We start from the raw sequence: 61,872 nt of genomic DNA on the forward strand, positions 1-61,872 counted from the left end.
CGGTGTCCTTGACTCTTTATGTTAGTCCCTAGCCCTCTGAATTTCATGTTGAGAGATTCAGCTACCATTATTCCAGGTAGACCTGTGCTCTCCTATCATTCTTTTTCAAATGCAGAATTTCAATAGCACATAAAAGTAGACATAACAGAACAATTATCAACTTATGGCTGAACTTGTTTTACTATAGTCCATCCACTTACCTATTCCTATATCATTTAAAGCAAATCTCAGACATCATATTTCATCTGTGATTATGCCAGTGTGTGCTCAGTCATGTCCAATTGCTTGCGACCCCATGGACTATAGCCCACCAGGCTCCTCTGTCCATGGAATTTTCCAGACAAGCATACTGGAGTGGGTTGTCATTTCCTTCTCCAGGGGATCCTCCCATCCCAGAGATCAAACCTGCAACTCTTGTGTCTCCTACATTGACAGGCAGATTCTTTACCGCTGTGCCACCTAGGAAGCCCCAGTTACATCAGCATGTTTCTCTAAATGAGAACTATTTTTGAAAGTATTATCCTCATAGCAGTACATTTATTTGTAAATTAATTAAACATCTTTAATATCATAAAATATTGTTCAAAGTTGTTCCAATTATTGTTTTTAAGTTAGTATCCTTTCATGGTATCCAAATAAAACCCACAAACTGTAATCAGAAGGATATGTGTTTAAGTCTTTACGTATATGTTTACCCTTGGTTTCTTCCTTCCTTTCTCTTTCTTGCTCTTACTCTCTTGCTCTAGCTCTCTCTTGGTCTCTTACTCTCCTTTTTTTTTTTAAAAAAATATCATTTGTTGAAGAATCTGAGTTGTCTGTTCTGTAGCATTACGGCAATCTAAATTGTATACCTGAGTGTAATTTAAGAAATTCTTGTCCTCTGTGTTTCCTTTTTGGTGGTAAAATCTAGAGCCGTGCTATTAAAAAAAAAAAGAAAGAAAATGTGAGCCACATACGTAATGTAAATTTTTCTAGTAGCCCCACTGAAAGCTAAAAAAGTATAAGCAGTATAAGCAAGTACCTGCATGCTAAGTCATTTTAGCCATGTCTGACTCTTTGCCACACTATGGACTGTAGCCTTCCAGGCTCCTCTGTCCATGGGATTCTCCAGGCAAGAATATTGGAGCGGGTTGCCATGCCCTCCTCCAGGGGATCTTCCCAACCCAGGGATCAAACCCACATCTCCTGCAGCTCGTGCACTCCAGGAGGATTCTTTACTGCTGAGCCACTGGGGAAGCCCCTTTATAAGCACACAATAATACAAATATAATCTTCTACATGCTAATTAATACTACACAGTAAAGGAAATGTAATTCTACCAGAGTTTTAAAGCTGTGTTAATAGAAAAATATTGTGCATGTCTTCAGTTTTTAACTTTACTTTCACATGAATTATAAATTAAATATAGTTAAAACCTAGTTCCTCAGTCCTACTTGTTGTTCAGTCACTAAGTCTAGTCCACCTCTTTGTGACACCATGGACTGCAGCATGCCAGGCTTCCCTGTCCTTTAACATCAGTTTCATTTGCTGAAACTCATGTCCATTGAATCAGTGATGCCATCCAACCACCTCATCCTCTGTTGTCCCCTTCTCCTCCTGCCTTCAATCTTTCCCAGCATCAGAGTATTGGCGCTTCAGCTTCAGCATCAGTCCTTCCGGTGAATATTCAGGGTTGATTTCCTTTAGGACCGACTGATTTGATCTCCTTACTGTCCAAGCGACTCTCAAGAGTCTTCTCCAGCACCCCAGTTAGAAAGCATCAGCCTTTTTTATGACTAACTCTCATATCTATACATGACTACTGGAAAAACCATAGCTTTGTCTTTATGGACCTTTGTTGGCAAAGTGATGTCTCTGCTTTTTAATACACTGTCTAGTTTATCATAGCTTTCCTTCTAAGGAGCAACCTTTCTTTTAATTTCATGGCTGCGGTCACCATACACAGTGATTTTGGAGCCCAAGAAAATTAAATCTGTTATTGCTTCCACGTTTCCCCCTTCTATTTGTCATAGAGATTAAGGAGATTCATGTTTAATATCTTGGCAAGACTGCTTCAGAAGTGGTGTGTATCTCTGATCAGGAGATACATCAAGTCCCGTATGTTTCTTCAAATAATATTAGCAGTGCTTTGAGTTCAACCTGTATGCCCATTAACTGATTATGTGGAGCAAAATGGTGATATTCCATCATTATGTGTTATTTACCGGAACAACTGTATGAAAAGAACCTTCCCCTAAATACTGCTTACTTACTTAGTGGTACCCTCTGTAAAGAAAACTGCAACTTAATGAGCAATTTCCCAAGCATCCACTGTGGTCACCAATAAGCTTATTTCTTTTTTCCCCCCCTGTGCTAATATGAATTTGAAGTTTAAAGCACATTAAAGTAATTCAATTCATTGTAATATAGCCCTTACTGATACTTCAATTACCTTCTTTTAGTAGTGAAAGTGACTTTAAGTTGGCTCCTTCATCCTTTGGTAAGTTTCTAATTATCTTTGAGATCTTTCTTGATATCAGTATGACAAGGTGCTTCTGTCTCATCTTGACTATTTTCTGACTTGGAGTCAGTCATTTCTCTAAGAATCTCTGGTTTCTCTTGGTGCAAAACATTATTTCCAAATCAAATTGTTTAACCTAAAGATATCCATTAAAACTGTTTTATCTCTACATCTTTCCAGTGGACAGAGGTAGCAAATATATATTCATACTTGTTTGTATTCATATATATTCATAATTTGAATTCAGAACTACAGGGTTTTTTTATTGAGTGTCTATCTTTCAGCTGAATCTCTTTCCACTAATACCAGTAGTTTTGTTTTTAATGACACTGGAAGTAATAGAAATGTGGTATCTCATAGTCTCCTTTACTTTTCTGTGCATTATAGACAAAATAATAAAGAAATACCAACAATGCCAATTGCAATATGATTGAGGAAAGCAGTTTTATTTTGTCACTGTCCTGGGGGTACATATAAATTATTGTGTTTTATAGTCTCTTGGTATAGTTCTTATCCATATGCTTGCTCCACAGAAGGCTTAAACAGATTAATTTTTACACTGTGTTCTCCATGTCTAGAGGTGACACCTTAGAAATTCATTTTATAATGATAACAAAATGAATGTGGCTTCCAACTCACATGTAATCAAACAAGGTATATTCCTTATAGTCTAGCCTTGACTATAAGATCAGCGGGTGTCCCAAAGGCCTGGGTGGAGGTGGGTCAGGGACCCCTGGTCTCCCCAGATGCTGGATCCTTGAACTTTCTCCTCTTTCTGGCTGAACTTGAGAAGAAAGGACGAGATTACCTGGAGTCAAGCTTCAAATCTTAGCCTAACAGTGGCTTTCCACGTCCAATGAAGACCTAGAAACAAGAAATTCTAAATAAAATCGAACTAAACTGGAATAGCATCAATTAAACTTCGGAATAATAGGGCACCTGAATAAAATACAGTTCTTCCCATTCAGATCTGGAACCCTCGACCCGAAAGGTGCCATCCTGGCTGATAAGCGACATCGCAGCCCCCTGCATCCCCCGCCACCATTTACTCACAAGGACAAGCCATGCAGTTATAAGACGTGCGGTGCGAAGCCCCCTAGGCGGGCAGGACTCCTTGGGCTCTGTCTCTGCCTTTTACCCGCGAGACCCAAGGGACCCGACCGGGAGATGGCAATGACTCGGTCGCTGCGCCCCGTGGCGGCAGGGCCGGGCCTCCGCCAGCCAGTGACGGGCAGAGCCGCCCTGGTCCAGCGGGGACGCCCGGGATGATCTCACACCTGCCTGCCAAGTCTGTGCGCTCCGCGCTGCTCGCGGACGCGGGAGCCGGGAAACAGGTCTTATTAGGGGAGTAAAAAGTCTTCTTCTAGTAAAACAGAAAGGTTCCACCGAGACTTGAACCTGGATCGCTGGATTCACAGTCCAGTGTGCTCACCACTACGCCATAGAATCACGACTGGGTGTGCTATCCCACAGCTGATCCAGGCCGTGCTCAGCCGGGAGGGCCCAGGACCCGCCTCCCGCCCCGCCTCTTGTCACCCGGACCCAAGCCGCTTCCTCCGTGACGCCAGGGGGCCCCGGCCCGCGGCCGTCTCTTCAGGTTCGGACGTCGTGGAAAGAGTTGAAATCCTTTTGGGGTGAGCGACAGGGAGGGGCTTTTAGGCCTCCCCTAAATGCACCCGCTGTCTCTGCATTTCTAGAGTTTTCTGCCCTGAGGTAAAATTCCCGCCAGAAAAACAAAAAAACAGTCCCTTTCCTCTTTGCAATTGTCCTCTTCCCGCTGCCCTGGGAACTCTGAACGTCCCCAGAAGAACCCTTGGGACTTCGTGGGATGTCCTCTCCCTGGGACCCCAGGGTAGAATGGGGAGAGGCGCTGCCGGCTTCGTTGTAGGGTGGAAACCGAAGCGACCACCGTGCCACACTTCACACTATGCGCACCCATGCCCTTCAGACTCTGCTGGATTGTGTAACAGGAGTTTGGGTGCTGGAGGCACAAGTAAGGCCAAACAAAAGGAAATGCAGGAGTCTGGAGCAGAGAAAGGCTTATTGCAGGGCCGGGCAAGGAGAAAGGGGACTCCTGTTCAAAAGGCTCAAAGTTCCTGATAAGTTTTGGGGAAGAGTTTTTATAGGCAATATTTAGAGGGAGAGCTGCAGGGTATGTGATCTTCCTGCACTGGTGGTGAGGTAACAGGGTCCTGTTCCAGGAATCAGTCTTCTGGCTCTAACTAATCTGGGGTTCTAGGGTCTGTGCTCCGCCTGAATTTACCATCCTCCCACCATCCTTCCCACGTGGGTGAGGCCCTAGTTCCTGAAGAAATTAAGAGGTATGTATCAGGTAGTTATGTACGTTCCTTGAGTTGGAACCTGGACCCTGCCCCATGGCTGCATTATTGTTTCTTCCTTTCCAGTTGTGAAAAGAATTGGGGAAGTGAAAGCTCAGGAGGGAAGTTGTTGAGTAGCTCAGTCCTGTCCACTCAGGAGAGAAGTTGAAGAGTCAACAAACCTGTCAATCCAACAGTCTGAGTGCTTCCAGCTACCAAAATGAAGCTTAGGGAGGTCTGTGGAAAGGTGTGTCTCAGTGTAGCTGTCACCTCTTGGCACCTGCTGCTGAGTATCTGTAGGGCTTTGGGATTTGTGGTGATCTGGTATCTGCCCGATACTGTGAACGACCTTCAGAGAATAACAGCTGCTTCACCTCCATGTCTAAATGTTGCCCATATTTCCCTTTTGGCTAACTTTAACTCAGAACATGTATTATTATTTCTTTACTGTTTTAGTCTCTGCATTCCCTCACTCTAATTAGTAACTGTTTGAATCTGCCCTTTGAAACCCAGTGAAGGTCTAGGAAGCTGAAACTTTTCCCTTACAAATATGAAATGAGGAACATGGAAAGGCTTTTGTAAATAGGAGAGCCCCACAGGGTCCTGTTTCATTTCAGTGGCCCCCTTTTCTTTGATACTCAGTCTTGAGAGGATCAGATGTTGGACAAGAAAAGGAATAATATTTTTTGATAGATAATTTAAAAATAAACTTCCAGAGGAACTTGGCCTTCAGGATACTTGGCTTCAAGGTGTGGTTGGGTGTAATCCTATTATAGGATTTGGGCTTGGTTGGGTGATTTGTGATTTGGGGAAAGATTGGAAAACACACGGTTTGCTCCATATTGAATACTGTTAGTATGGGAACTTCTATGATTGGAGTAAGGAAGTAGCAGTCATTTCCTTATGAAAAGAGGAAGATGTTTGAGATTTTGTAGGTTGCCCAGTGACCTTATTTTTTTCTGGGCAAAATTATGAGGGTGCCTTCTTTTATTGATTTTATCAAGGTCTCAGAAAAACCTTAAGTTGATATTCTGTATCTGAGATTGTTTATTTCCAACAAGAGAAGAAATCAGTCAGACTAAGTGTCAGGTGATCTCAGGGCATCAGAGACTGGTATTTTTCTTTCTCATTGGAAATCTCTATAACGAGAAATCAGAGCACTCTGGTATCTTAAGCTGTAGGTTCAAACTTGACTGAGTTACAGTGTGACTTCGACTAAGTTTCCGGAATATTTTGTGGCTCAATTTGTTGCTTAAAAATGGGACAAATAGGAGTTCTTCCTACATGGGTTTCCCAAGGTTTTAAATAAGTTATGCAGGTAAAGCATTTAGTCCAGTGCCTCAGTTCAGTTCAGTTCAGTTCAACGCTCAGTCTTGTCCGACTCTCTGTGACCCCACGAATCGCAGCATGCCAGTGCCTAGCACGTAGTAAACACTCGATACATGGTAGCTTGTATCAGTCCTTCACTGTCAGCATTCTTATCTGTTTTGTTCTTTTAAACAACTACAGACCCAGAATATGAATGGATTACTATAAATAAATGGTCTCCAATTAATAGACATGAAATTGGCTCTAGTGTTTATTTATATAGTTAATACTTCAGAGGATATCTATATCTAATCCAGTCATATCTCAGTATACTCCTGGGATTGGTTTCAGGACCCCCCACTGATACTAAAATCTGCAGATGCTCAAGTTCACTATATAAAGTGGTATAATACTTGCATATAACCTATCCACATTCTCCTGTACACTTTAAATCATCTCAGGTTACTTAAACACCTAATACAATGTAAATTCTATGTAAATATGCCCAACAGATTTAAGTTTTGCTTTTGGAACTTTCTGGGAAATTTTTTCTGAATATTTTAATCTGCAGTTGAATTTTTGGATGCCTAACCCATGGATATGTTACAGGAAGGGGGCCCTCTTCCAGGGCCCAAGAGTGGGCTCTTGTCTAACACTTAGAAATAAATTGTCTAAGGAGACACAGAAAGCAAGAGACTTTATTAGGAAGTGGCCCCTGGGCAGAGAGCAGCAGGGTAAGGGAACACGGGAGAATTGTTATGCCATGTGACTCTCAGTCTCGGATTTTATGGTGAATGGGTTAGTTTCCAGGTTATCTCTGGCCAATAACTCTTAGGGTCCTTACTGGTGGCATGCACATCACTCAACCAAGATGGATCCAGCCAGAAGGATTCTTGGAGGTTGGTAGGGCATATGGCCTGGAGTATCCTTTCTCCTTTTGACCTTTCCCAAATTCTGGCTGGTGGTATTGTTACTGAAAGGTATGCATGAGGGGTCCAGCTGCTCATCGATCAAAAGCCAATAAGCAGGCCCGGTTGGTGGAAAGGAAAGTTTGTTTTACTTCAGATGCCAGCAACTGGGAGGGAGGGTGGCAGACATCTGTCCAAAGGTTGCCCCCACCACAAGTAGTGGGTGAGAGCTTTTATAGATGGGGGTGGGGGGATGCGTGGAGGGAAGTAACATGCAGAAACAGCACAGTCATCTCTAACAATCAACATCAGTTGGTCATCAGTGATGTGACCAGCATCATCTTGGTTGTTTTAGGTACAGTTAATCTTCAGTTCCATGGTACACTTGTTCCCCTTTCTATGCAGTCAATTCTTGAAATTGTGGCAGCTTAAGTCCTGGATATAGTCTGGTCATCATGCAGTTAACTTCTCCACCTGGTGTTTTGGTATCTATAAGACAGCTCACAGGATATGGCTCAGAATATTATCTACTGAGATAATATTATCTATTGAGCACTTGAGAAAGAGCTAAAGGTCCTTGCCTGTGTTTAATGACTACATTATTATTACTTAACCTCCTTAGACTGTTTTCCTTTGTTTCAGCTTTTCTCATTTCTCTGATTAAACTTATTATTTGACTAAATTTTTCCACAGGCAAAAGGCAGGCAGAGGACATGGTTGGTGGGCAAGGACCATATGGTCCTGCTCCATTTCAGTATCTTGTTATTAACAGTTCCACATTGCTTACCAGGACCTCCTGTTTAAGAGAACTCACGCAAGTGGCTACTATGGTGCCTGGCGAGGGTGGGTAGTTCCAGTCAATAGTTCTCCTAACAGATGTAGAGGGCCAAATATTTCTCCATCTTTGTCTGTGTAAGTATTTCTCTAGTATATATTCCTGTAATGGGAATTGCCCAGTTTAGAAGTATATTTGTAGATGCATATCTAATTTTGCTAATGCCTGCCCTATTTCCTTGAAATGATGCTTTACCAAGACATATTTCCATCATTTATAAGAATACTCTTTTTCTCCATACTCTTGCCACACTGAGTAGCCTCTGAACCTACCATTTATCTTTGCCAACAGCTAACCCCTTATTGAGAGATTTCTTTGAGTTCACACTCGTTGACTAAAGTGATGTCCTGGAAAAGCTTAAATCATATTTTTCTCTGTTCTCTTCTATTTTTTGACTACTCTGTTTTCTCGGGTAATCTCAGCCAGGTGCAGTGCAGATATATCACTTACTTGCATGGTGGGTGCTGCTGCCTGTTTGGTTCACTCATTGCTCTGAATTTTGAGGGTAAGGAGCTGACTCACAGAAGAGATTTGAGGTTGGATTGACTTGACTTCCTTTGACAAAGAGCCCAGACTGTACCAAATTGGGAACTCAGTTACCCTGGTCTCCATGACCAGGCATGAGCAGAATAAAAATTGGAGAACAGAGACATTTAATTTTAATTTTCATTCTAAAAATAGATCTTTTATTTATTTCAGTCAAAATAAGGGAAAGATTGCATTCAGAGTACTTTGGGAGAACTTAGTAACAGTAGCTGTTCCTTTGCTCTCCTTGTTCACCCTGTGCTAATAAATGTTTCTTGATATTAAAACCTTGCCTGTTGGGCTCAGAACAAGAAGCTAAAACAAAAAATCTGCCATTGGAAATAGAAATAGATGATGAATTCTTGGATAATGTTATGTGGAATTAAGTACTGTACTCTCTGTATTCTTTAGAGGTTTGGTTCATAACATTAAAGAGACATTCCTCCAACATGCCCTTCCTGGTGTCCTTGACATTACAAGGGCTTGAAAACAGTCACATAAAGGTGAGCACAAGATTTTTACTGTGATTCTTTGATCATTTGGGGGTTCTCTGCTTACATAATCGTTCAGTATGTCCTCCCCACCTTAATAGGGCTGATATTGACCATGTCATTGTTCTGACCATCTCTAATGAGGGGCTGCCCCTTACGGTCTCATGCTCCTCTGCGACACTCTTTATTGACCCGATTTCTGTCAGTCATGATTTCTTTCAGCTCAACTGAAGAAAGGTGACTTAAGAGAAAGCCTAGAACTGTGGAGCCCCAGAACTTACCTCTGCCATCTCTTTCTCCAAGAGGAGAATAAAATAACTGAGGTCCTTTTTTTCTTATGTTTCTTTATTTACGTATTCTAAGATTTTATTTATTTATTTTTGGCTGCACTGGGTCTTTGTTCTGTGCCGATCTTTCTCTAGTTGTAGCAATTAGGGGCTGCTCTCTAGTTGCAGTGCATAGGCTTCTCATTGTGGTGACTTCTCTTGATGTGGAGCATGGGCTCTAGGCATGGGAGCTTCAGTAGTTGTGGTACATGGGCTTAGTTGCTCAGCAACATGTGGAATCTTCTTGGACCAGGGATCAAACTGTGTCCCCTGCATTGGCAGGTGGATTCTTAACCACTAGACCACCAGGGAAGTCCCCTTATGTCTCTTTAGAGCAGTGGCCTTCCTGTTCTTCCTCTCCACAGCTTGTAGCCATAGGCACTGCAGACCACTTAACCCACCTGTTCCCATTTGCTTTCCTGCTGGTCTTGGAGGGTCTCCTGGAGCGGTAGAGGTGCTGCAGCTCGCCCTAGGGACACAGAGAGTAGCGACAGCCATATTTGGGAGCCACAGAGATCTTCATAAAGAAATGACCCATATGAGGGCTGAGATACCCCACCAATGAGAGCAGAGGAGAAAACCTAAAAGACAATGAAGGCACTAACAGCTCAGACTGGGGAAGCAGGGCCCTCTTTGTGTCCCACCTCAGGTGGGTACCCTTCCTGGAAAAGGAGACATTCTCCCTTGAGAGGCCACCTTGACAAAAGTCTTGCTTTGCTTAATCTGAGGCATTCTTGTTGCCACTAGGGCTTTGGGGATTTCTATTCTATACTGTTTAGAGGTCAAACCTTTTCGTTACATGACAGTCTCCTTGGAAATTTTGTCGGAAATGCAGTTTCTTGAACCTTATCTCCAGAGAATTTTAGGAAGCACCACAGTGACTATGATATAGATATTCTTTACCTGTGTAGCTAATGCTCAGTAACTGGAGCCTGTCTGCTGCATGATATTACATTTACTCATGCAAAGTTAATGCTGTCTTCTCTATTACATTATGTGTTCTCCTCTGTTGTATATAAGATCAATCTGCTCAAAGAGGGTAATGAAATCACCATGTAAAGCAGACTTGATACATGGTGTGTTGGTGTTTGCATCTTGTACTGTTTTACTTATGGCTGTGCTTTTATTGCTTCTGAACAGACCTGAGACAGGATCTGACTGAGAATATGATAGGGACTAAAACACCAGTAAAAATTAGTTATTCCTGGTAACTTACTTATCCACTTGGTATTTACTGACTATTCCATCTGGCAGGATTTTTTTTTTTAATATGGCAGGCTCTTGAGGGGGATTGGGTGAATAAGGCAGGCAGAGCGCCTGCTCTCAGGAAGATGATCTTTTAACACAGGAGCCAGACATTTTACAGAAACTCACATAAATATTATTTAATTATGGCTTTGATAAATTTTATTTGTATTCATGTGTTCCTTTGTCCCATTGTTGGCCAGGATTGAAAATTGACTGAGTATAAATAATAGGACTAAGGGACTGTAATAAAAGAATTGTCTCAGAAAAGGTCTTTCAGATAGTTTTGTTTAAACAGTGGGAATACTGATGTTTGATTCAATGTCCATTGAAATTCAGCTGTGCATTCCTAAATGGTGTATCATGTGCTTTGGACAGAGAAGCTTGTGTCCACGGCTTTGTTGTGGCTTTCTTGCCACCAAGGGGTTGGAGATTTGCATGGTTGGAGCTTGGGAAAATCCCCTAATCTATCTGGACCTCAGTTTCATCAGTAAAATAAGCTTGTTATTCAAATTCTCTGAATTCCATCCTGTTCCATTTTCTCAGAGTTGCATGAGGGGCTGAGATGCATGTTAAATGTGTCCTGGGAACTGCAGCCAAGATCTGACCTTGGTCCTTTCTGTGTTTCCTGCAGGAGCCTCAACTGAGCCCACACACTAAAATGAAAGAAAATCAGCAAGTTTGGAAGATGAGAATAACCCAAATAAGGCCAAGGAAATGGTGATAATGAAAGGAAGTGACAAGTTGAGTTCAGAAAAATCAAGGGAAACAGAGGACTACATATAGCATCATCCAACTCTTCATGGAGCAGTCTGAGCTGAGCAGGAAGGACTGGGAGAGTAACTTAATCCACAGGGAACTTGTGCACCTGCCGAGGTGATCCACACACTGGATCAGGGATGGTTTAGACTGCTGGGAGCACCAATTCCAGAAGGAGGAGGATGGGACCTTGAGGCTCTGCCCTAGACCTGCCCTGTCTAGACCTTGGAGCTGCCCTCACAGTAGAAGCCTTCCAAGTAAGTGTGGGCCAAGATGGATAAATGATATTTAGAGAAGAATTGGAGATATCCATCTTTACTTTAAATAGTTCTGCCGTATTGCCAGAAGGGGCCAAGGTAAGGAGGGGACATTTATATCTGAAGCAGAGATATTAATAATATTCTTTTGCATTTAGAGTTTGAAAGGCTTTACACACAATATCTCTTAAATATTTGTTGAGTGCCTTTTTTTTTAAATGCTGTGTTTCCCTGAGAAAATCAAAGCCATGAGAGAAAGAGTAGAGGTGGATATTTTCAATAAAATGTGCTTGCTTTCCTTAGGTAGGCTGTTGTAGCAGCCAAGAGGGCAGGAGGGTAGATCAAGGACATCTCTTCCTAATGACAGTGTGAACCACTGAGGAATCCTGAGAACAGTTGTATCTCCCTCAGAGTCACACTGATGAGTGTTGTATGGCAAGGATAGTGTAGGGCAGACTCCTCTCTAAAGAAGGGGCTTTTTTACATAGTGGGAGAAAGCAGAGCATCCCTGACAGTACAATTGGAATGTAGTTGAGATGGTTGGAAATTTTCAAACACTTGTATTCAAACTGTGACTGATAATTGCTGAGAACCTCCTCAGTACTTGACTCAGCACCAGGAGTCATGAACACAGAGATGAATAAAGTATTGTCTCAACTTCTTCCCTGATAGCTCAGTTGGTAAAGAATCTGCCCACAATGCAGGAGACCTGGGTTGGAAAGATCCCTTTGAGAAGGGAAAGGCTACCCACTCCAGTATTCTGGCCTAGAGAATTCCATGGACTGTATAGTCCATGGGGTAGCAAAGTGTTGGACACGAATGAACAAATTTCACTTCACTTCAGTCCAGTAACCAGGAAGTCATGAAAAATGTAGTGGTGATGGGTTCATCAGAAGAAGTGACAAATGATGCCTACAGTAGTGGTCCTGGTTTTCCTTTTTTTTTCCCCTAAGCTGTATGGTCTTTCCTGGCTCAGTAACCCTGGTTCTCAGCCAGATTTCAACCTCTGGTGGTGCATTACAAAAAATAAAGAGGGAAAGCCAGGTGACATATCAGAAACATTTGTTCTTCCTCAGCTGGGAGAGGTAGTCACTTGGCCACACAGGTCTTGCTGAGTTCAAAATCTCTGGCATTTCTGCAGTGAAGGAGTAACCTGATCCATTCTAGTCCCAGTGGAATGAGATCCAAAAGGAAGTATACCCAGTTGGTTGATTATGGCCTTAATCCTCATTAAATCTTGCTGGTCCTCAACTCACAGCCTGGCATTTGAAAGGAATGCAGCAGACTTTTTTCCCAAATGACTTAGAAGGGGAGCTGGAAGGTTTATCTTCCAGGAAAACACATCTCAGAAATGTCCTCCAAGAATTTACCAAAATTCCTGAATATACTGAATTGTTCTGTTATTAACCATTAATTGTCAGGGGAGAGTGAGAATGCAGTTCCTTACTAACACAAATTATGCAGTCATGTTTCCCACATTGTGGAAATCAGGTCAGCACTACAGAGTGCAATGGCTAAGCCTCACACTGGGAATACTACCTGCCTGCTCATGGTATTTCTGCTGTCCTGTATTTACTAATACAGAATACTAATAATAGGGGAAATTGTGTGAGGGAGAATAGACCACAAGTGAGAGAACTCTGTACTAGCTGCTCAATTTATCTGTAAACCTAAAGCTGTTCTAAGAAGTAATGTGTATTAATGTTTTTAAAGGATGTAACACCTTCAAATCATAGTTTCTGTGGCATTCTGTAACTGCTAATTATTACTGAGTGTTGGGGGACACCAATCTGGAGTCTGACCAGTTGGTGATTTCCATGCCTGGGCCTTCAACCTTTGCCAGCCTAGCAGTTCCTCTGGAATCTGGATGTGAAATCATGTAGATCAGGGTGGCCCCAGTGCTCCAGATGGTGCAGAGAGAGAACTAGCATGTGGTGAAGGCTGAAAGAAACCATCGCAGGACAGAACTCTGTGAAGATCTAGGAGGAATGAGATTCTGCAGCTGCCCCACCTGTACGCACAGAGCAAAAAAGAGTATGGACACGATATGAGAGCTACAGGATAATGTAGCTGCCTCCTGTGCTGAAAACGCAAACAACAGAGTGCTGAGTCTTAACATGCCGACGTCTGGGCACTGACACCAGCAAGTGGCCCTCCACACCCCAACGGAGGGCGCACGGCCCTGGCCGCCTGATCCTCGCCGCCTGCGGAGCCCCCGCCCAGGTGACAGGTGACAGTACAGCCTCTTGGGCTGGAGTTGGACATGTGCCCTTCTTTCTTGGGCATTCCTTTCGGCGGGATGGAAGGGTGTGAAAGGCTTTCCAAAGTGGCCGGTTTTCAAATCTTTAAAACTGGCCCTTGAACCATATAAAAGCCTGGAGAGTGAAAACGTCTAGACAGCAGCCCTTGGGCCGCGCTGAACTTCCCTCTGAGGACCGAGCGACCGCCGCAGTCTTGGGGACGCGGGGTGGGGGGCGGGGAGTGGATGAACCTGGAAGGAAGGAGAGAGAAGGAAGGTGAGGGAGGAAACAGCCCAGAAGAAATTGCTCACACCCAACCACACCCCGCGGGCGCCAGCAGCGTGGGGGCCGCGGTCGCTCTGGTTCTGATCGCATTCCCAACACAGAGAACGCTCTGCCCACCCCCTCCAAAGAAGCCGGCAGAGCCCCACGATTAAACCCTTGGACCTGAGGTCCCAGGGAGGGGACATCCCACGAAGTCCTAAGGGCTCTTCTGGGTATGTTCAGGGCTCCCAGGGCAGCGGGAAGAGGACAACTGCAAACGGGAAAGGGACTTTTTTTTCCTGGGGGGAATTTTACCTCAGGGCAGAAAACTCTATAAAGGCCGGTAGAACAGGTGCATTTGGGGGAAGCCTAGTAACCTTTTCCTAATAACTTTCCTAGTAACAGCAAAAAGTTACTCATCCATCCCAAATGGATTTCAACTCTTTCCACAATGTCCAAACCTGAAGAGACGCCCGCGGGCCGGCGAGTCAGGCGCCCCCTGGCGTCGCAGAGGAAGCGACTCAGGGCGGGTGACTAGAGGGACAGGCGGGAGGCGGGTCCTGGGCCCGCGGTGCTGCGCGCCACCTGGCTCGGCAGTGGAAGAGTGAGCCACCAGGCTGGCTGTGGTTCCATGGTGTAATGGTGAGCACTCTGGACTCTGAATCCAGCGATCCGAGTTCGAGTCTCGGTGGGACCTTTCTCTTTGGAAACCCTCTTTTACTTGTGCCCCCTACCCTGGTAGGGAAGAGTCCTAACTGGACGGCCAGAGAATTCCCTGAGGTAGGGCAGCTTGCTGGGATACACAAAGAGGAGATATCTACTCCATGAGGCAGAGGAAAAAATTCCAGCATGAGGTAGACAGACCACCAGGAGACCCCCACAGAGACTGAGCCAGCCTGCCTTTGAGTGTTTGGGTGTCTCCTGCGGAGGTCCGGCTCTGGGTGCAGCAGACCTGGGTGTGGCATAAGCCCTCTTCCAGGAGGTCACCATTAACCTCACCATAGAGCCGCCAGAACTTACACAGGACTAGGGAAACACACTCTTGGAGGGCACAGACAAAACTTTGGGACCCAGAAGAAAGGAGCAGTGACCCCACAAGAGATTGACCCAGACTTGCCTGTGAGTGTCCAGGAGTCTCCGGCGGAGGCATGGGTTGGTGATGGCCTGATGCAGCGTCAGGGGCACTGAGTGTGGCAGTGCGTGCATGGGACCTTTTGAAGGAGGTCGCCATTATCTTCATTACCTCCACCATAGTTTGGTCTCAGGTCAAACAACAGAGGGGGAACACAGCCCCGCCCACCAACAGAAAATTGGATTAAAGACTTAACTGAGCATGGACCCGCCCATCAAAACAAGACCCAGTTTCCCCCCCAGTCAGTCCCTCCCATCAGGAAACTTCCATAAGCCTTTTATCCTTATCCTTCAGAGGGCAGACAGAATGAAACCACAATCACAGCAAACTAATCAAACATCACATGGACCACAGCATTGTATAACTCAATGCAACTATGAGCCATGCCGTGTAGGGCCACCCAAGACAGACAGGTCTTGGTGGCGAGTTCTGACAAAATGTGTTCCAGTGGAGAAGGGAATAGCAAACCACTTCAGCACTCTTGCCTTGAGAACACCATGAACAGTATGAAAAGGCAAAAGGATATGACACTGAAAGATGAACTCCAGGTCGGTAGGTGCCCAATATGCTACTGGAGAAGAGTGCGGAATAAACCCCAGAAAGATGGAGCCAAAGCAAAAACAGTGCCTAGTTGTGGATGTGACTGGTGATGGAAGTAAAGTCCGATGCTGTAAAGAACAATATTGCATAGGAAGCTGGAATGTTAGGTCCATGAATTAAGGTAAATTGGAAGTGGTCAAATAGGAGATGGCAAAAGTGAACATCAACATTTTAGGAATCAGTGAACTAAAATGGACAGGAATGAGTGAATTTAACCCAGATGACCATTATATCTACTACTGTGGGCAAGAATCCCTTAGAAGAAATGGAGTAGCTGTCATAGTCAACAAAAGAGTCTGAAATGCAGTACTTGGGTGCAATCTCAAAAATGACAGAATGATCTCTGTTCATTTCCAAGGCAAACCATTCAATATCACAGTAATCCAAGTCTATGACCCAACCAGTAATGCTGAAGAAGCCAAAATTGAACGGTTTTATGAAGACCTACAAGACCTTCTAGAATACCCAAAAAACAATGTCCTTTTCATTATAGGGGACTGGGATTCAAAAGTAGGAAGTCAAGAAATACCTGAAATAACAGGCAAATTTGGCCTTGGAATACAAAATGAAGCAGGGCAAAGGCTAACAGAGTTTTCCCAAGAGAATGCACTGGTCATAGCAAACACCCTCTTCCAACAACTCAGGAGAAGGCTCTACACATGGACATCACCAGATGGTCAATATAAGATTGATTATATTCTTTATGGCCAAAGATGGAGAAGCTCTATACAGTCAGCAAAAACAAGACCAGGAGCTGACTGTGGCTCGATCAAGAACTCCTTACTGCCAAATTCAGACTTAAATTGAAGTAGGGAAAACCACTAGACCATTCAGGTATAACCTAATCAAACCCCTTATGATACAGTGGAAGTGACAAATAGATTCAAGGGATTACATCTGACAGAGTGCCAGGTGAACTATGGATGGAGGTTCATGACATTGTACAGGAGGCAGTGGTCAAGACCATCCTCAAGAAAAAGAAATGCAAAAAGGCAAAATGGCTGTATAAGGAGGGCTTACAAATAGTTGAGAAAAGAAGAAAAACTAAAGGCAAGGGAGAAAAGGAAAGACATACTCATAACTTGCAGAGTTCCACAGAATAGCAAGGAGCCTTCCTCAGTGATCAGTGCAAAGAAATAGAGGAAAACAATAGAATGGGAAAGACTAGAGATCTCTTCAAGAAAATTAGAGACAGCAAGGGAACATTTCATGCAACTTCAATTCAGTTCAGCCACTCTGTCATATCTGACTCTTCACAACCCCATAGCACACCAGACCTCCCTGTCCATCACCAACTCCCAGAGTTTATTCAAACTCATGTCCATTGAGTCGGTGATGCCGTCCAACCATCTCATCGTCTGTCATCCCCTTCTCCTTCCGCCTTCAATCTTTCCCAGCATCAGGGTCTTTTCCAATGAGTCAGTTCTTCTCATCAGGTGGCCAAAGTATTGGAGTTTCAGCTTCAACATCAGTTCTTCCAATGAATATTCAGGGCTGATTTCCTTTAGGGTGGACTGGTTTGATCTCCTTGCAGTCCAAGCGACTCTCAAGAGTCTTCTCCAACACCACAGTTCAAGAAAGCACTCAGCTTTCTTTATCGTCCATGTCTCACATCCATACATGACTACTGGAAAAATCATAGCCTTGACTAGACAGACCTTTGTTGGCAAAGTAATGTCTCTGCTTTTTAATATGCTCTCTAGGATGGTCACAACTTTCCTTCCAAGGAGTGAGCGTCTTTTAATTTTATGGCTGCAGTCACCATCTGCAGTGATTTTGGAGCCCCCCAAAATAAAGTCTGTCACTGTTTCCACTATTACCCTATCTATTTGCCATGAAGTGATGGGACCAGATGCCATGATCTCAGTTTTTTTAATGTTGAGCTTCAAGCCAACTTTTTCACTCTCCTCTTTCACTTTCATCAAGAGGCTCTTTAGTTTTTCTTCACTTTCTGCCCTAAGGGTGGTGTCATCTGCATAACTAAGGTTATTGATATTTCTCCCGGCAATCTTGATTTCTGCTTGTACTTCTTCCAGCCCAGCATTTCTCATGATGTACTCTGCATATAAATTAAATAAGCAGCGTGACAATATACAGCCTTGACGTATTCCGTTCTCTATTTGGAACCAGTCTGTTGTTCCATATCCAGTTCTACCTGTTGCTTCCTGACCTGCATACAGATTTCTCAAAAGGCAGGTCAGGTGGTCTGGCATTCCCATCTCTTAAGAATTTTCCACAGTTTGTAGTGATCCACACAGTCAAAGGCTTTGACATAGTTAATAAAGCAGAAATAGATGTTTTTCTGGAACTCTCTTGCTTTTTTGACGATCTAACGGATGTTGGCAATTTGATCTCTGTTTCCTCTGCCTTTTCTAAAACCAGCTTGAACATCTGGAATTTCACAATTTATGTACTTCATGCAAAGATGGGCACAATAAAGGAGAGAAATGGTATGAACCTAACAGAAGCAGAAGATACTAAGAAGAGGTGGCAAGAATACACAGAAGAACTGTACAAAAAAGATCTTCATGACCCAGATAACCACAATGGTGTGATCACTCACCTAGAGCCAGGCATCCTGGAGCACAAAGTCAAGTGGGCCTTAGGAAGCATCACTACAAAGCTAGTGGAGGCGATGGAATTCCAGTTGAGCTATTTCAAATCCTAAAAGATGATGCTGTGAAAGTGCTGCACTCAGTATGCCAGCAAATTTGGAAAACTCAGTAATGGCCACAGGACTGGAAAAGGTCAGTTTTCATTCCAATCCCAAAAAAGGCAATACCAAAGAATATTCAAACTACCACATAATTGCACTCATCTCACACACTAGCAAAGTAATGCTCAAAATTCTCCAAGCAAGGCTTCAACAGTATGTGAATTGAGAACTTCCAGATGTTCAAGCTGGATTTAGAAAAGGCAGAGGAACCAGAGATCAAATTGCCAATATCCATTGGATCGTCATGCAACAGGCAAAAAACTAAGATCATGGTATCCGGTCCTATCACTTCATGGCAAATAGATGGTGAAACAATGGAAACAGTGGCAGACTTTATTTTCTTGGGCTGCAAAATCACTGCAGATGGTAGCCATGAAATTTAAAAATGCTTACTCCTTGGAAGAAAAGCTATATCCAACCAAGACAGCATATTACAAAGCAGAGACATTACTTTGCCAACAAAGGTCCATCTAGTCAATGCTATGGTTTTTCCAGTAATCATGTATGGATGTTCAAGCTGGACTTAGAAAAGGCAGAGGAACCAGAGATCCAATTGCCAACATCCACTGGATCATCAAAATAGCAAGAGAGTTCCAGAGAAACATCTATTTCTGCTTTATTGACTACGCCAAAGCCTTTGACTGTGTGGATCACAACAGACTGTGGAAAATTCTTAAAGAGATGGGAATACCAGACCACCTTACCTGCCTCCTGAGAAATCTATATGCAGGTCAAGAAGCAACAGTTAGAACTGGACATGGAACAACAGACTGGTTCCAAATTGGGAAAGGAGTATGTCAAAGCTGAGTGCCAAAGAATTGATGCTTTTGAACTGTGGTGTTTGGAGAAGACTCTTGAGAGTCCCTTGGACTGCACAGAGATCAAACCAGTCCATCCTAAAGGAAATCAGTCCAGAATATTCATTGGAAGGACTGATGCTGAAGCTGAAACTCCAATACTTTGGCCACCTAATGGGAAGATACTACCCTTGATCTTAGCTAAAAGGCCGAGAATACTTTGGTCACTTGATGGGAAGAGCTGACTCATTGGAAAAGACCCTGATACTGGGACAGATTGAGAGCAGGAGGAGAAGGGGACGACAGAGGATGAGATGGTTGGATGGCATCACCGACTCAATGGACATGGATTTGGGTAGACTACAGGAGTTGGTGATGGACAGGAAGGCCTGGCGTGCTGCGGTTCATGGTGTTGCAAAGAGTCGGACATGACTGAGCGACTGAACTGAACTGAATGGGAAGAACTGACTCCTTGGAAAAGACCCTGATGTTGAGAAAGACTGAAGGCAGGAGAAGAAGGGGACAAGAGAGGATGAGATGTTTGTATGACATCACTGACTCAATGGACATGAGTTTGAGCAAGCTCCAGGAGTTGGTGATCGACAGGAAAGCCTGTTGTGCTGCAGTCCATAGGGTCACAAAGGATCAGACAGGACTGGGCGACTGAACTGAACTGATGAGGTAGGGATGTGATGGAGATGCAGGATGCCTACTGTACTGGCAGCTGGAAATGGTTGATAGATATAGATAGGAGAATAGGGCCTATTTAGAACTTGACATTTCATGTAAAAAAGAAATATTAAATAAAGATTAAATGTTCCTCAAGTAGAGGAGGAAGCACCTGAATGAAGAGTTAGGTAAAAATGTGTAGATTGCTGAGGAGAAACCTGCTGATCACCTCCATGAAATTTTCCTTTACACATCTACTGAATAGACCTCAAATCCCTGGATGTGCACATCACCGGCCTTGGAATCTCCAGCCTGTAGTCCCTTACTTGTGGTCTCAGGTGTCCTGAACCTCCTCAGGTCCTGCAAGAGAAGAGAAGGGGAAGTGGGGAGGAGAGGGTACCTGCCAATCAACTTTAAGGACGCCAACAGGATGACTAAATTAGCAACCACATACATTACAAAGGATTTACCTAATCTACAGTATCCCCACAAAAAGCAAAAGGAAATGTAGCAAAAAAAAAAAAAAATGGAGTAACTTTCAGACTTTCTGAGCAGAAGACATTCTTGAGTAGATCAATGTTCCTGGTGGTAGAAGACAATTTAACTCGGTGAGAGGGTCCTTCGAAAGTCTCAAAGTAAATTCTTCTATGAATAGAAGGAAAAGGTCATGACCTTCTTTGTCAATGGTGTCTTATTGGAGCAAGTTGAAGTGGGAACCTAACAGGTCCGGGACTCGGCCCTACCCGGCCCTCAAAGCTTCGGGCTGCAGGAGTAAAAGACACTGGGCGCGGCCTAAAGGTAAAAGCCCCACTGAAACTCGAACTCGGACCACTCGATTCAGAGTCCAGAGTGCTCACCATTACCCCATGGCCGCCTCGCTCTCCCAAATCTGAGCCTGGCAGCACGCAGCCACGCGGGTCCAGGACCCGCCTCTCTCCCGGGGCTCTCTTCATCCCGTCCCAAGCCGCTTCCTCCGCGACGCCCGGGGGCGCCCGCGGCCGTCTCTTCAGGTTTCGACGTCGTTGAATGAGACGAAATCCATTCTGGGTGAGTGACAGGGAAGGGCTTTTAGGCCTCCCCCAAATGCACCAGCTCTGCCGGCATTTCTAGAGTTTTCTGCCCCGAGGTAAAATTCCAGTGAGGGGGGAAAAAAAAAAGTTCCTTTCCCCTTTGAAGTTGTCCTCTTCTCGCTGCCCTGGGAGCTCTGGACTCCCCCAGAACAGTTCTTGGGACTCCGTAGGATAGCCCCATCCTCCTCCTCCACCTCCCATCCTGTTTTCTACTGCCCCCCTTTCTCCTCTCCGCGTTCCTTGCTGTCTTCCCCCTCCTTCCTCCCGCTTCCTTCATCTGCTTCGTCGCCTACCACTCGTCCTCAGTTTTCTTGCTCCCGCCCCGGTACAAAGCACAGGCTGTCAAAACATGGAACATGGGGAAGAGCGGCTAGTCTGACAGGAAGGTGAGGAACATCTTCCTCATGGGAGAAGCCTGATTGCTTCTCGGATCAGGATCCTTTGGGGGTCTGTGCTGGACAGCGTGGCTGAGCGTCCTTAGCCAGTGCTCGAGGCCTGGGCAGCGCTGGTCTTTAGCCCGCCTGGGACCATCCTGGAACTAGAGTGGCTTCAAAATTAAGAATCTTGTGTTCGGCGCAGCTGCTGACTGATTTGTCAAATTCCACGAAAGTGAACCGCCAGCACTCTTGTCATTCATTTAGGGCTTAGATTGAGAAAAATCAGGGGCTCCTCGTTTCTCCCCCTCGTGGCTATGTCTGGTACAGCGCACACTGATGGAGTAATGTAGATGCCGGAAAATGCGAAGAACTGGGTGATTCTCAGGACCTTGACATTGAAAGGCCAACAAACTACCAACTAAAATAGATAGATACATGGAGGGAAAAAAGTATGCTCCTCCCTTTTGACTACAAGCGGGGGTTGAAAAAGCAACTTTCTAGTTTTAGAATTCAGGCAGAAGAAGGATGAACAGATCATAGAACTTCCAACCTTCCGCAGCCAACCTTCTCATTTTAAAATTTCCAATGGCTCAGAGACTCTGTCGAAGATCTCCTGCCACCATCTTTGCACAACCCAACATCTGAGCATCTAGACACTCATAAGTCTTGAGTAGAGGCTGGGATCTTACACTTTGTGTGGGAAGGGAGAGAAGAGAAAAAAGGTTTTGCCCCTTCGGTTCAGTTGCTCAGTCCTGTCCCACTCTTTGCGACCCCATGGACTGCAGCCCGCCAGGCTTCCCTGTCCATCGCCGACTCCCAGAGCTTGCTCAAACTCATGTCCATGGAGTCGGTGATGCCATGCAACCATCTCATCCTCTGTGGTCCCCTTCTCCTCCCGCCTTCAATCTTTCCCAGCATCAAGGTCTTTTCCAATGAGTCAGTTCTTCGCATCAGGTATTCGCAAACTATTGGAGCCCCTTAAACCGAAGTATATTAGTCAGATTCAATAGGGAAGTATAAACAAGCCAGAGCTGTGGTTTATGTCCTGTTAACAGTGGATACTCTTAGGAAAGTTAGTGTGGAGAAGAACTTTTTTCCTTATACATTCTATTATCATGTAACTTACAAAGAGAATATATACACGTGTTGCTATTGTCTAAAAAAGAAAGGAAAATTTAAAAATGAAAGAAATATGCTTCAGATGCCAGTGCAGAGGCAATTTAATTGGGGAGGAAAGGAGAGCCTCCTTGGGGAGAGAACTCGGAGAAGGTGCCAGAGTTCTGAGAGGATCCCTGGGGATGAAGCTGGAGCTTCACTAGGACCAACTGGGGCAGAGGAAGGCTTGGTTAGTGGGCTGAGCAGCAATCTCCTACAGGTGGGTTCTTCTGGAAATCTATCCTCATCCTCATACTATCCTTTAAATAGCTCTCAAAACTACCTTCCCCCTACTCACACTATCTGTGCTTGTGAAATGAGTGTGATCATAAAGGTTGATAATTTTATGATAATTGGCCCCCACTTCCCATATTTAGGAATGACCAATTAATGCATACACACCTGGAGTACTTTGAAGCCATAAATGTGAGGAATATCTCTATGAATCAGTACAGAGTTATTTCCAGAATGTGTTTTTATGAGGGAAAAAAGGCAAGGTACAAAAGAGCAGGTACACAGTGTTACCGATCCCAGTCCTTGGACTCATCAGTCAATAGAAATTGATAAGAGTTCGGATGAGAATTTCAGGCAAAGCTTTACGGGTGCTGGTGCTACAGTACAAGGGAGTGAAAATGAGAAACAGGTTCCCTGGCTTGCTCCCAGAGGGAAGCTGCTTGGGTTGTTAAAAGGATTAACAATGTGAGTGGTCCATGAGTTGGTCTGGGGATCTAGCTTAGAGGTGGTTTTTCCACCCCTTTGGTGGTGTTGTGTGCAGGGGACAGGTGCATTACCCTGCTTTTGTTCCAGGCACCTCAGAAATGGCCGTTGGTTTGTGGCCTTTTTGTATCTTATTGTTCATAATTGCTCCAACTGTGAAGGTGTGCAGTTATGTTTAGCACGTTATAGTTTCTTTGTATTCTGTTGCTCTAGGAGATGTGTGTCCAGGTGAAAGCACTCCAGTAAAGGGTCCCAGGTCCCAACCTATCAAAACAGGATGCTATTTTTTGTGTAAGGAAAAGGGGAAACAGGTGGCTTCCCAGGTAGCTTGATTGATAAAGAATCCACTTGCAATGCAGAAGACTCCAATTCAATTTCTGGGTCAGGAAGTTCCCCTGGAGAAGGGATAGGCTACCCACTCCAGTATTCTTGGACTTTCTTGGTGGCTGAGATGGTAAAGAATCTGCCTGCAATGTGGAAGGCCTCGGTTTGATTCCTGGGTTAGGAAGATCCTCTGGAGGAGGGCATGGTAACCCACTCCAGTATTCTTTGTGCTCACTTCAGCAGCACAAGTTTTTATCTAGGAAATGTTTTTGTCTAGGGTTACATGGAAATGGAGTCTGAGATATGGAGATGGGTGAGGCTTTTTTCTAAGTGTAATCTTGATACAATTTTCATTTTTTAACCATGTCACTGTTTTACATAGTCTGAAAGAGGATAAAAAAGCTGATCTTAAAACTAAAAAATAAAAGAAGAATAAATGAATTTAATTATACATTAAATGATAATATAGCCACATAGAATATAATTAATCCAAGTAAAATTTGAAAGCATGCTTGTCTATAAACTCATAGTAGGGTATATCCTAAGGACATTGTGAACTTTACTTGATACATTTAAGACTGGTCATCATTGTGGTTGTTCAGTTGCTAAGTTATGTCCGGCTCTTTGGGACCCCATGAGGTGAAGCACAACAAGCTTTCCTGTCCTTCACCATCTTCTGGAGATTGCTGCAGCTCATGTCCATTGAGTCAGTAATGCCAACCAACCATCTCATCCTCTGTCACCCCCTTCTTCTGCCCTCAATCTTTCCCAGCATCAGGGTCTTTTCCAATGAGTCAGCTCTTTGCATCATGTGTCCAAAGTATTGGAGTTTCAGCTTCAGCATCAGTCCTTCCAATGAATATTCAGGACTGATTTCCTTTAGGATTGACTGGTTTGATCTCCTTACAGTCCAAGGGCCTCTTGAGTCTTCTCCAACACCACGGTTTAAAAGCATCAATTCTACTTCCTGTCCTAGTCCCAGAGCCTGTAAAGGTGAACCCACTGGGGCTGGCTGGTGGAGAAGAGGAAAGCTCGTTCCAGAGGGAACTGTCTGAGGGATCATGAGAATTTCTAAACAAGAAAAAGAGGGGAATAAATGACTGGTTTATTTATCTGAAAAAAAAAAAAAAGCATCAATTCTTCAGTGCTCAGCTTTCTTTATAGTCCAACTCTCACATCCATACATGACTACTGGAAAAACCATAGCTTTGACTAGACGGACCTTTGTTGGCAAAGTAATAGCTCTGCTTTGTAATATGCTGTCTAGGTTTGTCATAGCTTTTCTTCCAAGGAGTAAGCATTTTTAAATATCATGGCTGCAGTCATCATCTGCAGTGATTTTGGAGCCCCCAAAAATAAAGTCTCTCACTGTCTCCATTGCTTCCCCATCTATTTCCCATGAAGTGATGGGACCTGATGCCATGATCTTAGTTTTCTGAATGTTGAGTTTTAAGCCAGCTTTTTCACTCTCCTCTTTCACTTTCGTCAAGAGGCTCTTTAATTCTTCTTCACTTGCTGCCTTAAGGATGATGTCATCTGTGTATCTGAGGTTATTGATATTTCTCCCAGCAATCTTGATTCCAGCTTGTGCTTCATCCAGCCTGGCATTTCGAATGATGTTTATATTTCTGCATATAAGTTAAATAAGTGGAATAACAATATACAGCCTTGACATACTCCTTTCCCAATTTGGAACCAGTCTGTTCCATGTCAGTTCTAACTATTGCTTCTTTACCTGCATACAGATTTCTCAGGAGGCAGGTAAGGTAGTCTGGTATTCCCATCTCTTTAAGAATTTTCCACAGTCTGTTGTGATCCACACTGTCAAAGGCTTTAGTGTAGTCAATGAAGCAGAAGTAGATTTTTTTTGGAATTCTCTTGCTTTTTCTATGATCCAACGGATATTGGCAATTTGACCTCTGGTTCCTCTGCCTTTTCTAAATCCACTTATACACTTGGAAGTTCTCAATTCATGTACTGTTGAAGCCTAGCTTGAAGGATTTTGAGCACCTTGCTAGCATGTGAAATGAGTGCAATTGTGCGGCAGTTTGATCATTCTTTAGTATCGCCCTTCTTTGGGATTGGAATGAAAACTGAAATTTCTAGTCCTGGAGCCACTGCTGAGTTTTCCAAATTTGCAAATTGAGTGCAGCACTTTCACAGCATCATCTTTTAGGATTTGAAATAGCTCAGCTGGGATTCTATCACCTCCACTAACTTTGTTCTTAATAGTGCTTCCTAAGGCCCACTTGACTTCACACTCTGGGATGTCTGGCTGTAGGAGAGTGACCACACCAGCATGGTCATCTGGGTCATTAAGACCTTTTTTGTACAGTACTTCTGTGTATTCTTGCCACCTCTTCTTAATATCTTCTCCTCTGTTAGGTCCATACCATTTCTGTCCTTTATTGTGCCCATCTTTGCATGAAATATTCCTTTGATATCTCTAATTTTCTTGAAGAGTTCTCTTCTCTAGTCTTTCCTACTCTATTGTTTTCCTCTATTTCTTTGCATTATTGACTTAAGAAGGCTTTCTTATCTCTCCTTGCTATTCTTTGGAACTCTGCATACAGATGGGTATATCTTTCCTTTTCTCCTTTGCCTTTTGCTTCTCTTTTCTCAGCTGTTTGTAAGTCCTCCTCAGACAACCATTTTGCCTTTTTGCATCTACTTTGCCCAAAACTCTGTCTCCGAGATTTGATTCAGTCCTGATGTACAGAGAAGCTGAGCTTTCAGCTGCTGCTGCTAAGTCGCTTCAGTCATGTCCAACTCTGTGCGACCCCATAGACGGCAGCCCACCAGGCTCCCCCATCCCTGGGATTCTCCAGGCAAGAATACTGGAGTGGGTTGCCATTTCCTTCTCCAATGCATGAAAGTGAAAAGTGAAAGTGAAGTCGCCCAACTAATAAAAATAATTGGGAAAAAAAAAAAGAAAGTGAAGTCGCTCAGTCGTGTCCGACTCTTAGCGACACCACGGACTGCAGCCTACCAGGCTCCTCCATCCATGGGATTTTCCAGGCAAGAGTACTGGAGTGGGGTGCCATTGCCTTCTCCGGAGCTTTCAGCTTCAGAGCCAATTATGACTCCATGTTGGATGTGTTTCGTTTACTTTAACTTTTGCTTCCCATTGCTTTTGTTCACTTAAAGGATCTGTTTATCCATATTGGACTGCCTCACAGAATGCTGCCTCAGCTGCTTGAATATTATGCCAATGTGCCTTTGATCAGGACCCTTTCCACCTTTGGGTGGCTACCAGATAGAAGAAATTAACACATCCCCTCCCTGAGTCTTGCCATTCTAGAAGATATTTGAAAGATTAGTAGCATTTTTACTTTATTTTCTCACCTCTCCCAAATCTGTGCTCTATAAAAGAACCTGGCATCCAGACCCCAATAAGATGGTTGTTTTGAGACAATCTGCCATCTTCTCAGTCTGCCAGCTTTCCAAATGAAGTTGTATTTCTTGCCTGAACACCATGTCTCTTGGATTTATTGCTCTGTCATGCAGTGAACAGAGTGAGCTTGGACTCAGTAACACACATCCATACACACACACACACACACACATATCTAAAATCATCTAAAAGATCCATATGTAATGTTATATTCTCTATTTTGTAAAACGGGATAATGAGGCTCAAAAAGATTGCCTACTTAAAGTGGTGGATCTGGTATTCAAATCCAATAAAATCTTTTTCAAATCCATGGTTTTATTTCTTAAATCTAGGCCCAGTAAAGGATTTTGTGAGGAATCACTTGGGCTTCCCAGGTTGTGCTAGTCATAAAGAACCAGCCTGCCAATGCAGGAGACATAAAAGACCCGGGTTTGATCCCTGGGTCGGTAAGATCCCCTGCAGGAGGAGATGGCAATCCACTCCAGTACTTATGCCTGAAAAATCCTGTGGACAGAGGAGCCTGGTGGGCTACAGTCCATAGCGTTGCAACAAGTTGAACACAACTGAAGCAACTTAGCATACACACTTGGAACTAAGGAATATTGGTTGTTTATAATGTAATGTAAAAATTATCTGTTTATAATGTCTTTTATTCATCCATTTAACAAGTATTTGTTGACTATTCTATGTGGCAAGGACCTGTATAGTAAGGGGGCAAAAACAAGGCAGATCTTACTCTCACAAAGATTATCTTCTAATAGTCAAACATTATATGATAATTACTAAATATATTGCAATTGTGATGAGTGTTAATTACTATTTACGTGTTCTTTTGTCTAATTTCATCAGCTAGGGATTGAAAGGTGACTGAGCATGAAAAATACACCCATGAAATCCATGAGGATATGTTTTTCCTGGACAGGAATCTTCTGATTTTTTCATCTGAAAAGTGAGAAGTTCAGTTCAGTTCAGTCGCTCAGTTGTGTCTGACTTTTTGCAACCCCATGGACTGCAGCATGCCAGGCCTCCCTGTCCATCACCAACTCCCAGAGTTTACCCAAACTCATGTCCATTGAGTCAGTGATGCCATCCAACCATCTCATCCTCTGTCGTGAAGATCATGGTTTATTCCACTCTGATATTCCAATATAAGTCTGTGTGGTTAGAGTGCAAAGAGCACTGGCTTGGAAGTCTTAAGGCTCCCAGATTTATAAAGATAGCAATGCCACCAACAAGCTGTGGGAGCTCTAGCATGTTTCTTAATCTTTGTAAGCCTCAGTTTCTTCATCTATAAAATTAGGTTGTTATCCTTAATTTTTCCAGTTTTCCAAGTTTCCTGCAGAGGAACACCCCTGCCATGGTGCCCTGGAGACTTTGTATTCACATAGGCCACACAGGCTTAAATTGCAGCTGATCTGAGCTTTGGCAGAATGCCTTTTTATCCTCTGGAACACGAGAGGACAGGAGGCTTGAAGATCCCACTGGCTTGAAGATCCTGGAGTTGCCTTGAATATCCCACTTGCCTTTGTGTTTCCCTTCATAGTCCCTCATGAGATAGGTTATCAATGCCTACCAAGTTTTGATGAGAAATGATGCTTTCTGCCTTCTTTTCTCAGGGCATAGCTGAGACGATAAAACCATTTAGTTCCAGTCTAAAACTGGCTCCTCAGCAGTGGGTATCCTACAACTCACATGGCAGTCATAGTCCCCTTTTGTTTTGGTGGTGACTTTTTGTGTGCAGGACAATGGCCCAGGGAGCTGGTACATTTGACTACTCTTTTTTCACTGTTTATGTAAGTAATAAACTGAATGTAAAAGTGGCTCATTGTATTTTTGCCAGCTGAGTCAGTCAGGCCTTGGTCTTATCTTGTGTGCTTGACAGTTTCTTTCTGCTCTAGTGTTCTCTTTGAACCGTGATGAACTTTGTGTGTGTTAAATAGCCACTAGTCACTTCAGCCAAAGCCAGGGCATAGTCCTCAGTTTGCTGAATAAACATTATACTTAGCCTATGCCCTGAGGATATATGACTGAGTAACTAGTTGGAAGAAAGTATTTGCAGGGCTAGAGAGAATTATAAAAGCATATGTTATAGTAGGATGAGCTGGTGGCAGTCTCTTGGCAGCCATAGAGGATGAGAATAAGGACAGTCTTCAGGCTAGGTTGGGAAAGCTTGAGGGGAAAACAAAAATTGCCTACAATATTATCCAACTCCTTAAGCGGCAGCCCGTGTTGAGCAGTGAGGTCTGAGAGAGTACTTATCCCATAGTGAGTTGTGCACCTGGCCAAGGAGGCCCACAGGATGGAGCCAAGGCTTATTTACACTGCTAGAAAGCATCACCTCCAAGGGGAGGAGTATATAACCACAAGACTCTGCTGCACACTCCAAAATTCAACCTCCGGGCTGTCCTCGTAGTAGATGCCTACCGAATAACTTTTGGATTAGCAGGAATGAAAGATGCTTGAAGAAGTGTAACAAATTTTACCTTAATGGTTCTTCTTCCTAGGATCAGGAGGGGCTAAGGAAAAAAGGATCACTGTGTGTAAAGAAATAGTAATAATTATTTTCTTCTGTACTTTCAGTTTACAAAGGATTTTATACACATTATTTCATGAATATTTATTGAGTAATTAATTTTCCTGACACCATGCTAGGCACTGGAGTCACAGAGTTCTCCTTGAGAACCTCAAATTTATAAGACATAAATGCTCAAAACAGGTACTTTTATCAGAATGTGGCAACTGTCCTAACCTTTGGATATTCTAACAGCATAGAGGAGGGGCATATAGTACAAGGCAAAAACATGTCTTGCCAATGGGAAGGTGAAACAGTGAGAGTTTTCGAGAATAATCCCATACTCATCAGAGCTCACCACAGAAGAATGTCACTGGGAATGGATGGTATAAGGCAGAGTCTTCCTAAGAAGGGTCTTTCCTATGTCTTCAGAGAGTGTGGAGAATCTCTCAGAAGATTCTTGGGATAAGAAGGTAGGGAGCTAAAAGCCATCTAATTTGGAAAAGAAGTAAATTATCTCTGTTCACATATGATATGATCTCATCTAAGAAACTGTAAAGATTCCACACACACAAGTTAGAAATAATAAATGAATTCAGCAAAATAGTAGGATACAAAATCAACACACAAAAATCAGTTGTGATTCTGTATCCTAACAATGAACAGCTGGAAAAGGAAACTAATAAAACAATCCTATTTGCCTTAAAAAGAATAACATACTTGGGAATCAATGAAGGAGATGAAAGACTTATACAATGAAACTACAAAACACTGATGAAAGAAATTAAAGAAGACAAAAATAAATAGAAAAATGGCCAATGTTCATAAATTGGAAGACAATATTGCTAAGATGCCCATACTACCCCAAATGATCTACAGATCCAATGCATTCCATATCAAAATTCTAACTTTTTTTTTGCAAAAATGGAAAAATCCACCTTAAAATTCTTAAATGGAACTTCAAGGACTCCTGAATATCCAAAATAATTTTGAAAATTAAGAACAAAGTTGGAAAACACATTTCCTGATTTTAAAACCTACTGCAAAGTGACAGTAATCAAAACAATGTGGTACTAGCATAATGACAGACATAGAACAGTGGAATAGTATAGAATTGAGAAATAAACTCTTACTTATATGGTCAAATGATTTTCAATAAGAGATCCCAAGACCATTCAGTGAATGAAAGGACAGCCTTTTCAACAAAAAGTTCTGAGGGAAATGGATATCTACCTGCACTAGAACAAAGTTGAACTCTTATTTAACACCATACACATTTGTTGTTGTTGTTCAGTCGTTCAGTCATGTCTGACTCTTTGCAGCCCTATGGACTGCAGCATGCCAGGCTTCCCTGTCCTTCGCTATCTCCCAGAGCTTTCTCAAACTCTTGTCCATTGAGTCAGTGATATCATCCAACCATCTCATCTTCTGTCATCCTATCCTCCACCTACACCAGGGTCTTTTCTAATGAGTCAGCTCTTCCCATCAGGTGGCCAAAGTATTGTGGCTTCAGCTTCAGCATCAGTCCTTCCAATGAATAGTCAAGGTTGATTTCCTTTAGGATTGACTGGTTTGATCTCCTTGCAGTCCAAGGGCCTCTCAAGAGTCTTCTCCAACACCACAATTCAAAAGCATCAATTCTTTGGAGCTCAGCCTTCTTTATGGTCCCACTCTCACATCCATACGTGACTACTGGAAAATTGATCAAAGACCTAAATGTAACAGCTAAAATCATAACTCTTAGAACAAAACATAGGGGGAAAGCTTCATGACACTGAATTTGGCAATGATTTCTTGTATATAACATCAAAGGCACAGGCAACAAGAGAAACAGATAAGTTGGACTTGATCAAAATTAAAATTTTTTGTACGTCAAAGGGCTTCTATCATCAGAGTAAAAAACAACCCACAGAAAAGGAGAAAATATTTGCAAATCATGTATCTGACATGGGATTGATATCCAGAAAACATAAAAAACTCTTTCAGCAACAAAAAGGAAACAATTTAGAAATGAGCAAAGGACTTAAAAGAACATTTCTTCCAAGAAGAGACACAAATGGCCAATAAGCATATGAAAAGATGTCAATGTGAATAGTTATTAGTGCAGTGCAAATTAAAATCTCAGGTTTCACTTCACACTCATTAGGATGTCTGTTATTAATATAAAAATTAGAAAACCTCCAAACAAGAAAACAAAACAATTTCTAATACCGAGGTTGAGAGTGTTTCCAGGAAAATCATGTACTCTATAATATCCCCTCTGTCTTCCTGAGCATGTATATGAAGTTACTTTCTTACCTTCAAATTAAAAATCTTTATATTCTGAAGGACAGGATTTTTTTCTTACCTAGTCTGGCAATTCTAATCTTTTAGTTCATTGAAATTTAATATAATTACTATTATAACTGGATATATGTCCACCTCTTTATTACTTGGTTTTTACGTTTACCATATTTTTTTAATGGCCTGAAGCCATGATTTGCACACAAGTTGCTGTAACACAATCAAGGTTTAAAAAGAAACCACCAAACCATATGTTTTATGTTCCACTTTACCCTCCTTCTTTGCTTTCTTTTTGATTAGACAAATATTTTATGTTATTATGTTTTCTCCTATTAACTTGCTTTACCATTCTTTGAGATTTTACCTTAGAAATATCAACATGCAACATTTATGATTTAGTATATTTTTATACAAATGATTACTTTCACAATACTTCTAGGATTCTTGGAAAACTATAACTCCCTTTACCAAATTTTACTTTTGCTTTACTCTTGACAAACTATTGTAAATTCCTGAAGTCATTAAATATTTTTGCTCACACATCTACCATTTTCATTATTCTTATTCCATTCTGAATTGCCGTGTTTCTAACTAGGATTATTTTCATTCTTTCATAAAAAGTACTTTTAGTATATTTGTAATATCCTTTGCTAATGCTGTGTTTCCTCAGCTTTTGTTTTCTAAAAACATATGTATTTCACCATTTTTTACTTCTTAACATTTTTTTTTAATTTACTGGGGTATAATTGACGTATAATAACTAAACATATTTGAAGTGCACACTTGATCTTTCCATATATATACACACATATGTTTGTATATATATGTATGGTGGCCTGTCGTTCAATTGCTTTTGACTGTTTGCGACCCTATAGACTGTACCTCGACAGACTTCTCTGTCCATGGGGTTCTTCCAACAAGAGTACTGGAGTGGGTTGCCATTTCCTCCTCCAGTGGATCTTCCTGACCCAGGGATATGTACCTGTGATATATATATACCTGTGAAGCCTCACTAATGAACATAACCAGCATCCCCCATTGTTTCCTCCTGCTCTTTTGTAATCTCTTCCTCTCTCCTATCCCTGCTGCTGCTGCTGCTGCTGCTGCTAAGTCACTTCAGTTGTGTCCAACTCTGTGTGACCCCATAGACGGCAGCCCACCAGGCTCCTCCATCCCTGGGATTCTCCAGGCAAGAATACTGGAGTGGGTTGCCATTTCCTTCTCCAATGCATGAAAGTGAAAAGTGAAAGTGAAGTTGCTCAGTCGTGTCCCACTCTTGGACCCCATGGACTGTAGCCCACCAGGCTCCTCCATCCATGGGATTCTCCAGGCAAGAGTAGTGGAGTGGGGTGCCATTGCCTTCTCTGTCTCCTATCCCTACCATTAATAACTCCATCCTTAGATCATCATTGACCTGATTTCTGGATAATATGGTGTGTACTCTTTTCTGTTGGCTTCTCTTGCTCAGCTTAGTGTTTTTGAGATTTAACCGCATTATTCTGTTGTGAAGTTTTATTTTATGTGTCAACTTGACTTGCCCAAATAGGATGCTCAAATAAGTAGCAAAACATTATTTCTATGTGTCTATGAGAGTGTTTCTGGAAGAGATTAGCCTTTGATCTATTAAACTCTATCTCTGTGCAGCTTTCTTCTCTGTGGTATTCTACCCTGTGCATTCTGTGTTGTTGGTCTTTGCAGACTTACCAAACTGGAAATTCTCAAAGTATCCAGCCTCGGCAATTCTTAAAGTATTCAGCCTAATTTCATTTCCTGTATTTCAGGGATTAAAGTCCTTTGTTGCTTGGTTTTTAATGTCTAAAAGTCATTATTTAATATATTTTGTCTGCGTCTTTGGTTGTTTTTGATGGGAGGATAAATCTAGTCCCTGTTATTCTATTTTGACCAGAAATAAAAGTCTGGTAATTTTTTATTGGATGTCAAAATTGTGACTATTTATGTGCTGGATATTTTTGTATTCCTATAGGTGTTTTTTTAAAAAAGATTTATTTGTGTGTCTCTGACTGGGTCTTCATTGCTGCACACAGGCTTTCTCTAGTTGTGGTGAGAGGGGCTACTCTTTGTTGCAGTGCACAGGCTTCTCATTGCAGCGGCTTCTCTTGTTGCAGAGCACAGGCTCTAGGTGTGTGGGCTTCAGTAGTTGTGGCACATGGGCTGAGTAGTTGTGGCTCAGAGGCTTAGTTGTTCCATGGCATGTGGAATCTTCCTGGACCCCTGTGTCCCCTACATTGGAAGGCAGATGCTTAACCACCAGAACACCAGGGAAGCCCTCCTATAGGTATTCTTGAGTTTTGTTTTGGAATGCAGTTATTTGGAAACCACTTGGCCTTTCAAGAATTTTTAGAATAGTTCTTTTGTGTCCTACCCCACATTAGTCCAATACTTGACAAATGTCTTGGGACCATGTGCTTCCAACAAATTCCTTTTCTCTAGCTGGTTTTATTACCACAGAACCAGGAGTTTGGGGAGATTTTGCTCTGCTTTTGATGAGCTCTTATGGTAGCTCTAAAGCCTCCTATGCAGTCCAGACTTCAGTAAGTGTCCTTTAGAGAAAAATAGCTGTGCATTGATGCCATTCAAGTTTTCAACTCATCCCTCCATCACCACATACCACTAACGGCTTTATTGGTTTCACTTCATCCCCATCAGATACCTTCTGCCTGGGAAAAGCTCAGTCCTCAGCGCACGCCCAGCATCAGCAAACAGATACAGGGAGTAAGATGGCTAGTGATTTCAGTTTGCCTTGGATGGTTCTACTTCCCTTCTTGGATGTTAGTTCATTCAGTCCTGGTTGCAGCCACAGTTCCCTGTTAATCTAAAAACAAGACGCCACTCTCAGAATCCATTCTGTGTTCAGACTGGCTGTTGATCAGGTAGATCCCTGGATTCCTTTACTCTCTGCAGATTTCCTAACTCTAGGTCACTCTCCCAGACTACCTCCAGTTGCCAGCTCTGCCAACTGGGAGAGAAAGAGAAATACCATCTTCATGTTTCCATTTGTGGATACAACAAAAGACTCCAAACATTCAAAATATCCCCAGTCTGTTCCCTGACCCCCGAGAAATAGTTTCTGAGATCCGGTTGAATGCAACACCCATTCCACTACCCAATCCCAACACCTAACGTGTAATCGTGACCCAGAACTTGTAATCGATGACAAATATCCCTGAAAACAAGAACTAAGTTAGGTCTGTAGTCAGAGTTTTGAGGATCAGTCGGCTGGGAGTTAAGATTTTTACCCCCAAGATCCAGGTATACCGGTCTGCAGTAATCTTTGTGGCTCTTTCAGGTGTTCAGAATTCTCACCTGATATTCTCATCACAAGCTATCATTAGCAGGAGGGCTTTGGAAGCTGTAGTCAAGGGAAGTCAATTCTAGAGTAGCTGAGAATTTGGCGAAAACCCATTTTTGTTTTAAAATATCTTATTGCATGTGGACCTTCTGACAGAGAACCTTGCCCTCCTCCCTAGAAAGTCAATGAAGAGAATACTCTCAAGACAGAGTCTTCTTCAGAGTACGACTTGAGTGCCTGAAGAATTCTAACAGAGAAGTTCATCTCCAATGTAAGTGCCCTGAAGCCAGGGGATGGATTAGAGAAAGGGAGGTAGTACTCGAGATCTCCATATGCGCTGCTGAATGGTGACCAAGTAGGGCCACGGAGAGACTCACAAGGTCTCCAAACCACCTGTCATGGGGAATTATTGATGCAGGGGAGGAGAGGAGTTTGGAAGGGATATAACAAAAAACTCCAAATCAACTGGGCCAGAAGGAAATGCTTTAGAAAACACGTCAATGAAAGTTTGAGCCTTGATAGAATTCTGGTGCCATTTTGTTGTTCAGTGACCAAGGTCCATGTTTAGGAGACTGTTCTGCTAGAGGCTGAGTCCCCGTTACACCCCCCACTCTCTACCTGTGGTCTGCATGCAGTCTCCTGACTTATTGTTGAGGTTTGGGGGTAACTGTTTTGGTCCATTTCTACTCTCACGGTTCTTCATTACCTGTCCTTGTACATCTCCGCTTCGCCAACCCTCTGTTCTCACCCTCTAGTCACTCCCACCAGGTCATGCCCCTCTTTCTTTTGAGGAAATTTAACTCAGGTGACTTCAGAGCAGCAAATACAGAATAGCCTGATTGTGTTCTTTGAAGAAAAGTCCAGATGCTAGCTACATAAAAACACCATGAAATAAAGGGATGGAAAATAAAATGGATATTATAACCATGGCCCTGGGCAAAGCCATCTGAGAGAAGTGATTGCTGTCAGAATGAAGTATATAACCTGCTTTCACATATAAGTACATATCTGACAGAGAAAGAATAAGTAGGGAAGTTCCAGGATAATGGTCACCTCTGAATATATGTTAGAATCATCTGGAGAGCTTAACAAATATAGATACATGGACCCCATGGGAGAGATTTTCATTTAATTGGAGTTTGGGGGCTTCCTGGGGGCTTCCCTCGTGGCTCAGACAGTGAAGAATCTGCCTGCAGTGCAGGGGACCTGGGTTTGATCACTGGGTTGGGAAGATCCCCTGGAGAAGGGACTGGCTACCCACTCCAGTATTCTTGGCTGGAGAATTCCATGAATAGATGAACCTGGCGGTCTATGTCCATAGGGTCACAAAGAGTCGGACATGACTGAGCGACTAACATTTTCACTTTTTTCCGGTGCCTCAGTGATAAAGAACCTGCCTGCCAATGCAGGAGACAAAAGTTTGGTCCCTGAGTCCCCCTGGAGAAGGAAATGGCAACCCACTCCATTTTTCTTGCCTAGGAAATCCCATGAACAGAGGAGCCTAGTGGGCTGCAGTCCGTGGGGCCACAAGACAGTCAGACCCGACATAGCGACTAAACAAAAATCAAAGTAGGAGACTGGCATCAGTATTTTTATAGAATCTGTACAGGTAATGTTAATGTGTGGCCAGGGATGAAAACCATTAGGCTAATCCAGGACAGGATGACAGCCAAGTGTGCAGTTTACAGAAAGTGCTAAAAATCAAATCAGCGTTTGCATTCCTCTAGTTAATGTTGGCATAGCCTGGGTCAAAAAGAAGAGGAATGATATCATGTGTCCCATATACCTACTACATTTCTCTTTTTTTTTTTTTTTTTTTAATTTTTTATTAGTTGGAGGCTAATTACTTCACAACATTTCAGTGGGTCTTGTCATACATTGATATGAATCAGCCATAGATTTACACGTATTCCCCATCCCGATACATTTCTCTTTATTTAAAAATATCCATGTGGCAACTTACATTCTTCAGGTCCTGAGGCTACCTGGACAGATACATCTTGATGGTAAAATCAGTAATTGATGAAGAACTCAAATATTATTGCTGTATAATACTTTTATTCAACAGTTTTATGGGGGAAAAAACTCACATTTCAGTATGTGTTACATCACATAATTTTCAGACATGTCAGAATCCAGTGACAAATTACATTTGGAGAAAAGCTTTAAAATCCATTCTTGTAAGCCACTCCTTTGTGAAATATTGAAAAGCAGCTTTGTCCCTCAGCACTAAAGATTACAAAAAGCACCATTTAAAGGAGGACTGACATATTTAATTCCCTTCAAATTATAGTCTTATTCCCCCTTTATAACAGAGCTGTATTCATTCAAAGTGCTATGGTGAAGTAACAACCAACATTCTAAAATTTACCAAAATTTAAGCAAGTTTCACATATGAGGCCCAGTGTGGAGATTAGGACTAATCAACATTAGTGAGCTTTGGCTGCTCTAAAACCACAACCTGGGTAGGTGTTCTGTAGATGGGAACAGAAAAGAAGTTAGATGATCAGTACATAATACTTAGGGTAGGTACTCCTCAGTCATTTAACCTGACTACAAAATCCACAGAGTATTCAGTATTTCACACCAATCATATTGCAAAAGCACTGTGCTACATAAAATTCAACTCCACTCATGTTGGAACTAATACAAAATTTAACTTTTAAATAATTTATTCAATTCAAAGCACAACTGAGTAAAGCAAATCAAGACAAAGCCCAAATTTGAATCCTGGAGGGATTCCATTGCCAAGAACCGTATTTCGTAAGTAACAGACTCTTAGAGCCTTTTCCTCTGCTTCTTTTTTCTTATAATTTTTAAAGATTTGGCCTTTTTACTCTGAAAGTTCCAGTTCACTGTAGAAATGAGAGCCCTTCAACCTCCAATTGTGATCGATGCTTAAGGAAAGACAAATGCCTAGATACAGAGTTTTAAAAGACCCTAACTCCTATCCCTCCCAGGTCCTCCATCCCATGGGTAACTAGAGTCAGCAGTTCCTAGTAAAAGACAGCAAGGACTCAGCTTTAAGAATGAGTCAGAATAACACAGGAACCAATGGTGAATCTGCTCTTAAGTCTATGCCCCAATCACTAGAACATGAAGATTTAGAGATCTCTGAGAATAGAACATATTGCAAACATACACAAACATAGACTATTGCATATAACTTTTAGTTGAGGTCAAAAATTTAAAAGCCCTATTTCCCCAATTAAAAGCAGGGGAGTCTGTCGTTAATATGTCTCCTTCATTTATACCCAGATTAATATAAGCCCAGTCTAGAGGTAAAACTTCTTTCTCAACTTAACTTCATTTTAGCAGCATACACGGAGTACCAACACTTTTCAAAAATTTTTTATCTCAGATCCATTAGGCACAAGAGACTAGAAATAATCAGAGTGAAGTGACTGGGCCTGGGTTTATAGGATCCTGTCAGAAACTTCTCTTGAATTCTTTTATAGGCTTTCTCTACCATATATAAGCATTGTTTTCTTTTAAAGCCAACACTCTTGAGGCCAGATACCCTTCAGGGGTTTTGCCTAGTGATTAAATCCCATTCAACTCTAATCTTAAAGCAAGCTAATAATCCTGACACAGATGTTCTTCCTTCCATGACACATCTTCCTTAACAAGATGACTAGTATTTGCTTTAGGTAACGTTTGACTTTAGACCCTTGTAAAGTTTGCCTGACACATGAAGTTAAAGCACAATATAGAAGAAAGTGTAGAAAACAGAAACAAGAGACAAAGGGAAGATTTTTTTATATGGTAAATTCTATACAATGAGATCCAAAGACACCAGGATGTGTCTGATTTAATTTTTAAAAGGATATTTCTAGTTCTGGGTTACTTAAGCCTTAATTTTCCTAGTATCACTCCTCAGCTCAGTTACTCTGCTTCCCACAACTCCTATACCATGATAAGCTCTTTAATAGTCAGCCTCCTCAAAGAGTTACATTCTTATTTTTTAAGTCTGTGAAACTCTTATAGGCAAAAGCTAACCAACCAACCAAACAAACAAAAAAAAACCCCAATTTTTTACTCTTTATTCATTTTCAAACTCTGTCAAATTCTTCTGCAGAAAATAAACTATCCTTTTAACCAATATAAAAGAATGAGTGAGCTGTACTTTGGGGTACTTTCCTCCTTCCCTTTCAGCCTTCTAGAACAGTTTCTTGGAGACAGACTGAGGACAGTATGATAGGAATTATCAAGGCCATGGGATGTTATCAACAGCACAGAGAAGGGACAGGGCTGCGTAAGTCCATCCAATTCCTCTTATTTGTCCCTTTCCAAAACTGCTGGTAGGCTCCAATTTCATATCTGGCTGAAAGATTGATTACCTCAGAATTTGGAAAACTGACACCTTCTGCACATTTCCAGATTAGAAAGATTGGAAGGTCACCAACACCAAAACCTGCTGTTGCTGAAGACAGACCTATTCATTTCATAGAAGCATCTGAGAAAACTGGGAGGAATCTCTTTTCCTACCCCACGCTAATGATATATCTGTGCAGAATAGAAATTTTAATACATGAACACATGGATGATTACATGATAATACCGTTGAGAAGACATATAAGTACAACAAAATCTTCCATGTAGCAAGCAAGATTTTTAAATCCTAAGTGATTCACTTGTTTACTGGGTATTAGAAAAATACAAAATTCTAGTATAACTGAAGACAGTATAGATCCTGACAGTTGATTCTAACAGAATTTTAGAATGGCACACCATTCTAAAAGTGACTAGAACCATAAAACGTTCTCCACAAAAGCATTTTGCTGTAGAGTGGCCTCGAGTGACTAAAGCAGTATTTACTCTCAGCAATTAACCACCAAAGCACTTAGTAATTTACATTCTCAGCAAGACAACAATCCCATACCATACTGCTCACACAGATGATCTAAGAGTTCTACATACCCAAAGACAACTATGTCATCAAGTTTACATGGGAAAGAGAGGAGGTAGCTAATTGACATGTGGGTACCCTTTCAGTGGGACTGGGCTCATCTCAAGGAGTCTCTCAAGCATCAAATCTGGCCTCCTTCAGTACTGAATGTTTGGCTTGCATTTATTTGTAATGTAAGAGCCACAGAAACTTAGGGAAAAATATCTTATCTCTCAATCTCAAGAGTGGATTGAATAGAAACGTTTTACTCCACAAATGGAAATCACTGACCCCTCTTCATCATCAAACACTTTTTGGGAAAAGATACAGAAGAACAAGATGACTGTTAGCATTTAGCACATGAAAGCAATACTTTTCATTGCTGAGACTACCAAGGGTAATTTCTTGCTTCTTGGCGTAATGAATCGTTAAGTTGAAGGAAACTTTTAGGTGCACAAAATGAGCCTGAATGGGCCTGTATCTAGAACAATGTTTACTGTAATGATGTACACAGAGTCAGCCTCATTAATGTATGATTGTAGAGGGCTAGACTAGAGAAGAAAATATAGTGAGCTATTTATCAAAAGCTTGAAGTTCTCCAAAAGCAGTCTCTTTAGACCAATGAAAGGGCATTTTTTGGAGAAAAGAAAAATATAGGCACATAAAAATCTTCCAAGGACAAAAGACATGAAAGTTTTCACTAGTTTTACTCTCACCTTCAAAGCTGTCTGCTCTGTGAAAGAAAACATGGAAGCAGGGCCAAACCAGGTGGGAAAAAGCATGGGAATGTGCCAATACAGCCTTAACCGTGGCACCAAACCAGAACAAGAAAGGAGACCTTCCGCATTCTGCCTTTCATGTCATACTACGCCAGAGTTTCTTCAGTAGAAGTTAAAGTAAGTGGTAACAAAGTGTCATGGGCCTGTGCTGGCTTAAAAAGGAGACATCCTGGCAGCCCTAGTCTATGAGGTGGGTCAGGTCTCACAAAGCCTTTGAAAGGGGTCACTTACCCACCAAGTTCTGTGCTAGGGAAGGGTCAGGTATAGGATTTGAAGGAGGCTAACAAAGCAAGAATGTGAAATGAAAGGGAAAAGGGTTCTTATGGGCCATCTGGTATCATTTTAAAAAGCACAGATTGTGCCACATTCTCTGGGAATACAGAGAACCCATGCAAGAAAAGCTGCTCCTGCAAGGAGGCAGCTGTAAGTAGGGCAGCAGTCTGGCACAAGTCCATTCCTTGGAGAGCCAAGGTAGTAGCAGTGATAGAATCCCCACCCAACAAGGATCCTGAAAGTGTGTTCTTCATTCATGTTAGGAAAAAAGATTCCTGTAATGGCTCTTCCTGAAGCTCTCCCAAACAAGTCTTGGTGAGTTCCCATAGGCAGGGAGAATACATCTAGCTAGGAGGCTTCCATTAACTTTCCCTTCATATGTATATATATATATATTGTGTTAAAATAAATTCCATAAACTCATAAAGCTCTCATCTGCAATCAAATGCAAAAGCAGAGCATCCTACTCAGAGGCACTGAAACACACATATTAGCCTCAAAGCAAATCAGCCTTCCAGTCCCAGCTAAGACTGGTCCAGTCCAGAAAGGCAAGGGAGATGCTTCTCCTGAATCCTGGGAGGCAGGAAGGGATCCCTCAGATGGGCTTGTACAGAAGAGTAGTGACATACTTCTTCTTGTAGCGATGGGTTGCACTAAGGACCATCACACTGTCCTGCAAGGGAAATAAACACATGCAGTTAATTCATTAGTTGAGGATGGAGACAGCTGTTCCCAGCCATTTATCCCTCACAGTTGCTCACTTTAAACAGAGTCACTTTGATATTATCAAAAAAAGGTGGTTTGGGAGTCAAATCAATTTGTTTTGATCCTGACACCTACTGTTACACTCTGTGACCTTGAGTAATTACTTTGTTGTTGTTGTTCAGTTGCTAAGCTGTATCCGACTCCTGTCTCCAAGTCTTTTTTCTTCATTAAAAAGGATAATACCAACCATTAAGATGGCTCCAATGATTAGATGAAAATATCCGACACAGAATCTGACAGAAAATAGGTGCTAAAGAAATATTAGTGTTCTACCTCACTTCCTTTTCCACCTCAAATTCAAATATTCGGCTTAAAATTATCACGGAAAAAAAGAAATATTGTGACATCCGTTTCTAGAAGGAAGTCGTAAAAGCAATGAGAAGAAACAGCAGTGATCCTTTTGAAAAACCATTTCCAAACCCCAAAACAGGTCTAATTTCCATTGAGTATCTGGGGTTGGACTTAAAAAACATCCTCACTGATCAAGAGGGGACTCAGCAATCATCTTCTATCCTTGAACAAAGTAGACCCTAAAATCCTCCTTGGAAAGACACTCCATCCAATGAAGCAATTCCAAACAGCTTAAACAATCTTGAGAGAACCAGGGATAGGTATCATCCACAATGAATACTTACCAGATTGACATTCTGTGACCACAGTATACAGATCACAGCCTAAACATGACAGAAGCCAGGCAGGTAAAAAATTTAACTCCAGAAAGAGTTTGGTAGAAATGAGGAGCAGGTGACAAAAAGACCTACTTCGAAAAACCAGCACCATAATCTCTAGGAAAGAACATGGAATGACGATGGGAGGACAGGACCTCAGTCCTCTCTGTGGTCCTAACTGGCAATGTGACCTTCTCTGAGCCTTAGTTTCTTTATCTCTAAAACAGGAGTTAAAAATAATACTTAATCTCACAAGCTTATTAGGAAAATTAAATTCAATAATATATGTTTATAAGTACCTCATAATCTGTTACAGACAGCTGTATCAGTGATTTCCCTAATCTGGCTGCATATCTAAGAAACATAAGCAACTTAAAAAAATTAGTGAGGCCCATCCTAGATGCACTTATTCAGAATCCCTGGGGATAGGGCTTCTGAATCTGTTATTTTCACAAACTTCCCCCAAGTAATTCTGTTGATGCTCAGCTTAGTTTGGTAACTACAGAACTATATAAAATATCTCAATAGCCAGACCACAAAGACATTACAGGACTGAACAGATATTTTCAATCCAGAATCTAAAGCAGCAGAGAAATCAAGAAGCATTCTAAGAAACCAAGAAGCATTCTAAGAGCTGGGGAGTGGCGGGGTGGGGGTAGGGGCAGGGTTGGCGGTGCACAGGGCAAGTCTGGTCACATTTCTCCTTTAAGTAGTATATAGGAAAGATGCAAGCACTGGGGTATATATGACTCAGGCACCTGAAAGCAGGTCATGTGCACCTTTAAAAACCGGAGGTTTTAATATCAGATTTAAACATTCTTTGAACTGGAAAGTAAACTTGCTTTTTCTGCAAATGAAATCCTAGTACTTACTATGAACTCACACTTAATTAAGTAAGTGGTGCAAAGGTTATAGCTACCCAGAAAGAAACCAAGAAACAAAAAAGTCCATTTAATCACAGGGCAATTCAGCTAGCCAGAACTCAGATATCAAGACTAAGATTTAGAATAAACAAACTCACCCTTTGGTTAAAAAAAAGAAAGTTCTTCTCCTATAATTGGACCATTACTGCCAGCTTCAGCAAACCACTAGAGAACATGTGTTCAACTCTTGCCCTCCTGTTTCTGGGAGCTATGTGAAAAAGCAGGCCCACCACTTACCTTAATGGACAATGCATAGAGATGGTTCAGCATGACATGATTGGGCTCGGGGAGCAAGGCTGGGTCACACTGTTTAAAAAAAAAAAGACTAAATGGGGTTAAATGTACAGTCTTAAACCAAACAGTTTATTCTTCCTCAAAGATCTTTGGAACTGTTGAGAAACTCAAAACTAGAAGGTATTATTTCTTTTAAATAATTCACTTATTCTAGTATACATCAATAATATATTCTCATCACAGAAAAATCACAAAAATTCTGAGTCCCGGGCAGAAACTCTAAGCTTCAGTACCTATTTCATCCTCTTTTTAATAGACCTTACCCATAACACATATGGAAGGTTTGTGTTAAGAGGCAAAAATAATCTTAGTGGGAATCAAGTGAATTGACTAGAAATATAAATTATATGCAAAATATGCTTCTTTTGGATATCGCCAAATGATAAATACTTCTTATGTTGGAATAAAAGTCTTAGAAACTGTTTCTAGCAATCCATAGCTCTGAGCTGATACATTAGGACCAGAAGAAAACTATGAATTTTGATATCAGTACTTGGAAAAGTCACAACTCAGCCCTGGAAAAAGGAACCTGTAATGCTACTGATACATACATGATTCATATTCAACAGACCTCTGTAATAATCCCAACCTCTAAGATTACTAGACTTTGGCTCAAATGATTCTAGTAACCCTCAGATGCCCCAGCAATATTTTTAGAATACTCACAGATATGTTAGTGTCCTTGTTAAGAATAACTTGGAGAAGGTGAGGAGGCAGGATGGGTGGGGATTTAAATCTCTCCTCTGATCGAAACACATACATTTCTTGACCATAAGGCCCTGGGGGTGAGCTGGAAAGGTCTGGAAGATATTGATTCAAATATAAAGGCAAGTTGGACAGCTAGTAAAGATGCATGAAAAAACTGTCAATACATGGTGGGTAATATTAAATATGGTAGAAGTCAGGAATCATAAACTTGTGACTTGTTGGGTCTACAACTATAAGGCAAAGAAAAAGTCTGGGTCATCCTGAACATAAACCATGAGGTTCTTCAACATGGCAACACGATTGGAGGATAGGGGAAGAGATAAGGATGTAGGTTCAGGGGAGAGCTACTCCATTTATCAACTGTATGACTTGGGACAAATCTCTCTACTATAGTCAGTTTCTTCATTCATAAAATGAAAACAACAATTTCTGCCCTATTTCACAGTGTTTTTATAGGAATCAAATGAGACAACAGATGTGACAATGGCTTAAAAACTATTAAACAACATGAAAATATTAGATTTTTCTTCTTCCCACTCAAGCAACAATAAAGGTTATAAATTCTAGGACTACTGATACTACAATGAGTGTAATAACGAGGAAAAATGACTAACAATGTAGTAATCATTAGGGAAATACAACTTAAAACCATGATAAGATACCACATCACACTCATTAATTCGGCTATAATAAAAAAAGACAGACAATAATAATTATTGGCGATGCTGTGGAGAAACGAGAACCTCTGTGCTGTTCCCATTGCTGGTTGGAATGTAAAATGGTGAAGCCACTCTGGAAAACAGCAGTTCCTCCAGAAGTTAAGCAAAGTTACCATATGACCTGCATTTATATTCCTGGGCCACTTACCCAAGATAAATGAAAACAGACGTCCACAAAAGAACTTGAACATAAATGTTTATAACATCATCACTTGTAACATACAAAAAGTGGAAACAGTCCAAGTGTCCATCAGCTAAATGACTGGATCAACAAAATGGTATACCCATACAATGGAATTTAATTCAGTTGTAAGGAATGAAGTACTTATACATATTAAAACATGGATGAGCCCTCAAAACGTTATGCTAAGTTAAAGAAGCCAGACACAAAAGACCACAAAGTGTATAATCCCATTTATACGAAATGTCCAAAAGAGGAAAATCCATAGAGACACAAAGTAATTTAGGGATGCCAGAGGTGGCGAGAAGCAAGGACTGCGAAGTAACTGCTAATGGGAATGGAGTTTCGTTTGGGGGTGATTAAAATGGTCTGGAATTAGATAATGATAATGGTTGCACAACTCTGTGAATACACTAAAAATTATCTAATTGTACACCTTAAAAGAGTGAATTTTATGGCATGTGAAATTAAATCTTTAAAAAATGGGAAAAGTATATGCAGATAAGAACAAAAATACACAAAAAGGAGAAGAACTATGATTTTTTGCTTAATATTTTTTACGGTTCCTAGTAAGAAGGATTTTTAAACCAGTTCAACATAAGAACTCAGAATTCAATTATATGTGGGGCAAAAGAAAAGTAGCAAAAATACTGTTATATTAAACAATATCTTAAAAACATATACAACTTGACACTTTTCAAAGTACTCTGTTATTTTGTCACATGAACTACAAAAATACTCTTGGTAAGTACACAGAACAGTGTTTCTTCCCTTTTCATTAAAAAAAAAAATGGTAAAGTCATTTAGCTAAAGTCACATACATGGCAAGATGGTCACAGAGTGCAGATTAAAACTCAAGATTACTAATAAAATGTATTCTAAACCTTTCCTCAGAGGATCAGGAAATTGGGTGAAAGAAGGAAAGGAGGAATATCAACAGTATGCTAGTCTTCTCTATATATAATTATGATTATATGTCTATTATTCACTGGTTGCTTTGTTAGAATCATATAATGCAAAAATTTAGTCATAGTCACCTTGATATTTAATTTGGTATTTTTTAAATCTCTTTTTAATCTCTGCCCCACCAGTTAAGAACAATATCCAGCCTACTTTCTGACCTTATGTAATGAAAACAATATCTGTAATTTTTCTAAGCAATTATTATACTATTGATTATTCTCTTAGAAATTATTCTGCATAAGCTACCCTTGTGTCCTGAGATTCTAAGGTCTCACTTCCGGCACTGTGTCTCCTCAGCTGAGAGTTTAAGCCTTTGATTTTACTGATAAGAAACTTTGAAAACTAAAAATGTTGAAGGATTCACCCATAATGGGAAAGCTAGTTAGTAGCAGAGGCAGGTTTTGAACTCACAAGGGAGAAGTTTGCTTACTGGGAACAGAGTTCTTTAGACATTCACAGTCTTTACCGTAAAGTAACCAAACTGGTAACTGTGAATGTGGACAGCAAATCACTTTTCTGGTGTTATAGCCAATTTAAGTAGAGATGAAGGCCTTGGAAAAAATACTGGGAGAAACGAAAGGATATAGGTCTTTTCCTCTATCGAGGATTTTTTTTTTTAACCCAAAACTTTAAAAATTTCAGTTAACATATACACAAAAGAAATTTGAGGTTTTTATAACTCTTTTCCCCAAAGATTGCCATATATGTAGGGCCTATTAAATATACAACTGCCAACTAAGCTATCAGTCTGGCAGGATTAAGTTGAGGCAGCTAAACAAGGCAAAGGAGACATAAGTAGCCCCTGCTAGTTGATACTGTCAAAGGTCAATGAAAAAACTGAAATATTATTAGAAATAGCTTCTTAAACTATAGATCACAGCACATTAGTCATTTATAAAAAGAAGAATAAAGTAGAAAATAAAGTACTTCACATGTAATAAAGGCAAACATTATAGTGCAAGACATGTTACTGGTTTGTGTGATGTGTGTTTTGGGTTACAATGTAAATTTAATGTAGATCAAATATATTTACTTTCACTTACTGTGAAATAAAATACATTACACAGATTTCATTCTCAGAGAATATGACCTAAATGTTTATAGGAGAAACATATACACAGAATTTGGAAGGTTCCTAAGTCGAAAATGAAAGAAACAAAAACCACTCTTGGGAAGAAACATGCATTATAAGAAAGGAAAGATCAAGAAAGAGCAAATACTACAAAATTACCTCGACAAGATGTCTCTGAGCTTTCCATTGAATCTAGCTTTAAAGCATCAAACACCTCAAAATCAGATTTCTTGACATGGATCAAATTGTTAATTGTGCCAAGCTGACTGGTAACCACAGGCTGAAACAGTGAATGGAAAAAAAAAAAAAATTCATGAATCCCCATTTCAAATGCATCTCGTCCATTCAACTCTCCTCTTTTTAGAAGGGATTATACTTGGCACCACCATCTTTTATCAACAGGGAAATCCAACAGCAATGATATTTGACACCCAGAGGGAATGATAGCTAAAAGGAGACTGTTAAGCCAGTGGTTACCCTCGGAGGTCAAGGTCTTACCTCTGATGGATCATGAACCCACTGTCCATCCACAAAAAACTTGTACTGGTGCTCTCCCTCAGGGAGGTCCAGGATGGCAACAAAGTCATTATGGCTACAGAAGAAAACAGAAAGTTAAACAGACTAAATTCTTATTACAAGACAGAAGATAAAGTAAAAGCCATGAGGCAATCACAGTATCATACCAGTGATCTCCCACATTCCTAAGTGATTGCACCCCCTGGAGTAAAAAAATAATTTATAAACCCACTCTCCTTTTTCTACATCCACTTGAGCATGTATTTGCTAGCCTTCCTAATAACTTTAATTTGTAACTAATATCTGGAAAAGAACAATAAAGATATTAATCCCCCAGAATGTTTCACCTTAGTACAACTATTTTGCTTCAGCAGAACAGATCCCTCAGGAGTGTAAAAAAGATAGCAAGTAGGTTCAGAATAAGAAGTGCCTCAAGGTACTCTTTCTACATTTTGGTGAGCATTTTCTAGCAAATTACCTACATACAAAGGGCCATAGTCAGTTACATAATTCACTGTTGCTCTGCAAGCAACAAATAACATTACTACCTAGAACTTTACAGTGTGTTTTGTTTAGTGCAGAAGTCAGGGCAACTGGACTCAGGCAGTTACGGGAGACTTCCCACAAGCACAGAAAGACTTCTATTAACACAATCCTAAAGAACATACCTACAAAACTGTTACAAGTCCCTCTGAGGCAATGACATTCTAAGTGGTACAACATCTCTGACTCACTATAAGGTTAAAAAAAATGTCACAGATATAGTTACTGGTCACAAAAAATGTTCTAGAGAGAGTCCCTAGCAGGTGGAGAGGAGTAGTCTAGCCAAGTCTCTCTCCTGAGAAAGGAAATTGGGTCTCTACTACTGGACCCAGTAGACTCAACCAAGACACTTGTCTTCACCTCTTAATCAGTGGAATCTTGGTGCTCCAATTGTTGAAGGACCCAGAGATGAAGACCTCCTTGCCTCCTTCAGACCAGCGGATAACAGTGGGCCGGGCCTGCTGTGTGGGCTTTACGGAGTCCTCCAAATCCTGCTGCCATGATACAAACTCTTTGTCCCCAGGGAGCTGTAAGAAGGATTAGGTCATCCCTAAATTGTGACCCTGGAATTTTGAAAAGGTCACTCTCCTCCTTAGGGCAGAGAGGGGTGCTACATTTCTGATAAGGATTAATAAGCCTTGAAATGAGCAACTACATCAAATTTTGAACAAAACTATAGAAAAGAAACTCATCTAGGACCCAAATGGTCAAATGGCTTATGCTCAAAGTCTGCCCAAATCATAGCCTAATTTCTGAGTCTGCATGAATCACTCATCCTTTCAGAGCCTTAGGATTTCCCTTAAAATACAAACAAACAAAAAACCTTACTTCCTGTTACCAGATTAACTCATAGGCAGACAATCATGACATGCTTCTCTCTTAAGAGAAAAAATATGAAAATAAAGCATGATTCTACAAAAAATAATTAAGTTAGTCATCTATTTTTTTTCTTTTGCTGTGCCATGCAGCATGCAGGATCTTAGTTCCCCAACCAAGGATTCGAACCCTCACCCCTGCAGCGGAAGCACAGAGTTTTAATCACTGGACCCCCAAGGAAGTCCTAAGCTATGTAATTTTCATATGTATATATAAGCATCTCAACTATCAGTTGTAATAGAAATTAGAGATACTAAAATTCTTAAATAATTCATAATCTCCTCTTTAGTTAATAGGTTATAAAAAGACATTAAATATATAAAAATCAGATCATTGGTTTCCTAAATTTTGAGAAACAGTTATGAAATCTTACTTATTTATCTATGCCAGGCTTATACTAGTAATTTTCAGGAGTAGGGATGAAAATTGTGGAGCTATAAGAAGCATCAGATCAAAAACACAGTTTCCTTTAAAAAAGTGGTTCCAATATCAAATGAGGTATGTAGGATTGCAGAAGAAAACTGACTCCTTAGTCAAGTTTCTTTTCATTACCATCCTTTATAACAGAAACTGGCAAACTATGGCCAGTGAGCCAGATGCTTTTATAAATAAAGTTTTATTGGAAAATAGCCACATTCATTCACTTATTTTCTATAGCTGCTTTCATGCTGCAATGGCAGAACTGAATATCAGTGACAGAGACTGTATGGTCTGCCACAAAGTCTAAAATATTTACTATCTGGCCCTTTACAGAAAAAGTTTGTTGACCCACCCTTTAGAGTGGCTTAAATGACTTTGGTAAATAAGTCTTTATGGTATCAAGTCAAAATATTATTAATACCAAATAAAATAATGTGGGATTAAAAAAAAAAGACTAGTTTATTCACTTGCACTTTACTTTCAAAATGGCTGGGGCAGTCTACCTTCCATACTGTCTCTGAATATTCCTCAAAACTACAGTATGAGACGTTACTAGCAACATAATCCTTAGTAAACAAAGAGAACTGAAGGAACTTTCACATTATATAAGGAAGTGACTTAAGAGAAAAACTTGATCTCCATTTTCTCAAAGCAATGAACTCGTCTGACAGTCTGGATTAGAATTATAGAAATTTTTACATTCCTAACAATTACATATGCCTCAGATTCTGATTCAGATATAGAACCTGGGAATCTATTTTTAAGAAGCTTCCCAGACAATAATACTAAAATTTAATGTTGAAAATAAAGAAAGAAATCTCATCATTAGAGATACATCCTAAAATACTTACAGATAAAGTAGTATTTGATATGATGGTCTGAGATTTGCTTAAAAATAATTGGTGGCTAGAGGGATGGGATGAGGGAGGGGGAAGCTTCAGAGGCTTGGGATATATGTAGACATGTCTGATATATGTTGTACAGCCGAACTTAACATTGTAAAGCAATTATACTCCAATAAAAAAAATACTTTAAAAAAAAAAAATAATAATTGGTGGGGGTAGAGTGGATTGGGGTATAGATGATATGAATTCATTCATGATTTGATCCTTGTTTAAACTGGATGACAGTTATATAGGATTCATTACACTGTTCTCCTGACTTTGAAACATGGACAAATGTTTCAGATTTTCCATGAAATGTTTAAATAAATCCCAGCTAAGTCTAATGTGCAAATAGGACTGAAAACCATTGAACTAGTCCACTGAAGAAGGGTGGCATTTGAAGCAATACAGGCCCATCTGCCACTGTTTCTATCATTTACTTATATGCTTTATTATTTTAGAATTCGAAAGCTACAAACTATTAATATGCCTAGCTTTGGAAGAAAGCCCTTCCACGTATGATATGACATTTCTGTGGTAGGCATCAGTGCAGCTGACAAGCAGAAAGATTGTTTACTCCAAGTTAAATACTCAGCAAAATCATCAGGAAAAGAGGCAAAACAATTAGAATTACAATTGAAAACTGTTTAAGTGAAACACTGAGGAAAGAAATAGAATAAACTGAGCAATTGTAAAATCTTAGATTTGGAAATGACCTTGGGAATTATTTGAACCAATCTTATTTCACAAATGGCAAGACTGAGGAAAGGGAAAGAAAGATCCAAAATAGGCTCCATTTCAGATTGAGCAACCTGGCTTTTATTCAGGACACCGATTACTGCAGTCACAGTTTGACAAGTACACAGTACTTAAATCCTGAGTCATCAGTGTAGGAAATGGATAAAAATACAATCACCTTGAGAAAGCTTTGAAGAAGTAAATTCAGATGGCTGGGGAGACAGCCCAAGCGTTGAGGAAGTCCTGAAGTGGAAGAAGGAAGAAAGGAACAGAGAAGAAACCCCAAGAAATCACCTTCACTTCTCTTTGTGATTATGTTTTCAATTGGGATCCAAGAAAATAAAACAGAATCCACATTTCATGTGTTATCAACCCAGCAAAATTACTTTCTATTTACCCTGGTGGCTCAGATGGTAAAGAATCTGCCTGCAATTCAGGAGACCCAGGTTCAATCCCTGGATCGGGAAAATCCCCTGGAAAGGGAATGGCAACCCACTTCAGTATTCTTGCCTGGAGAATCCCATGGAGAGAGGAGCCTGTTCATGGGGTTGCAAAGGGTCGGAGATGAATGAATGACTAACACACACACACATTTACAAGAGTAAGTAGAATAAAACCTCAGATGTGTGGCAAGGGATGAGTGATAACGTCAAACACACCCCAATCTCCTCAATCCCTCCATTTTTCTACTTCATCCCAGTCAGACTACCAGGTAGAATTAATGTATTTAATGCGGACAGCTCTAAAAGTGATTACAAACATTCGGATGTAATTTCATTGCGGTCAGCTCCATCTATCCTTTCTGCAGGGTGAACACAAGTTGCCACTTTCCGGAAAGTCCTAGACTGACAGCCAGGTCTTCAAGGAAACTGTGGGCTGTCCGTTTTCAGCTTGGTAATATTATGAAGTACTATCGGGAAGTGAAGAAATCCTAAAATTATCTGCTCTCCCACTTAAGTAGTAGCTGGACGTGAAAAAAAGCACCTCAGCCACAACAACTATAAAGTATGAGATGAAAACAGCAGTCAACCAAACAATGTCTTTTACTGATCCCCAAGACTAGGAAAAAGTATTCATATAAGCAAAGGGTTGCTGCTCACAGTCATGCCAAAGGGGAAGAGGATCTGAAGTGCTGATCTCTTAGAAGGGCAAAAATGAGACTAATACAAAGAAGTAGAAGTGTTCAGGGAAAAGTAAGTCACCTGCCTACCTTAGGGCAGATGTGAGAAACTGCCGCCTATGGTCACAACTCAGGTAACCTACAGTCTGAAGTTTTTCACAACCTACAAATTCATCAATACTCTAGAAGAGGGCACCCGTGCGGGTCAAGAAAACCAAGGGGGAGGGGGGGTGGGGAGGTTTGTTGGCCTCATCCTAAAAATGTGGCAAACAGAGGAGTCCAGTAACAAGAACTCCGCCTCTATCCTATGTTGAGGCAGTACCGCAAAAAGAATTACCACTCAGAATCTCCGTCCCCAGGAGAAAAAAAAAAAAAAAAAACACCTTTAATTCTAAAAACCTTAATTCGGGTCAGTGTGGTAAGAAAAAAGCAAAAGAGGGAGGAGGAGCCCTGACACCCAGCCTGCTGCAGGACCGCCACCAACTGGGGGCGTGGGGACGCTCACCTTGGAGTCCGGCAGGCTGAAGACGCTGGGGTCGTCCGTGCTCCCCACCATGATCTTCTGTTCCTTACCCGGAGCATGGCCGCCGGCGCCCTCGGCGCGCGCAGCCTTGGCGCCGTGGCGCTCCCCGGCCACTCGATCGCTGGTGGTGTTTCCCATGGCGGTGCAGCTCGAGTCGGGGGCCACCTGCCGTAGGGAACAGCATGGGGCAAGGGACACCCCGGCAGTCTTGTCAGGGGAGCCCCCGGCCCCGCCCCTGCGCCTGGGGACCCAGGCGAGGGAATCCCCGCCCCAGGGAAGCCGCGACTGGAGGACCTCTTCCTCCCTGGCCTCCAAGAACGTCCGGAACCCCCAAACCCTCTAGAGGCCGGCTGCTCAAGAAACCCCCTTTCGGGAACTCCCCCGCACCCCCCGCGCTCACGGTCCAGGGGAGCCCCCACCCCAATCACCTCCCACGATGCTCTCCCTCCTCCCGGGACCAATGGTGCGATGGCTGTTCTGCGGAAAAAGCCACCAATAAAGTTATCGAAATTGAAGCCTCGCCCCGGGCTAGCGAGCCGGGTTTCCTCCTAAAATGGCTACAAGATCGGTGGCGCGGGGCCCGCCCCGCGCGCGTTCCCTGCGGCCGCGCCGCGACGGCGCCCGGGGCCAGCCGGCCTCTCTAGCCGCCGCCGGCTCGGTGGTGGGCCGCCGCGCGCAGCCTCCACCTCCAGGCGGGGGCGCTCGTGCCGCAGGCAGCGGAGTGCGTGGCCAGGACAGCGTCCCTGGCAAGCCTGCGCCGGGATCTTAGGTTCAGATCAGTTCAGTTCAGTCGCTCAGTCGTGTCCGACTCTTTGCGATCCCATGGACTGCAGCACGCCAGGCCTCCCTGTCCATCACCAACTCCCGGAGTTTACTCAAACTCATGTCCATTGAGTTGGTGATGCCATCATCCTCTGTCGTCCCCTTCTCCTCTCGCCTTCAATCTTTCCCAGCATCAGGGTCCTTTCAAATGAATCAGCTCTTCCCTTCCCATCAGGTGGTCAAAGTATTGGAGTTTCAGCTTCAACATCACTCCTTCCAGTGAACACCCAGGACTGATCTCCTTTATGATGAACTGGTTGGATCTCCTTGCAGTCCAAGGGACTCTCAAGAGTCTTCTCCAACACCACAGTTCAAAAGCATCAATTCTTCGGTGCTCACCTCTGTTTATAGTCCAACACACATGACACATGACCACTGGAAAAACCATAGCCTTTACTAGACGGAACTTTCTTGGCAAAGCAATGTCTCTGCTTTTTAATATGCTATCTAGGTTGGTCATAACTTTTCTTCCAAGGAGTAAGCGTCTTTTTAATTCATGGCTGCAGTCACCATCTGCAGTGATTTTGAAGCCCCCCAAAATAAAGTCTGCCACTGTTTCCACTGTTTCTCCATCTATTTGCCATAAAGTGATGGGACCAGATGCCATGATCTTTGTTTTCTGAATGTTGAGCTTTAAGCCAACTTTTTCACTCTCCTCTTTCACTTTCATCATGAGCTTGGTTGAGCCCAAATACCTGCCATGGGGAAGGGATGGTTCCCAAAAGATACTTGGGGTCCCTTCCTGGGCTCTGCTGCTCGGTACCCAGCGGAGCAGCATTGGCTTCTTCTCAGCCTCCTCACCTGGCCTCAGGTTTGTCAAATGTTGTCATTTTGTAGCATCTTTTCGACAAGCTTCCCAGACAGGTGAGTTCCTGTAAGGAATAAGAAAACGGACTTGCAATTGAAAGCTAAGGAAATAATGGTAATTGCTGGGGGTTAAAACTAAGTGTTCTGTGGAGTACTTAGCAGGGTGGGGCCCTGCTCAGTGGGGCCCCAGGGAAGAGGGAATATTTAGACAAATCTTGACAGATTGTCAACATTAGAAGGAGAAAGCTCTTCTAGGCTAAGAAACAGTATTTGCAGTGAGCAACCCTGGAAGAAATAAAATTCAAGGAAGAAAGCAACAGAAACATCACAAAGAACACTTAAGGCAGAAAGGGCAATGACCCCTCAGGTTGGGACAAAATCAGCTTTCTACTGGTAATTAATGGGATATCTGTGGTGTTTACTAATTCTCACTCTGTATTATGATTATATGCATGTCTAATGACCTACTAGAAACCCTTGTTGCTCAGTGTGTGTTACAGCGACCAGCAGCATTGCCATCATCTGGGAGCTTGTTAGAAATGCTGAATCAGAGGCCCATGCTTAGCCCTGTCCAACTCTTTGCAACCCCATGGATTATAGTCCGCCAGGCTACTCTGTCCATGGGGTTTTCCAGGCAAGAATATAGGAGTGGGTGGCCATTTCCTTCTCCAGGGGATCTTCCTGACCCAGGAATCAAACCTGCCTCTGCCATCTCAAACGCAGATTCTGCCTTTTAACAAGATCCCCCAAGGGAATGTGAATACACCTGAAAGTATAAGAACCACTGCACTGACAATAGGCAGAGAGAAAATCTAGGTTTGATTCTTTTTCGTATTCTTGCATGCACCTTGTACAGAGTAAACTTTTAATAAAAATTTTCAGAATGAAGGGTACATGGATTCTGCTTACTACATTTATAACAGGATAATTCCACTTGGTGGCTCAGTGGTAAAGAATCCACCTGCCCAGTGCAGGAAAAGCAGGAGACTCAGGTTGGACCCCTGGGTTTGGGATGATGCCCCTGGAGGAGGAAATGGCAACCTTCCAATATTCTTGTCTGGAAAATCTCATGGATAGAGGAGCCTGGTGGGCTATATAGTTCATAGGGTTGCAAAGAGTCAGACATAACTCAGCAACCATGCAGAAATTCCACTTAGTCTTCAACACAGACAGTCATGGGGGAACCCAAGTCACACAAGGCCACCCTTTCTGAATGAGCAGAAAGTTTGAAAAGTTCAACCTTTTTAGTGGAAAAGTTCATTTTTATATTAAGTTGAATATCCATCACTTAAGCCCAACAAATCCACTGCTTCTGCTTATGTTTTTATTCTGCCCCTAATAAACTCAGTTATTCTGTGGCTCCTCACCAAAGACAGTTCGCAGGAAGAAAAAGTTACATATTTCTGCAACCTTTAGCTTACTCCTCCAAAAATCTTTACTGTCTAGTTATCTTCTACTTGGATAACCTTATACCACCCCCACTTCTGCCTCCCCACCTCCCTTTTATTCCGAGTTCCTTTTAATCTTTCTACAGGACTCTGAAGTGAAGGCCTTGAAGAACTAATATATTAAATCTTAATTTATTTACTATTCAGCTTTCTATCCCCAGAGTGGTTTCTGCACAGCAAATAATTTGTCCCTTGTGTGTATTTCTTTATAAGCATCAGATCACCATAGGCGAGACAAATCTGGTTTGGGGGGATTATCCATGTCACTGTTCTGCTCTAATAGCATTTATGAATCAGTCAGTAGTGAGTAATAGAAGTCAACTTTGTATATTGCATATTTCAGACATAGGACAAAAGTAATTTCACACTCTAGGAAGGATTAACTTCTTATCCCCAGTCCCATGTCTGTTTATTTTTCCTTCTACTCAGGAATGACTAGGTAAAGAAACATGACTTCTTAACTAATACTTGTACAATTTTATCTATTTAGGCTTAATACTGTTGCCCCAGTGTCCTATCTTTCCTTCTAGAGGGAAGGAAAAGAAGGTGGTAATAGGCAAAATAATTAGTGGAGGTTCTCTTGATATTACTGTATCTCAGATGTCATTGCCACTGTTCTCAGATAAGCCATTCTGCCTAATAAACTGAGAATAAAGGAGAGCTTGGGAGACTTCATAGCACAGTATGCTTTTATGTGTGCTGCTAAAGGTGTCCTGCTTCCTCTGAGAAGTGAGGATGGGGAAAATATATATTGATTTTATGGAACTGGATGACAGGTTAGATTCTGCATCTGGAGCTTTACTGTCTCCACTCCCCAGGTTGCATCCCCATTTATGATCAGGAAGAAGTATGACATCTCATCTTGGTCATTTCCATTGCCAAAACAATTTGATCTTTTTCTATAAAGTTAAATGTACACCTAACATGCAATTTAGTAATACCACTCCTAGGTATTTATTCAAATGAAATAAAGACAGGTTCACACAAAACCCTGTATATAAATACTTGTTTGTACAATATGTGGCTTTCTTCATATTCACCCCAAAATGGAAACAACACAGGTGTCTTTCACGTGGTAAATCCATAAGCAAAATGTGGTATAGCCATAAATGGAATGTGCTCAGTCATGTCTGACTCTTTGCAACTCCATGGACTGTAGCCCACCAGGCTCCTCTGTCCATGGAATTTTCCAGGCAAGAATACTGGAGTGGGTTGCCATTTTTTTCTCCAGGGGGTATTCCTGACCCAGGGCTCAAACTCGGCAGTGAAAGAGATGAAACTCTCGATATACACATCATGGAGAAACTTCAAATGCATTATGGGAAGTGAAAGAAGCCAGTGTCTATTTACATGACATTCTGGAAAAAGCAAGACTTAGGGTCAGAAAACAGATCAGTGCTTTCTAGGAGCTGAAGGTGGGAAGAGGGGTTTACAAACATGAATGAGAAACTTTGAGTTATAGACTAAGTTTACATTATAGAATACTACTGTATCTTGAATGTAATGTATCTGTCAAAATTTACAGAACTATATTAAAAAGGGTGATTTATTGTATGAACATTATGCCTCAATAAAAATAAAAACAATTTCATTCTATTTAAAATCAGCTTTAGGAAGAGGAAAGATATAAGTTTATACATAAAAGAGACTACTCAACCATTGTGGAGACTATTATTAGAAACAAATAATATCAATATTAATGTTTTCCAACTTAATTGAGGTATAACTACATTATATATACTTAAAGTATGCAGTGTAATGATTTGATCTATGTATGCACTGTGAAATGATTCCCACAATAAAGGTAACTCATACCTATCACTTCACATTTTTGTGTGTTTGTGTGGGAAAATGCTTAAGATTTACTCTCAACAAATTTCAAGTATACAACACAGTATTATTAACTTTAGTCATCATGCTGTTCTTATTCATCTTATAACTGAAAGCTTATACCTTTTGACCAACATCTTCCCGTTTCCTCTACCTCCCAACCCCTGGCAACCATCATTCTACCCTCTGTTTCTCTGAGTTTGACTTGTTTTTGGTAGATTCCAGGTATAAGTGATTCAACACAGTATTTGTGTTTCTCTGACTGATTTATTTCACTTTGTATAATGCCTTCAAGGTCTGTCTATGATGTTGGACATGGCAGGATTTTCTTCTTTCTCATAGCTAAGTAGTATTCCATTGTGTGTATGTATGCTACATCTTCTTTATCCATTCATCTTTAGACAGACACTTAAGTTGTTTCCATGCCTTGGCTATTGTGAATAATACTGCAGTGAACATGGGAGTGCGAATATATTTTCCAGATCCTGACTTCATTTCCTTTGGATATATGCATGTAAGTAGGATTACTGGATCATATGGTAGTTCTCTTTTTAAATTGTTGAGGAATCACCATACTGTTTTCCATAGCGGCTGTACCAATTTACATTCTTACCAACAGCATACAAGAATTCCCTTTCCTCTGTGTCCTTGCCAACACCAAGTTCTTATCTTTTTGATAGTAGCCATCTGACAGATGAAGTGATGACATCTCATTGTAGTCTTGATTTACGTTTCCCTGACGATTAGCAGTGTTGAGTGCCTTTTCATGTATCTGTTGGCCTTTTGTCTACTTTCTTTGGAGAAATGCCTACTCAGGTCTGTGACATCATGACTTATAATAGGAAACATGTATTTGGTCTTTGTCTCTATTTCTGGCACAGAGCTCTCAAAATCCTTGGCATTTTCTAAGTGATGAGAACATTAAAGGTGTCTCTTGTTAGGTTAATGAAATGACTTTTGGACTGAACCTAAGAATGGGGCTGGTTGCCAGGAAAACCAGACACTATTTAGAGGGTTGAACTTTCAGTCCCATACCCCTGACCTCCCGGGAAGGGGAAGGAGCTGGAGGTTGAAACAGTGGCCAGTGGCCAGTGATTTAGTCAGTCATGATTATGTACTGAGGCTTTCAACCTCAAAAGGACAGGGATGTGGAGAGCTTCCAGATTGGTGAATACATGGAGAGCCACAGAGAGTGGCTTACTTGGAGAGGGCCTGGAAACTGAGACCTTTGACTATACCTTGCCTTATGCATCTCTTCCTTCTGGTTCCTGAGTAATATACTTTTATAATAAACCAATAATCTAGATAGTAAATGGGTTTCCAGAATTCTGTGAGGTACTCTAGCAAATCAATAAAACCTGAGGAGGAGGTCTGGGAAACTGATCTATAGCCCATCTCTCAGAAGCTCAGATGACAAGCTGGACTTGTGGTTGGTGTCTAAAGTGCATGTTTTTATAGTGGGGGTAGGACAGTCTTGTAGGACTGAGCCCTTAACCTGTGAGATCTGACACCATCTTCAGATAGATAAGATAGGTGTTCCATTTCATTCTTTTGCACGTGGATATTCAGTTTTCCCAATCTCTTACTAAAGAGACTCTCCCCATTTTGCGTTCTTGGTGCCTTTGTCAAAGATTTGTTGACTGTATATATATGTGTTTATTTCTGGGCTATCCATTCTCTTCTTTTAGTCTATGTGTCTTCTTTTTTATGCCAGTGCCATACCATTTTGACTATTAGTATTTAAAATCAGAAAGTGTAATACCTCCAGTTTTGTTCCTCTTTCTCAAGCTTTCTTTGGCTGTTGAGCCTTTGTGGCTTCTTATTTTTATTTTATTTATTTTGGCCACACTGCACAGTTTGTCGGATCTTAGTTCCCCAACCAGAGACTGAACCCAGGCCCATGGCAGTGAGAGCACTGAGTCTAACCACTGGACCACCAGGGAATTCATTCCTTTTTTATTTTATTTGTAATAATTTTATACAGGCTGAGAAGTAGTAGTGAAGTTTATGTATTCTGTCTACCAGAAGGGAGAAGGACAAGATTCAAGGGTCCAGAATTTTCCCCACATATTATCATAATTCTTTCAGGCTTCAAAGGATTTCCATTTGAATTGTGTCATGTGATCCTTGAAACCACTTGTAAGGGTAGGTAGAACATCTAGATGATCATTGTATAAAAGAGGTTCAGGTTAAATACTTGACCAGTTATTTCCTGAAATGATACGTATAGTCTGTTAATTTTAACAAATCTTTATGAGGGGCCTAGTACTTGCTGGTCTTAGCTAAAGGCCCTTGCTCTGGACTTGCTCACAATCTTGAAATCTCCATAGAAACCACTATGACCCTAAATAGATATGATTCCTAATCTGACACTTAGAGACCCATAAATGTCTATAATGACACATATGACTGAAATGTTCACTGAAAATGCCCTCCAAAATTATAGACTTATATTATTGGAAGAATTAGTATCTTAATTAACCTCTTAACTAAAATTCATTGATTTAGCACCTGGCATATACGCAGCATCACCATGTAACTATTGATTTGATGCAAGTAGACTGCTAACTGTAAGTTGTTTGACTAGGGGAAGTATCTTTATCTTTCTAGTTGTAAATTTTCTCCTATATAAAGTAAGAGGATTAGGCATGGGATCACTAAATCCCAGATTAGAGGTGAAGACATTAGTGATACCTTATGGTGGTTGGAGAGGGAAATGGCAACCCACTCCAGTATTCTTGCCTGGAAAATCCCATGGACGGAGGAGCCTGGTAGGCTACAGTCCATGGAGTCGCAAAGAGTCGGACACAACTGAGTGACTTCACTTTCACTTATGGTGGTTGGTGTCGGGTTCATGGCCTCTGAAGGAGAAGATTTCACTCTAGGACCAAAGACGCAGTCTCAGGCACTCAGAGCTTTGTGCAGCAGAGATTTTGTTAAAGTGAAAGGATAGGGAAAGCTTCCAGCATAAGGAACTGGAAGTGGGGTAGAAGAGTACCCACTTTGCTAGTATGAGCTGAGCATTATATACTTTTCAGTTGGCTGCTGAGAATAGATAAAAAGAATACTTCAAGGTTGTAAAAGTTTTACTGGACCCTTCTCCCACAACATACATCTTGAGACAACATCAGGAAAACATTAGCCAGGAGGAACAGCTTCCAGGCAACATGTCTCTGGGCTTCAGTAGTGCCAGTCTTGAGAAAGAACAAAATCCCAGTTAAGATATATTGTTATAATTACAGTCATTAACTCAGAGCCTCAGAAAAGCATTCGCATGAGTAAGATATATCATTGTAATATTTATATAGGGCTTAAGGGAAACAAGTCCTATGTGACTAAGGCAAAAGAATATCTGAAAGAATGCTTGCCTCCTCCTCAAGGGGCCTTGGACTCCCTATCAAGCTGAATAAGCTTTAACTCTCTCATTAGTATGAAGTCATGTTTAGCTTAGTGTAGAAATAGATGGATAAGTACAGAAATAATTGTGCATTCCTGAGTTAGAATACACATATTTCCGAGCTCTGTCCTCTGAAGGGCCTGGAAGCAGTGACACTCCAGTAGCAATGAGCACACTTAGCACCAAGTGTTTGATTTCTAATACCATTCTCTAGTGAGAGCAACCAGGACTCCTGAGAGAAACGGCTGTTCCTAAAACTGGGACAGGGAATGTACAAGATGAGTTTGGAGCATCTTGTAGTGCCAGAAAGTAAAGAAGTGCTTTAAGAAAACTAATGAGGGTGTGTCAGAGGCACCAGTGCAACAGCTCCAAATGGCTAAAGCTGGAATCATTTGAGCAATGGAATAAATAATGTAGTATTGGATTATAACCCATGTTATGAAATAAATATCCATGAATCCATACTGATATAAATAATTGAATAAACAAATACATGGGGGAGGATTCTTCCCAAACAGAAGAATTCTAAACAATTTATGTAGATACTCTGCCCTCAAGGAGATGGATCATAACTCTTTAACTCTTCAGTATGGGCAGAGCATAGTAACTTCCTTCCAAAGAAGACAATTTGGAAAAAGGAATAACTTTACAGTGGAGAAACCTAACAAACACAAGCTCAACAG

The 61,872-nt window shown here is 41.5% G+C and overlaps 1 protein-coding gene and 3 non-coding genes across 5 annotated transcripts; 2 read left to right on the forward strand and 2 right to left on the reverse strand.

Moving 5' to 3' along the window:
- Window positions 1–12,890: 12,890 nt before the first annotated feature.
- On the reverse strand, window positions 12,891–13,048 carry LOC122437569. The gene has a single exon (XR_006268377.1). It is a non-coding gene; the product is annotated as a U1 spliceosomal RNA (small nuclear RNA).
- Window positions 13,049–14,601: 1,553 nt separating this feature from the next.
- Window positions 14,602–14,673, forward strand: TRNAQ-CUG. The gene has a single exon. It is a non-coding gene; the product is annotated as a tRNA-Gln (tRNA).
- A 9,796-nt stretch (window positions 14,674–24,469) lies between these two features.
- Window positions 24,470–24,593, forward strand: LOC122437495. Its single transcript, XR_006268310.1, has one exon. It is a non-coding gene; the product is annotated as a small nucleolar RNA SNORD22 (small nucleolar RNA).
- A 12,348-nt stretch (window positions 24,594–36,941) lies between these two features.
- Window positions 36,942–53,473, reverse strand: PRKAB2 (protein kinase AMP-activated non-catalytic subunit beta 2). Of its 2 annotated transcripts, XM_043459045.1 has the most exons (8): window positions 53,314–53,473; window positions 52,868–53,050; window positions 48,685–48,851; window positions 47,764–47,857; window positions 47,425–47,545; window positions 44,289–44,422; window positions 43,566–43,634; window positions 36,942–41,645 (listed from the first exon to the last, which is right to left on the reverse strand). In XM_043459045.1, exons 2-8 carry the CDS (start codon window positions 53,021–53,023, stop codon window positions 41,568–41,570), a joined length of 819 nt encoding a protein of 272 aa, XP_043314980.1. In that variant the 5' UTR covers window positions 53,024–53,050; window positions 53,314–53,473; the 3' UTR covers window positions 36,942–41,567. The 2 variants fall into 2 exon arrangements, with proteins under 2 accessions (XP_043314980.1, XP_043314988.1); XM_043459053.1 differs by lacking the exon at window positions 48,685–48,851.
- Between the last annotated feature and the right edge of the window lie 8,399 nt (window positions 53,474–61,872).

This window comes from Cervus canadensis, chromosome 2 (assembly GCF_019320065.1).
Source record: "Cervus canadensis isolate Bull #8, Minnesota chromosome 2, ASM1932006v1, whole genome shotgun sequence".
In the NCBI taxonomy this organism is placed as follows: Eukaryota; Metazoa; Chordata; class Mammalia; order Artiodactyla; family Cervidae; genus Cervus; species Cervus canadensis.

What these genes read in the sequence shown, in the direction of transcription:
- PRKAB2 (XM_043459045.1), bottom strand. Translation starts at nt 53,023, where the DNA reads ATGGGAAACACCACCAGCGATCGAGTGGCCGGGGAGCGCCACGGCGCC. An exon ending in GGGTTCATGATCCATCAGAG is followed by an intron (nt 47,546 to 47,763) that starts GTAAGACCTTGA and finishes TCACTGTTTCAG; the next exon opens with CCTGTGGTTACCAGTCAGCT. An exon ending in ACAAGGACACTAACATATCT is followed by an intron (nt 43,635 to 44,288) that starts GTGAGTATTCTA and finishes TTTTTTAAACAG; the next exon opens with TGTGACCCAGCCTTGCTCCC.